The 60,521-nt window shown below is 35.8% G+C and overlaps 2 protein-coding genes across 2 annotated transcripts; both read right to left on the bottom strand.

Annotated features, from left to right (window-relative positions):
* Nucleotides 1-455: 455 nt before the first annotated feature.
* Nucleotides 456-6,654, bottom strand: LOC104099498 (ubiquitin-conjugating enzyme E2 36). The gene is made up of 8 exons (XM_009606510.3): nucleotides 6,471-6,654; nucleotides 6,301-6,328; nucleotides 4,893-4,979; nucleotides 3,129-3,187; nucleotides 1,319-1,360; nucleotides 1,166-1,239; nucleotides 922-1,019; nucleotides 456-826 (listed from the first exon to the last, which is right to left on the bottom strand). Exons 1-8 carry the CDS (start codon nucleotides 6,504-6,506, stop codon nucleotides 789-791), a joined length of 462 nt encoding a protein of 153 aa, XP_009604805.1. The 5' UTR covers nucleotides 6,507-6,654; the 3' UTR covers nucleotides 456-788.
* Nucleotides 6,655-53,392: 46,738 nt separating this feature from the next.
* On the bottom strand, nucleotides 53,393-54,483 carry LOC104099497 (anther-specific protein LAT52). The gene is made up of 2 exons (XM_009606509.4): nucleotides 54,227-54,483; nucleotides 53,393-53,912 (listed from the first exon to the last, which is right to left on the bottom strand). The coding sequence occupies exons 1-2, from the start codon at nucleotides 54,378-54,380 to the stop codon at nucleotides 53,581-53,583; spliced, it is 486 nt and encodes a 161-aa protein (XP_009604804.1). The 5' UTR covers nucleotides 54,381-54,483; the 3' UTR covers nucleotides 53,393-53,580.
* Between the last annotated feature and the right edge of the window lie 6,038 nt (nucleotides 54,484-60,521).

The raw sequence follows: 60,521 nt of genomic DNA, 5'->3' as shown, positions 1-60,521 counted from the left end.
CGACAAAGGCATAAATAGACAAAAAAAAATGTAAGAAAGGGTAAAGTGGAGCAATTTAAGTTAGGACAAGGTTTAATTCGGCCACTTTCAAAGAAAAAGAAAATAGTCTATACGTTTCAATTTACAATTTAGATAGATAGTTTCCTTATTAATCAATTCAAAAAAGAATTACGCATTTTGCATTGAAAGATGATGAACTTTAAATATTTTATTTTAATCATTTTACCCTTATAGTTATAAATATCATGCCCCACAAAACTTACCCACAAAGATTTTACTCAAACTTTTAGGATAACACGTTTCACAAGTCTTTTTTCTTTATTAAACTCTGTGCCGGATCAAAATACCTTATCTAAATTGAAACAAATTGAAACAGAGTGAGTGAATATACGATAAAAGGCTAAACAAACAGTTGAAACACAATCCCAAAATGGAATCATTGCATAAGAAAGGTATAAGGTGGGAATCAGAACATGATTAACCTTCAACCAAGCAAATAAAAATGTTTGTTACAGCACTAATCCTTCGGTTTCCGGATTGGAACAAGGAATTAACTAGTCTTACATATGATAGTTCTTTTACTTCATAGTAAAGACTCTTTCTTCAACTTGAAAAAAAAAAAAGGTGCAAGATTTGATTATACAATTTCAAGGGTAGGAAAAATATTATAGATGTAATTTGGAGCATTCAGCTTTCGGTTCTCCCATTTCCCATTCTGATTAGGCAGTGCATAAAATATATTCCACATCTTTTTTCTTTTTCTTTTCAACATCATTTAACGTGCACTTTCACGCACCGCTCGCATACAGACGTGTCCATTCTTTAGCTGCAGGATTGAAAAATAAAAAGAAACTGAATCAACAGACAATGTACTTCGACTTTTTACTGCTACATAATAGAAAGATCGGGAAGGCAAATTACCCGTTTCAACAGCTTCAGCCTCATTCGACTTCCAGTGCTTCGCAATATTCTCAGAGAGTGGATCATCTGGATTTGGTGCACTCAGAAGAGCTTGAATGCTGAAAAAGGAACCAAATTATTAACAATCTAGCGGCTTAAAGCCAAAATTTGGTGCTCATGTTCAAGAAGTTCATTAGATCCTCAGGAAGAGCGTGTACAACAGTACATGAAAAGATAATATCCAAGAATACTCAGTACTTAATACCTCAAAAGAACGGTACGAATCTGAAGAGCAGGACTCCACTTGTCCTTAAGAATATCAAGGCATATCCTACCAAGCTTCATAACAACGGCCCATGTGAGCGAGGTAGCTTGTGGCTTAAATCTATGTATAACATAATCGAGTAACAGAACAAACCTTATCAATGTTGGGATGATATATTTTGGTGAGAAATCGAACCTGTTCCAGTATGCAAACTTGATCAATGACAGAATTAACAGTGGCAAACAAAATAGCCAAACTTAATTCATGTTTTAATCCATACTGCAAGCATGCACACAAGCATATTATCTCTACAGCCATTATGTCCAACACTACATGTTACATAGAGGTAAAAGCCCATGAATTATCCCGAAAGGGACAAGCCTCATGCAAAGACCATGAAAGGCTAGGTCGAGGAAGCTTCACATTCATAAACTCAACCATGTAAAACACTTCGGAAAGTATGCGGTATTTATGCAGATTTACGGTCTCCATATCGTACCTATATAAAATCCTGTACCCCCTTCATTCCACTTTGTTTGGCATAATTTGACCCAGCAGAAAATAAAAGGAAGGAAGACATTTGAAACTTGGTCTTGATATGCCATAACACATTGGGAGAAGCTTGTGGTATTAAACATGTCATAACATTTGTGTGGCTATAAAAGCTTCTCATTGAAGAAATACAGAAATGTTGCATTCTTTTGGAATGATAATAAGGAAAAAGTGCCAAACAAAGTCAAACAGAGGGAGTATCATTTTTTTGGCGCTGACCCAAGCATTCGAGGGCAAGTGACATAGGACATCTTAGCATCTCAAGGCCTGAGGCATCTTTGTCCTCCATGGTAGAAGCAAGGTTGAATAAAGTTCTTTACCTTGATTTTCCAACTGCTCCAGTTTAAATATAGAATAAGTGCGATTACCAGCCTATAGCTAGGTATCAACAAGCCCCATACCCATCACTTCCCTACATTGATGCATATTATCTAACACCTAAATGACCAACTTACACCCATCTTATCCTCACACTATTCTTAAGTTTCTTCCTCTCAAGTTTCTTCCCACATATCTCAATTTTAATATCTACGCTAGGACATATATCTGATTCCTATTTAGCTTTCACAACTGTACCAAAACTGCATCCTTTTTGCAACTCAGTTCCCAAAAGGAAATTCAAGAGATGCTTATGGCAATATGAGCCAAACCAAATAAAGTATCTGCGAAGTTTATGAAAGACTATCATCTTTAACTTTAAGTACAACCAACAATCACTGACACAATAAAACTTTGCTCCAGGAAGACAGCCTGATTTAACATTTTCATCATGAACAGGATATTAGTCATGAGAAACAGACAAAAGGAAAGTTCCAAGTAAGAGAAACACTACAACTGTCCCAAGCACCATTGTGACCAGTAAAATCTCAGTCAACAGTTACAGAGCAAATGATCTGTACTAGAAGAGCAGCCTTAACTTATAGTACTAAATTAGTGTGACATAGTCCCAACGGATACAATCATGTTAATATATTTATTGTGGTGAGCTATGTAATCCATGCGATACACATTGATATTGAAAGTTTATTAGCAAATAATATGATCGAGTTACAAAATCTAAACCTGCACACATACTTAAATTGAACATTTAGTAGTACACAATGATGAAAATTATTAAGATGGTGAAACTATAAAAGCAGCAAGTTTGAAAGTTCAGATTCAAATGTAGAAAGGCGCATCAGGAGATTTTAAATGTTAACACAGACATTAAGGAGGTTGCAGTTAATGCTTCCTGACCAATCAGTCAAATCAAGTACTTCATGATCTTTCTGAACTTTGTAGCACAATATCCAAGAAAAAACTCCATACAAACGCAAGCAATATAATTACTGAATATGCAATTAGAGAAGCCTATCTCAGACTCCGATAATCCGCTGAAACTTGCCAAACATTCATTAATGTGTTCAAATACCTTCGGAGCAGCCATTGGGTACTCTTCAGGCAAAAAGAGTTCCAGTTTGAAAACACCTCCTACACAAATGCAGCAAGCCGCGAAATCAAGCAAAGAAGATTTCAGCAAAAAAATAAAAATGCACACGGTCAGAAGAAAATATTATTCAAAGTATAACGCAGTGTTGTGAAAAGCGAGCGCTTCCTCGCTTAAAGCGAGAAGCGAAGCGAGGCGAGCCATCGAACGCTTCTGTTAGCTGAAGCGTAGCAGGTTTAAAAAAGCGCTCGCTTCCCATTAAAAAGCAAGAAGCGACGATGCAAAGCGATGCGGAAGAAGCGAGCGCTTCTCTGTATTACAGGGCTGCCAACCTATTTAATTAAAAAAAAAACTGTTCTTTTTTTAAAACATCATCGACCAGCAGCAACAGAAAGAGGCGACGACCTAGGGTTCAAGTTTTTTACACTTTTCAACTTCAAGATCATCAAGTTTGGTCCAGGTATGTGATTTCTTCTTCTTCCTCCTCCTTATTCTTCTTTTTCTTTCACTGTTTCAGCGTCCAAATAGCAGCGAAATGCTGGCAATTTTTTTTTTTTCCCCTTCAGTTCTTCTTTCTCATTCTTCTCCTCTTCTTCTTCATTTTCTTGCACTGTTTTTTTGTTTGAAATGCTGATGAAGAAGAAGTTGAAGAAGATGACGAGCAATATAATAATGATAGTGGAATATAAGAATTTGACAATCTTGTAGAAGAATAGGATGCTCATTTTGTGCTTTAATTGATGCTACTCTTTAGTTTTTATATTGAAGTATTGAACATTTGCTTACAGTTACATATGTGTTGTCTATGCAGTATTTATTTTAATATTTTTTTTAAAATTCCGCTTCACTTCAAAAAAGCGAGCGCTTCGCTTCTCGCTTTAAGAGAAAAGGGGCTTGTCACTTTTCCTCGCTTCACGCTCTTCACAACACTGGTATAACAAGAACATATCACCTATGGTCCAACAATAAGGATAAACCAGTTAAACTAAAATAAAAGAATGTAACATACATGCATATCAAAGCAAATTTAGAAGGCATGGAAGTCTTGCATCTGAATGCCGTTTTACTAGAACCATATTCAAAGAATTGTACAAAGACAGCTAGCTTTCCATTACGCAGTAGTCAGAAATATGTCTAGACATACACAGCTAACATGGGCAGAATGACAGTGGAATAATGGGGGTTGGGACGTCTTTAGCAACTTAAATATATTAAATTGACAAATGCAGCCCCACATCCCACTGTTATTGCAGTCAACTCGTAAATTTAACTTCAACATCTGCAGGATTAATTAGTTAAACACCAGGTGATTTCATGTTTTATGTGAATCATTTCTAATAATAAATCAAAAACATCCACAAAAATAACTGCAATATGTATAATAATTAATCATTTTTATACAATGTGAGGCACAATAGCAACATGGACTTTCATTTCCGGATCCATAATTTTGAGTTTACGGGTTTTAGATTCTAGAAAGGGAAGCTTACCGGAAACAACCTCTCTATCCTCACAAGATAGGGGTAAGGTACACACTACCATCCCCAGACCCCACGGTGTGGGATAATACTGGGTATGTTGTTGGTGTAAAGGGCAGTTTATTGGGTTATGAACAAATTATTTATACATATTAAGTGGATTTCTTCAAATACAAAGTCTTGTCCGCTACTGGGTTCTGTTGAACCCGTGACTAGAACTCTAGCTCCGTTTGTACTTAGCATAATTGTCATAATTGATTGAGTAAATTACCTTCATAAGGAGATTGTGTTGGACCAAGAATCATGACATTGAAGTATCGCATATTTTCTTCCGAAGGAGATGCACTTATTCCCGGCGCTGCAGTTAAATTTAAACCACTACAACTTTTTAAATTTCTTAGCAATACAGGTAATAGGCAAACTTGCAACAAACTTCAAAAGGAAATAACACTTGCTTGTACCAAAATTAATAAACGAAATCACACCAACTATATGCGGAAATTCGAGAAAAGAAAAGCACAAAATTGCATTTTGGACTAAAGAAAGAAGTAAAAAAGGTTCATGTAGTTAAAAAGATAACTTTAATGCTTCAAAGCGTATTCAAAAATTCAGGGCAAAAACTGAAAATTGCATCTCGGATGGAAGCAGAGGAGAGAAAAGGTTTGTGTAGTTAAACTGTTAAAGATATGACTTCAATGCTTCAAATTGATATCTTCATTTTAGTATTTTCTAAGCACAGTTTAATGGGAGACGAAGTCAACAATTGATCGGCAAGAACTATTAAACAACAAGAACAACTATGCCTAAATCCCAAACTTGTTGAGTTCAGCTATTAGAATACTCTATATCCATTTCGCTCTATTTGGGTGGGATTCCAGTACTCAATAAATTATTCTTTTTCAGGAACGAAATACACCCTCCATCTCAATTTACGTGACACTCTTTCCTTATAGTCAGTCCAAAAAATAAAGTCGCCTTTCCTTATTGACAAACAATTTATCTTTAGAATTCCTACTTCACTCTTAATGAATTGATTTCCAGCAACATAAATATGTATAATTTATTTTAGACCACAAGTTTCAAAAGTATTACTCCCTCCGTTTCAATTTAAATGACACATTTTCCTTATTAGTCCGTTCCTAAAAGAATGACACATTTTTATAAGTGAAAATAATTTAACTTAAAACTTTTTATTTTAACCGCTTTATCCTTAATGAGAAGCTTTTAGAGCCATAAAAATATCATGGCCCCACAAAGCTTTGCCCCTTAAGCTTGAACCACATGTTACAAAAGTCTTTTTCTTTTTCTTAAATTTGTGACAAGTCAAACTACATTATCTAAATTGAAACGGAGGGAGTACTTTCTTTAAACTCTGTGCCGAGTCAAATACCGGAGTAAATGCTAATATGTGGCTTCCGCAGAGATAAACTTATATCCCCTTTGTCTCATTTTATGTGACACTCTTTTCTTTATAGTTTGTCTAAAAAAGATGACACATTTACATATTTTAAAAAAAAATTAACTTTAAACTTTTAATTTTACTCAATAATAATTATTAGTCACACGTATATCTATCACTTATTTTATTTAGATCATAAGTTTTAAAAGTTTTTTTCTTTCTTAAACTCTGCATCCAATCAAACAACATCACATAAATTGAAATTTAAGGGGCGAGTTACCGGGCTCGCTGAGAAGACGTTGAGTTTCCTGTAAAATCACATAAAACCAAAATTCAGCAAAATTTAAACTGAATCGAACTCTGAACAGCAAAAAATAGATCAAAAACCCTAACTAAAGGAGTAATCAAACAAAGAACATAAAAGATCAAAAGCTAAAACAGGAAATTAACCTTAATAATTCTTCGAGGAAGATTGCTGTTGGCCATTGAATTGAATCGAAGTTTTTTTTTTTTTGGTCGCAGAAAGTTTACGCTAAGTGGCTCGTTTTTTCTAGAGAGAGAAAGTAGAAATGGTAAGAGAGTTTCACACTCTTTCTCTCACTAAAAACCTGTGCTTAATAGGGTTCCATTGAAATTCTTCTTTTTTTGCCTTTTTATCGCCTTTGTATTATTGTTGCGAAAAAGTAAAGATTCTGTCCCAAAAAAGAGGGTTTTCCCACTGAAATTATTTTATTAAATTAAACAAATTGATAGTTGATCGTAAAAACTAAAAAATAAGTATATTACAGTAAAAAAAAATGTTTACATTAACAAGATTAACTTTGTTGATTTATCTTATAATTTTTAAAATATCAGGTCATTTCTATAAGACCATTAAAAATAAAATGAGAAAATTAAGCTTTAGAATTTTTCAAACATAGAAAGGTGTTACTAACATTTATTGGACAGGACAAAACAAGGAAATAATATTATGTAAAGTGAAAAGGAGGTATATGTTGTGCGTTTTATACTTTTTGCATTAATTAAATTATGTGTTATAAGTCTTCAAATACATTTTGATGACAAATCAATTAGTGGCGAATAATAAATTTAAGATTAAAATAGCACCTAATTTTTCGATTGCCCTATGTTTATCTTATTTTCTTACTCTTTTCTTATAGTCGAAATTTGGTAAATAACTAGAGATTTCGGATTTGAGCATCGGATATGATTCTTGATTGGAAGCGCTTCACTTCTTAATAGCCCTAAATGACGGACTCTCTTGATCAGACTCGTTAGTTTTGGAGTTCAAGAAGAAAGTTCCATAATTCAATTAAAGATAGATAAAAAAGATAATATCGTTTTAGAAAAAGATAAAATAGTTTTAGACCTCCCTAATTGACCTCTAAGTATATTTTGTCAACGTTGCAGGTTCGTTATGTCTATTTAAGTATATTTTGACCACTTTCATTGGTTGACTACAAGCTAATAAGGACAATTTGTTAGTACAAAGTCAGATGTTTCTCCATTTTGTGACATTATGTCGTGTATATATATATACTAGATGAGGTTTTACCCGTGCTTTGTACGGGCCTAACAATTTCAATTTTGATATAATCGGTTTGTGCATTTCCTAATTGCTAAGGGTTCTGATACAAGGGATAAGGATAATAATTTCAGATAGAGTTTGTGATTGTATGAACTCATATTTAGTTATAAGTATTAGCTAATTGTGGGATAAATTTTACACTAAAATAATGAACTTAACTATCACATGTAGAAGGTGGATAGCTAATCCCATGAGATGAGATATACTTATTTATTCCACCATTGTACCAAAGTTATCAACACTTTCAACATGTGATAAACTGGTTGGCAAGGCCCTCTTTGGATGTAGTGTCTTCTCACTTCATCCAGTATTCTGGAGCTATATCTATGAATGAGTATTCTCTCTCCGGGGTCAGGATTAAGTGATTTCATATCAAACTCCTCTACAAGATGGGAAGAATTGTCTCTAAAACTAGAACTTGGTTGAGAAGAATTAAATCTCGTCAAAAATATGTCCATCTCAATTCACATCAACAAAACTTCCTACAAAGCAACAATGCCAAGCAGAATAATATTTTAATAGGGAAATCACACTCATTCTATCACGAACAAAAGCAAATATAATATTTCTAATAAGGGAATCACACCACTATATTTTATTATAAGTCATAACTCATAACTGTATTATTATTATTATTATTATCTTAAAGATATAAGGAACACTTACCAATTTGTGAAAGATATCCTTGAAATTCAAATATAGCTTGGTTTCAAATCATCCACTTCACTGAAATAATATTTCAAATAGCATTAGCAAAATATCTTCAAATACCTATGAAATTAATTTATTAAGATAAAAGAATTAACACATCAACTAAAGATTTAACATCATGTAAATATGCACCAATCACCATGATTGTTGTCTGCTCAAACAATGAATTCAAAAACTAAAAGAACAGTAATGAATTCAAAAACTAAAAGAAGTATCCTTGAAATCCGAATACAAATTTCTTGCAAAACTTGCAAGCATTATCTACTATATTAAAGAACTCCAGAAAATTAAGCAAGAGAAATTTACAGGACTACATGAGCACTTTACTCATCAATTATTTGTTCAACTTAAATGCTTGCTACTATTTGAATTTGCATTCGATGGTGTTAGTGAAAAGGGATATTTTGAATGGGGAAGAAAGTAAATCTGTTCATAATTCATAACTCATAAACAATCTAGGTTAAAATCACAAAAATCAAAAAAATAATATTTGTAAAAAGAAGAAAAACGTACTCAACTAATCAAAGATTTGAAGAAGAGTGGGATTCGAACTTCACAGGGATGCAAAGAAGTGAAGAACTGAAAAGAAGGTTGAAGTTGAAGGGAGGCAGAGAAGTTGAGAAGGTTTGTTTCTTGGAGAAAAAAGAGGGTTTGTTTTCGGATCTTTGAGGGGGTTAAAAAAATATTAAGCTATTTAAGTCTTAAGTTAAAAAGTAAAAATTAAATAATATGGAATGTAGGACCCCAGATTCGAACCTGGGTCCAGAGGTAAAAGAAGGCTGCTGAGCACTTGCACAAACCATCTCTTCTGTCCGGCCTTTGTGACTTAGGGGGCCGCTTTAAATATTTAAAGGGGTCCTCCCTGTATTAACAAATATATATAAAATATATATACAATATTTTTGTCGAGGCCAACGGGTTCCGTTGACCCCCAACTCCCAAGCGTAGGTCCGCCCCTGATTATCAACACTTTCAACATGTGATAAACTGGTTGGCAAGGCCCTCTTTGGATGTAGTGTCTTCTCACTTCATCCCGTATTCTGGAGCTATATCTATGAATGGGTATTATCTCTCCGGGGTCAGGATTAAGTGATTTCATATCAAACTTCTCTACAAGATGGGAAGAATTGTCTCTAAAACTAGAACTTGGTTGAGAAGAATTAAACCTCGTCAAAAATATGTCCATCTCAATTCACATCAACAAAACTTCCTACAAAGCAACAATGCCAAGCAAAACAATATTTTAATAGGGAAATCACACTCATTCTATCACGAACAAAAGCAAATATAATATTTCTAATAAGGGAATCACACTACTATATTTTATTATAAGTCATAACTCATAACTGTATTATTATTATTATTATTATTACTATCTTAAAGATATAAGGAACACTTACCAATTTGTGAAAGGTATCCTTGAAATTCAAATACAGCTTGGTTTCAAATCATCCACTTCACTGAAACAATATTTCAAATAGCATTAGCAAAATATCTTCAAATACCTATGAAATTAATTTATTAAGATAAAAGAATTAACACACCAACTAAAGATTTAACATCATGTAAATGTGCACCAATCACCATGATTGTTGTCTGCTCAAACAATGAATTCAAAAACTAAAAGAACAGTAATGAATTCAAAAACTAAAAGAAGTATCCTTGAAATCCGAATACAAGTTTCTTGCAAAACTTGCAAGCATTATCTACTATATTAAAGAACTCCAAAAAATTAAGCTAATAAAAAGAGAAATTTACAGGATTACATGATCACTTTACTCATCAATTATTTGTTCAACTTAAATGCTTGCTACTATTTGAATTTGTATTTGATGGTGTTAGTGAAAAGGGATATTTTGAATGGGGAAGAAAGTAAATCTATTCATAAGTCATAACTCATAAACAATCTAGGTTAAAATCACAAAAATCAAAAAAATAATATTTGTAAAAAGAAGAAAAACTTACTCAACTAATCAAAAATTTGAAGAAGAGTGGGATTCGAACTTCAAAGGGATGCAAAGAAGTGAAGAACTGAAAAGAAGGTTGAAGTTGAAGGGAGGCAGAGAAGTTGAGAAGGTTTGTTTCTTGGAGAAAAAAGAGGGTTTGTTTTCGGATCTTGGAGGGGGTTAAAAAAATATTAAGCTATTTAAGTCTTAAGTTAAAAAGTAAAAATTAAATAATATGGAATGTAGGACCCCAGATTCGAACCTGGGTCCAGAGGCAAAAGAAGGCTGCCGAGCACTTCCACAAACCATCTCTTCTGTCCGGCCTTTGTGACTTAGGGGGCCGCTTTAAATATTTAAAGGGGTCCTCCCTGTATTAACAAATATATATAAAATATATATACAATATTTTTGTCGAGGCCAACGGGTTCCGTTGATCCCCCACTCCCAAGCGTAGGTCCGCCCCTGATTATCAACACTTTCAACATGTGATAAACTGGTTGGCAAGGCCCTCTTTGGATGTAGTGTCTTCTCACTTCATCCCGTATTCTGGAGCTATATCTATGAATGGGTGTTCTCTCTCCGGGGTCAGGATTAAGTGATTTCATATCAAACTCCTCTACAAGATGGGAAGAATTGTCTCTAAAACTAGAACTTGGTTGAGAAGAATTAAACCTCGTCAAAAATATGCCCATCTCAATTCACATCAACAAAACTTCCTACAAAGCAACAATGCCAAGCAAAACAATATTTTAATAGCGAAATCACACTCATTCTATCACGAACAAAAGCAAATATAATATTTCTAATAAGGGAATCACACCACTATATTTTATTATAAGTCATAACTCATAACTGTATTATTATTATTATTATTATTATCTTAAAGATATAAGGAACACTTACCAATTTGTGAAAGGTATCCTTGAAATTCAAATACAGCTTGGTTTCAAATCATCCACTTCACTGAAACAATATTTCAAATAGCATTAGCAAAATATCTTCAAATACCTATGAAATTAATTTATTAAGATAAAAGAATTAACACACCAACTAAAGATTTAACATCATGTAAATGTGCACCAATCACCATGATTGTTGTCTGCTCAAACAATGAATTCAAAAACTAAAAGAACAGTAATGAATTCAAAAACTAAAAGAAGTATCCTTGAAATCCGAATACAAGTTTCTTGCAAAACTTGCAAGCATTATCTACTATATTAAAGAACTCCAAAAAATTAAGCTAATAAAAAGAGAAATTTACAGGACTACATGAGAACTTTACTCATCAATTATTTGTTCAACTTAAATGCTTGCTACTATTTGAATTTGCATTTGATGGTGTTAGTGAAAAGGGATATTTTGAATGGGGAAGAAAGTAAATCTGTTCATAAGTCATAACTCATAAACAATCTAGGTTAAAATCACAAAAATCAAAAAAATAATATTTGTAAAAAGAAGAAAAACTTACTCAACTAATCAAAAATTTGAAGAAGAGTGGGATTCGAACTTCAAAGGGATGCAAAGAAGTGAAGAACTGAAAAGAAGGTTGAAGTTGAAGGGAGGCAGAGAAGTTGAGAAGGTTTGTTTCTTGGAGAAAAAAGAGGGTTTGTTTTCGGATCTTGGAGGGGGTTAAAAAAATATTAAGCTATTTAAGTCTTAAGTTAAAAAGTAAAAATTAAATAATATGGAATGTAGGACCCCAGATTCGAACCTGGGTCCAGAGGCAAAAGAAGGCTGCCGAGCACTTCCACAAACCATCTCTTCTGTCCGGCCTTTGTGACTTAGGGGGCCGCTTTAAATATTTAAAGGGGTCCTCCCTGTATTAACAAATATATATAAAATATATATACAATATTTTTGTCGAGGCCAACGGGTTCCGTTGATCCCCCACTCCCAAGCGTAGGTCCGCCCCTGATTATCAACACTTTCAACATGTGATAAACTGGTTGGCAAGGCCCTCTTTGGATGTAGTGTCTTCTCACTTCATCCCGTATTCTGGAGCTATATCTATGAATGGGTGTTCTCTCTCCGGGGTCAGGATTAAGTGATTTCATATCAAACTCCTCTACAAGATGGGAAGAATTGTCTCTAAAACTAGAACTTGGTTGAGAAGAATTAAACCTCGTCAAAAATATGCCCATCTCAATTCACATCAACAAAACTTCCTACAAAGCAACAATGCCAAGCAAAACAATATTTTAATAGCGAAATCACACTCATTCTATCACGAACAAAAGCAAATATAATATTTCTAATAAGGGAATCACACCACTATATTTTATTATAAGTCATAACTCATAACTGTATTATTATTATTATTATTATTATCTTAAAGATATAAGGAACACTTACCAATTTGTGAAAGGTATCCTTGAAATTCAAATACAGCTTGGTTTCAAATCATCCACTTCACTGAAACAATATTTCAAATAGCATTAGCAAAATATCTTCAAATACCTATGAAATTAATTTATTAAGATAAAAGAATTAACACACCAACTAAAGATTTAACATCATGTAAATGTGCACCAATCACCATGATTGTTGTCTGCTCAAACAATGAATTCAAAAACTAAAAGAACAGTAATGAATTCAAAAACTAAAAGAAGTATCCTTGAAATCCGAATACAAGTTTCTTGCAAAACTTGCAAGCATTATCTACTATATTAAAGAACTCCAAAAAATTAAGCTAATAAAAAGAGAAATTTACAGGACTACATGAGAACTTTACTCATCAATTATTTGTTCAACTTAAATGCTTGCTACTATTTGAATTTGCATTTGATGGTGTTAGTGAAAAGGGATATTTTGAATGGGGAAGAAAGTAAATCTGTTCATAAGTCATAACTCATAAACAATCTAGGTTAAAATCACAAAAATCAAAAAAATAATATTTGTAAAAAGAAGAAAAACTTACTCAACTAATCAAAAATTTGAAGAAGAGTGGGATTCGAACTTCAAAGGGATGCAAAGAAGTGAAGAACTGAAAAGAAGGTTGAAGTTGAAGGGAGGCAGAGAAGTTGAGAAGGTTTGTTTCTTGGAGAAAAAAGAGGGTTTGTTTTCGGATCTTTGAGGGGGTTAAAAAAATATTAAACTATTTAAGTCTTAAGTTAAAAAGTAAAAATTAAATAATATGGAATGTAGGACCCCATATTCGAACCTGGGTCCAGAGGCAAAAGAAGGCTGCTGAGCACTTCCACAAACCATCTCTTCTGTCCGGCCTTTGTGACTTAGGGGGCCGCTTTAAATATTTAAAGGGGTCCTCCCTGTATTAACAAATATATATAAAATATATATACAATATTTTTGTCGAGGCCAACGGGTTCCGTTGACCCACCACTCCCAAGCGTAGGTCTGCCCCTGATTATCAACACTTTCAACACGTGATAAACTGGTTGGCAAGGCCCTCTTTGGATGTAGTGTCTTCTCACTTCATCCCGTATTCTGGAGCTATATCTATGAATGAGTATTCTCTCTCCGGGGTCAGGATTAAGTGATTTCATATCAAACTCCTCTACAAGATGGGAAGAATTGTCTCTAAAACTAGAACTTGGTTGAGAAGAATTAAACCTCGTCAAAAATATGCCCATCTCAATTCACATCAACAAAACTTCCTACAAAGCAACAATGCCAGGCAAAACAATATTTTAATAGGGAAATCACACTCATTCTATCACGAACAAAAGCAAATATAATATTTCTAATAAGGGAATCACACCACTATATTTTATTATAAGTCATAACTCATAACTGTATTATTATTATTATTATTATTACTATCTTAAAGATATAAGGAACACTTACCAATTTGTGAAAGGTATCCTTGAAATTCAAATACAGCTTGGTTTCAAATCATCCACTTCACTGAAACAATATTTCAAATAGCATTAGCAAAATATCTTCAAATACCTATGAAATTAATTTATTAAGATAAAAGAATTAACACACCAACTAAAGATTTAACATCATGTAAATGTGCACCAATCACCATGATTGTTGTCTGCTCAAACAATGAATTCAAAAACTAAAAGAACAGTAATGAATTCAAAAACTAAAAGAAGTATCCTTGAAATCCGAATACAAGTTTCTTGCAAAACTTGCAAGCATTATCTACTATATTAAAGAACTCAAAAAAATTAAGCTAATAAAAAGAGAAATTTACAGGATTACATGATCACTTTACTCATCAATTATTTGTTCAACTTAAATGCTTGCTACTATTTGAATTTGTATTTGATGGTGTTAGTGAAAAGGGATATTTTGAATGGGGAAGAAAGTAAATCTGTTCATAAGTCATAACTCATAAACAATCTAGGTTAAAATCACAAAAATCAAAAAAATAATATTTGTAAAAAGAAGAAAAACTTACTCAACTAATCAAAGATTTGAAGAAGAGTGGGATTCGAACTTCAAAGGGATGCAAAGAAGTGAAGAACTGAAAAGAAGGTTGAAGTTGAAGGGAGGCAGAGAAGTTGAGAAGGTTTGTTTCTTGGAGAAAAAAGAGGGTTTGTTTTCGGATCTTGGAGGGGGTTAAAAAAATATTAAGCTATTTAAGTCTTAAGTTAAAAAGTAAAAATTAAATAATATGGAATGTAGGACCCCAAATTCGAACCTGGGTCCAGAGGCAAAAGAAGGCTGATGAGCACTTCCACAAACCATCTCTTCTGTCCGGCCTTTGTGACTTATGGGGCCGCTTTAAATATTTAAAGGGGTCCTCCCTATATTAACAAATATATATAAAATATATATACAATATTTTTGTCGAGGCCAACGGGTTCCGTTGATCCCCCACTCCCAAGCGTAGGTCCGCCCCTGATTATCAACACTTTCAACATGTGATAAACTGGTTGGCAAGGCCCTCTTTGGATGTAGTGTCTTCTCACTTCATCCCGTATTCTGGAGCTATATCTATGAATGGGTATTCTCTCTCCGGGGTCAGGATTAAGTGATTTCATATCAAACTCCTCTACAAGATGGGAAGAATTGTCTCTAAAACTAGAACTTGGTTGAGAAGAATTAAACCTCGTCAAAAATATGTCCATCTCAATTCACATCAACAAAACTTCCTACAAAGCAACAATGCCAAGCAAAACAATATTTTAATAGGGAAATCACACTCATTCTATCACGAACAAAAGCAAATATAATATTTCTAATAAGGGAATCACACCACTATATTTTATTATAAGTCATAACTCATAACTGTATTATTATTATTATTATTATTATTATTATTATTATTACTATCTTAAAGATATAAGGAACACTTACCAATTTGTGAAAGGTATCCTTGAAATTCAAATACAGCTTGGTTTCAAATCATCCACTTCACTGAAACAATATTTCAAATAGCATTAGCAAAATATCTTCAAATACCTATGAAATTAATTTATTAAGATAAAAGAATTAACACACCAACTAAAGATTTAACATCATGTAAATGTGCACCAATCACCATGATTGTTGTCTGCTCAAACAATGAATTCAAAAACTAAAAGAACAGTAATGAATTCGAAAACTAAAAGAAGTATCCTTGAAATCCGAATACAAGTTTCTTGCAAAACTTGCAAGCATTATCTACTATATTAAAGAACTCCAAAAAATTAAGCTAATAAAAAGAGAAATTTACAGGACTACATGAGCACTTTACTCATCAATTATTTGTTCAACTTAAATGCTTGCTACTATTTGAATTTGCATTTGATGTTGTTAGTGAAAAGGGATATTTTGAATGGGGAAGAAAGTAAATCTGTTCATAAGTCATAACTCATAAACAATCTAGGTTAAAATCACAAAAATCAAAAAAATAATATTTGTAAAAAGAAGAAAAACTTACTCAACTAATCAAAGATTTGAAGAAGAGTGGGATTCGAACTTCAAAGGGATGCAAAGAAGTGAAGAACTGAAAAGAAGGTTGAAGTTAAAGGGAGGCAGAGAAGTTGAGAACGTTTGTTTCTTGGAGAAAAAAGAGGGTTTGTTTTCGGATCTTTGAGGGGGTTAAAAAAATATTAAGCTATTTAAGTCTTAAGTTAAAAATTAAAAATTAAATAATATGGAATTTAGGACCCCAGATTCGAACCTGGGTCCAGAGGCAAAAGAAGGCTGCTGAGCACTTCCACAAACCATCTCTTCTGTCCGGCCTTTCTGACTTAGGAGGCCGCTTTAAATATTTGAAGGGGTCCTCCCTGTATTAACAAATATATATAAAATATATATACAATATTTTTGTTGAGGCCAACGGGTTCCGTTAACCCCCCACTCCCAAGCGTAGGTCCGCCCCTGATTATCAACAATTTCAACATGTGATAAACTGGTTGGCAAGGCCCTCTTTGGATGTAGTGTCTCCTCACTTCATCCCGTATTCTGGAGCTATATCTATGAATGGGTATTCTCTCTCCGGGGTCAGGATTAAGTGATTTCATATCAAACTCCTCTACAAGATGGGAAGAATTGTCTCTAAAACTAGAACTTGGTTGAGAAGAATTAAACCTCGTCAAAAATATGCCCATCTCAATTCACATCTAACAAAACTTCCTACAAAGCAACAATGACAAGCAAAACAATATTTTAATAGGGAAATCACACTCATTCTATCACGAACAAAAGCAAATATAATATTTCTAATAAGGGAATCACACCACTATATTTTATTATAAGTCATAACTCATAACTGTATTATTATTATTATTATTATTATTATCTTAAAGATATAAGGAACACTTACCAATTTGTGAAAGGTATCCTTGAAATTCAAATACAGCTTGGTTTCAAATCATCCACTTCACTGAAACAATATTTCAAATAGCATTAGCAAAATATCTTCAAATACCTATGAAATTAATTTATTAAGATAAAAGAATTAACACATCAACTAAAGATTTAACATCATGTAAATGTGCACCAATCACCATGATTGTTGTCTGCTCAAACAATGAATTCAAAAACTAAAAGAACAGTAATGAATTCAAAAACTAAAAGAAGTATCCTTGAAATCCGAATACAAGTTTCTTGCAAAATTTGCAAGCATTATCTACTATATTAAAGAACTCCAGAAAATTAAGCTAATAAAAAGAGAAATTTACAGGACTACATGAGCACTTTACACATCAATTATTTGTTCAACTTAAATGCTTGCTACTATTTGAATTTGCATTTGATGGTGTTAGTGAAAAGGGATATTTTGAATGGGGAAGAAAGTAAATCTGTTCATAAGTCATAACTCATAAACAATCTAGGTTAAAATCACAAAAATCAAAAAAATAATATTTGTAAAAAGAAGAAAAACGTACTCAACTAATCAAAGATTTGAAGAAGAGTGGGATTCGAACTTCAAAGGGATGCAAAGAAGTGAAGAACTGAAAAGAAGGTTGAGGTTGAAGGGAGGCAGAGAAGTTGAGAAGGTTTGTTTCTTGGAGAAAAAAGAGGGTTTGTTTTCGGATCTTTGAGGGGGTTAAAAAAATATTAAGCTATTTAAGTCTTAAGTTAAAAATTAAAAATTAAATAATATGGAATTTAGGACCCCAGATTCGAACCTGGGTCCAAGGCAAAAGAAGGCTGCTGAGCACTTCCACAAACCATCTCTTCTGTCCGGCCTTTGTGACTTAGGAGGCCGCTTTAAATATTTGAAGGGGTCCTCCCTGTATTAACAAATATATATAAAATATATATACAATATTTTTGTTGAGGCCAACGGGTTCCGTTAACCCCCCACTCCCAAGCGTAGGTCCGCCCCTGATTATCAACACTTTCAACATGTGATTAACTGGTTGGCAAGACCCTCTTTGGACGTAGTGTCTTCTCACTTCATCCCGTATTCTGGAGCTATATCTATGAATGAGTATTCTCTCTCCGGGGTCAGGATTAAGTGATTTCATATCAAACTCCTCTACAAGATGGGAAGAATTGTCTCTAAAACTAGAACTTGGTTGAGAAGAATTAAACCTCGTCAAAAATATGTCCATCTCAATTCACATCAACAAAACTTCCTACAAAGCAACAATGCCAAGCAAAACAATATTTTAATAGGGAAATCACACTCATTCTATCACGAACAAAAGCAAATATAATATTTCTAATAAGGGAATCACACCACTATATTTTATTAAAAGTCATAAATCATAACTGTATTATTATTATTATTATTATTATCTTAAAGATATAAGGAACACTTATCAATTTGTGAAAGGTGTCCTTGAAATTCAAATACAGCTTGGTTTCAAATCATCCACTTCACTGAAATAATATTTCAAATAGCATTAGCAAAATATCTTCAAATACCTATGAAATTAATTTATTAAGATAAAAGAATTAACACACCAACTAAAGATTTAACATCATGTAAATGTGCACCAATCACCATGATTGTTGTCTGCTCAAACAATGAATTCAAAAACTAAAAGAACAGTAATGAATTCAAAAACTAAAAGAAGTATCCTTGAAATCCGAATACAAGTTTCTTGTAAAACTTGCAAGCATTATCTACTATATTAAAGAACTCCAGAAAATTAAGCTAATAAAAAGAGAAATTTACAGGACTACATGAGCACTTTACACATCAATTATTTGTTCAACTTAAATATTTGCTACTATTTGAATTTGCATTTGATGGTGTTAGTGAAAAGGGATATTTTGAATGGGGAAGAAAGAAAATCTGTTCATAAGTCATAACTCATAAACAATCTAGGTTAAAATCACAAAAATTAAAAAAATAATATTTGTAAAAAGAAGAAAAACGTACTCAACTAATCAAAGATTTGAAGAAGAGTGGGATTCGAACTTCAAAGGGATGTAAAGAAGTGAAGAACTGAAAAGAAGGTTGAAGTTGAAGGGAGGCAGAGAAGTTGAGAAGGTTTGTTTCTTGGAGAAAAAAGAGGGTTTGTTTTCGGATCTTTGAGGGGGTTAAAAAAATATTAAGCTATTTAAGTCTTAAGTTAAAAAGTAAAAATTAAATAATATGGAATGTAGGACCCCAGATTCGAACCTGGGTCCAGAGGCAAAAGAAGGCTGCAGAGCACTTCCACAAACCATCTCTTCTATCCGGCCTTTGTGACTTAGGGGGCCACTTTAAATATTTAAAGGGGTCCTCCCTGTATTAACAAATATATATAAAATATATATACAATATTTTTGTCGAGGCCAACGGGTTCCGTTGACCCCCCACTCCCAAGTGTAGGTCCACCCCTGATTATCAACACTTTCAACATGTGATAAACTGGTTGGCAAGGCCCTCTTTGGATGTAGTGTCTTCTCACTTCATCCCGTATTCTGGAGCTATATCTATGAATGAGTATTCTCTCTCCGGGGTCAGGATTAAGTGATTTCATATCAAACTCCTCTACAAGATGGGAAGAATTGTCTCTAAAACTAGAACTTGGTTGAGAAGAATTAAACCTCGTCAAAAATATGTCCATCTCAATTCACATCAACAAAACTTCCTACAAAGCAACAATGCCAAGCAAAATAATATTTTAATAGGGAAATCACACTCATTCTATCACGAACAAAAGCAAATATAATATTTCTAATAAGGGAATCACACCACTATATTTTATTATAAGTCATAACTCATAACTGTATTATTATTATTATTATTATTATTATTATTATTATTATCTTAAAGATATAAGGAACACTTACCAATTTGTGAAAGGTATCCTTGAAATTCAAATACAGCTTGGTTTCAAATCATCCACTTCACTGAAATAATATTTCAAATAGCATTAGAAAAATATCTTCAAATACCTATGAAATTAATTTATTAAGATAAAAGAATTAACACACCAACTAAAGATTTAACATCATGTAAATGTGCACCAATCACCATGATTGTTGTCTGCTCAAACAATGAATTCAAAAACTAAAAGAACAGTAATGAATTCAAAAACTAAAAGAAGTATCCTTGAAATCCGAATACAAGTTTCTTGCAAAACTTGCAAGCATTATCTACTATATTAAAGAACTCCAGTAAATTAAGCTAATAAAAAGAGAAATTTACAGGACTACTTGAGCACTTTATTCATCAATTATTTGTTCAACTTAAATGCTTGCTACTATTTGAATTTGCATTTGATGGTGTTAGTGAAAAGGGATATTTTGAATGGGGAAGAAAGTAAATCTGTTCATAAGTCGTAACTCATAAACAATCTAGGTTAAAATCACAAAAATCAAAAAAAATAATATTTTTAAAAAGAAGAAAAACTTACTCAACTAATCAAAGATTTGAAGAAGAGTGGGATTCGAACTTCAAAGAGATGCAAAGAAGTGAAGAACTGAAAAGAAGGTTGAAGTTGAAGGGAGGCAGAGAAGTTGAGAAGGTTTGTTTCTTGGAGAAAAAAGAGGGTTTGTTTTCGGATCTTTGAGGGGGTTAAAAAAATATTAAGCTATTTAAGTCTTAAGTTAAAAAGTAAAAATTAAATAATATGGAATGTAGGACCCCAGATTCGAACCTGGGTCCAGAGGCAAAAGAAGGCTGCTGAGCACTTCCACAAACCATCTCTTCTGTCCGGCCTTTGTGACTTAGGGGGCCGCTTTAAATATTTAAAGGGGTCCTCCCTGTATTAACAAATATATATAAAATATATATACAATATTTTTGTCGAGGCCAACGGGTTCCGTTGACCCCCCACTCCCAAGCGTAGGTCCGCCCCTGATTATCAACACTTTCAACATGTGATAAACTGGTTGGCAAGGCCCTCTTTGGATTTAGTGTCTTCTCACTTCATCCCGTATTCTGGAGCTATATCTATGAATGGGTATTCTCTCTCCGGGGTCAGGATTAAGTGATTTCATATCAAACTCCTCTACAAGATGGGAAGAATTGTCTCTAAAACTAGAACTTGGTTGAGAAGAATTAAACCTCGTCAAAAATATGTCCATCTCAATTCACATCAACAAAACTTCCTACAAAGCAACAATGCCAAGCAAAACAATATTTTAATAGGGAAATCACACTCATTCTATCACGAACAAAAGCAAATATAATATTTTTAATAAGGGAATCACACCACTATATTTTATTATAAGTCATAACTCATAACTGTATTATTATTATTATTATTATTATTATTATTATTATCTTAAAGATATAAGGAACACTTACCAATTTGTGAAAGGTATCCTTGAAATTCAAATACAGCTTGGTTTCAAATCATCCACTTCACTGAAACAATATTTCAAATAGCATTAGCAAAATATCTTCAAATACCTATGAAATTAATTTATTAAGATAAAAGAATTAACACACCAACTAAAGATTTAACATCATGTAAATGTGCACCAATCACCATGATTGTTCTCTGCTCAAATAATGAATTCAAAAACTAAAAGACCAGTAATGAATTCAAAAACTAAAAGAAGTATCCTTGAAATCCGAATACAAGTTTCTTGCAACACTTGCAAGCATTATCTACTATATTAAAGAACTCCAGAAAATTAAGCTAATAAAAAGAGAAATTTACAGGACTACATGAGCACTTTACTCATCAATTATTTGTTCAACTTAAATGCTTGCTACTATTTGAATTTGCATTTGATGGTGTTAGTGAAAAGGGATATTTTGAATGGGGAAGAAAGTAAATCTGTTCATAAGTCATAACTCATAAACAATCTAGGTTAAAATCACAAAAATCAAAAAAATAATATTTGTAAAAAGAAGAAAAACGTACTCAACTAATCAAAGATTTGAAGAAGAGTGAGATTCGAACTTCAAAGGGATGCAAAGAAGTGAAGAACTGAAAAGAAGGTTGAAGTTGAAGGGAGGCAGAGAAGTTGAGAAGGTTTGTTTCTTGGAGAAAAAAGAGGGTTTGTTTTCGGATCTTTGAGGGGGTTAAAAAAATATTAAGCTATTTAAGTCTTAAGTTAAAAAGTAAAAATTAAATAATATGGAATGTAGGACCCCAGATTCGAACCTGGGTCCAGAGGCAAAAGAAGGCTGTTGAGCACTTCCACAAACCATCTCTTCTGTCCGGCCTTTGTGACTTAGGGGGCCGCTTTAAATATTTAAAGGGGTCCTCCCTGTATTAGCATATATATATATATATATATATATATAAAATATATATACAATATTTTTGTCGAGACCAACGGGTTCCGTAACCCCCACTCCCAAGCGTAGGTCCGCCCCTGCCAAACAACTCCTAATGATAATACATTTTGCTATTGTCTTTGTCTAGAAGAGTTGATTTATTTCTTCCAATTTCGAGCAAAAGTTTGCGGTTAATGCACTTAGTAGGAACTTAAACTTCAGTAGCTTTGTTCTAGATCAGTAAGAATAATCGTGGCATCCTTTTTCTCCCAGTTGTTCCTCTCTTATTTAATTTAGTTTTTGTTGCTCCTCCTTTTGTTCTTCCAACCTCCTCCTCCTTTTCTACTTTTGTTTTTCTCCTTTCTTTTCAACTTCTCCCTTTTCTTTTCCAAGGACCCTTCCATTTAACAACTTAACATAAACATAAAGGGAAGTATTTTTTTCACTTTACGATTTCATATTCTTTGAAGAATGGAAGCTACGAAATTGCATCTTTGCTTAGTTTAATTGAAACTTTTCTAACTAAATATACATTGTGACAAATTTCAAGACCCAAATAGAGCTTAACGATTATATATTGAACAACCAAATATATGAAGAAAGTTTCTTTTTGTCTTTTATTTAAGTTTTGAAATTTTATTCGAAAATTTCTTCAAATCCAAACTAAAATCTAAATTGATTCAACTATCCTTCCTAGACTAATCAAATCTTGCTTAAACCTTTCTTCGCCAAAAATATTCGACATTTAAGAAACTTCAAAAGTGTAATAAGCTACAATTTGCTTTGGATAAATAAATTAATAAGTAACGAACTCAACTAAATGTAAACATAACCTCGACAATTCAAAAATCAGATTCTAATAACGAAATGCTTGTAAACTTTCTTTCAAAATAAGATCATATAAAAGATATTGAAAAGTTTAACAAACATATTTATTATTAAATATAAGAATAAATTTATGAGTTGATCTTAACGAAAGGAATGATGATTTATATCGTCGACTCCAACTTGTTTGGAACTGAGACATCGTTGTTGTTGATATTGTTGTAAATTATTTTTATTCTTTAAAGTGTATGTTATGAAATGACAATTTTCTCCTTCTTTTACTTTTACTGGAATAGTTTTAATCAAATCTACATTATGGTAAGAAGTTTAAATAAAAATGGATCTTTAGTTATTAGTGATTATTAACCAAGTTTTTTTTGCTAAATTAAGTAAAACATTGCATGATTAGTTATGTTCATTTTTATAATGATACTAACTTTAAGTTAACTCATGAATAAGCATACTAATTAAATAAAATTTTGAAACTCTAATATAATAACAAAGTAACATTTGAATAATAAAATTAGTTTTGTTAACGCATGAAACCATACACCTTCTTATAAACCAACATAGTCTATCAATAACAATTTAAAGTCTATCAACTTGTAAACCAACATAGTCTATCACTAAAAATTCAAAGTCTATCAATGAAACCATACACGTTCCAACTTATAAACCAACATAGTCTATCAATAAAAATTCAAAGTTCTGCGACACTATTACAGAAAATACCAAAAAAGAAAACACTTAAATAGAAATAATTTAAAACATGATATAGCTATGCATATGTGAAAGAAGAATTAACCTAACAGAAGCTACTGTATCAAAGAAGAAGCTTTGATTGAGACTGCTGGTAAGAGGAATCGATCTCAAGTCTCTTATGTAAAAATCACTCACTCAACCAACTCAGTCAACCTTGCGGGCACGTTTACACTTATTATTACAGAAAAATATCGTATGCATAAAGTATTCTACGACGTTCGACAGAAAATCTTGGATATGAACATTCTTAGATCCCAACATTTCTCTGTCCTGCACACCCGGAGAACAAATGCTCCAATTTTTGAATTATTATTTTAACAATGCCAAACTATGGAGATATGTTCATTATATTTTTAGTCGGTGGGCGTTAAGTTATTTATCGTGAGTATGCATATTATTCTCTATTTTTAATCAGAGGTTTCTATTTCAAACTCTAGAAATAAAATTATCTTTAATGAAGAATACCTTAATTTACCCTTGAATAAGATTTCTCGATGCAAAATTAGATTAATCGGTCTCCAAAACAAATGTTATACGTCGAGTGGAAAACCAAAAGAAAAACTTGCATGGATACTCACGATCTTCAACTTGAAGATATAGTTAAACCGATTCAAAGGTGACCATCAACCATGGATTGGGCACCGATCGATGTCGGTAGTGATAAATGTAGACTTTAGAGCAGTGAGTTATGTTTTTTTTATACGTGTATCAACAGAGGCGGATCCAAGATTTAAATCATATGGATTCAGTTTTTAAAGTTTTTAGTATTGAACCCATTATATTTATAAAGTTATGGGTTCATATCTACTATTTTGCAAGTTTAATAAATTTATACATGTAAATTTTTACTCTGTGTCAAAAGTTATAGGTTCAATTGAACTCGTCGATAATACGCTAGGTCCACCCCTGTGTACCAATTTCTTCACACCACATGTTATACGGTTCAAGTTAGAGATAATAAGTGGGCGCTTAGACACAACAACAACAACCCAGTATAATCCCACTAGTGGGGTCTGGGGAGGGTAGTGTGTACGCAGACCTTACCTTTACCTTGGGATAGAGAGGCTGTTTCCAATAGACCCTCAGCATCCTTCCCTCCAAGAACTCCCCATCTCCAGCACCACCACCTCCTCGGGGTGTTCCGGTGTGACCTTATTTCAGTGCTACGCCAGAGAGCTCTTATCGGCCCCCAGCTATTCAGGGTCCTTCCAATAGGTATTCAGGCTCCCAGGGTCAGACTCTTAGTCAGCATCCCATCGCACTGAAGAGTTGTTACGAGTGCGGGGATCCCAGTCATATGCGGAGATTCTGCCCTAGGCTTTGGGGTAGATCAGTGCAGCAGGGTCAACAACCTATGATTACCGCACCAGTTGCTCAACCAGTCGTTCGACCACCAAGATATGGAGGACATGTGGGTAGGGGTCGTCTTAGAGGTGGAGGTCATCCAGGTGGAGGCCAGCCAATTGGCGCTACAGCTCGGTTCTATGCTTTTCTAGCCATACCAGATGCAAAGGCCTCAGATGCCGTGATTACAGGTATTATTTTTGTTTGCGGCAAAGATGCCTCTGTATTATTTGATCCAGGATCTACATATTCATATGTGTCCTCTCTATTTGCTCAATTTCTAGGTGTTTCTCATGAGTCCTTGAGTACTCCTATTTATGTGTTCACTCCTGTGGGTGATTCTGTTGTTGTGAATAAGATCTACTGGTCCTGTATTATTACATTATGTGGTTATGAAACTAGAGCAGACTTTCTATTGCTTGAGATGGCCGATTTTGGAATTATCCTGTGCATGGACTGGTTATCTTCATATCATGTCATCCTAGAATGCCATGCCAAGCCTGTTACCTTGGATATTCTAGAATTACCTAGGTTGGAGTGGAAGGGTTCGTCTGTTAGTGCATCTAATCAAGTTATTTATTTTATGAAGGCTCAACACATGGTTGAGAAGGGTTGTTTAGCTTATCTAACCTATGTTCAGGATACTATTGCAGAGACTCCAACTATTGATTCAGTGCCTGTAGTTCGGGAGTTCTTCGATGTATTTCCTTCAGATCTTCCAGGCATGCCACCTGATCGTGATATTGATTTCTGTATTGATTTGGCTCCAGATACCCGGCCTATATCAATCCCACCGTATCGCATGGCTTCAAAAGAATTGAAGGAGTTGAAAGATCAGCTTGAGGAGTTACTAGCCAAAGGGTTCGTCAGACCGAGTGTATCGCATTGGGGTATACCAATATTATTTGTGAAGAAGAAGGATGGAACGATGCGAATGTGTATTGATTATCGTCAATTGAATAAAGTCACTGTAACGACCCAACCAGTCGTTTTGACTGTTAGAACCCCGTTCCCCTAAATAAGACTCCTCGTATGTGCTTTTATTAATTTATGACTTGCGGGGATGGTTGGTTTGGAATTTGGAACTGACCGGGTTGAAATCGGAATAATTGGTTCCTTAGTTTGGCTTTAAAAGGCCAAGTTTGACTTCAGTCAACATTTTGAGTAAACGACCCCGGAATCGGGATTTGACGGTTCCAATAGGTTCGTATGATAATTTTGGACATGGGCATATATTCGAATCGAGTTTTTGACAACCCGGGAGCATTTTGGTGATTAATAGTAAAAATTAACTATTTGAAGGTTTAATGTTCTTTAAATTTGGTTTGTAGTAGGTTTTGGAGTAATCAAGGTCCGTTTGAAATTTTGAGCCTGGGAATAGCTCCGTATTGTGATTCTGGTCTTAGGAGTACGTTCGGATATTAATTTGGAGGTCCGTAGGTCATTTCAGAGTCATTTGGCGAAAGTTAGAAATTTGAAGGTTTTTAAGGAGTTTGACAGGTAGTGGACTTTTTGATATAGGGTCCGGAATCCGATTCCGGAAGTTGGAGTAGGTCCGTATGGTAATTTAAGACTTACACGCAAAATTTAGTGTTATTCTGAGTAGTATAAGTATATTTCGGCGCGTTCGGAGTAAGTTTGAAGAATTTGAAAATTTTAAGTTGAATTAATTTGGTTTAGGGGTATGATTCTTAGTTTTGATGTTGTTTGACACGTTCCTAGGGTTCGAGCGAGTCCGTTTTATGATTTCACATTTGTTGATATGTTCAGGCAGGGCCCCGGAGGCCTTCGGTGTTAACCAGATGAGGCTCGGACCAAGGTTGGATTTTTGAAGAGCAGCTGTTGCATCAGGCTTCTGCTGCAACCACACCTGCGCATAGGCAGCCGCAGGTGTGAGCTCGCAGAAGCGAGCCCCAAGCCGCAAATCCGAAAGAGAGGGAGGCAGGCATTGGTGCAGAAGCGGACTCCTGGGCACACCTGCGGATGCGCAGAAATGACTCCCTTGTCCGCAGGTGCGGAGCCTGGCCAAAAAGAGAAATCCCGCAGGGTTTTCCGCAGGTGCGGAGCCTCAAGTGCGGCTAGCCCTCCGCAGGTGCGAAAAAGCTGTTCGGGCAGAATGTTAAAAAGGGGCGAGACTGAGCCATTTTTGTCCGTGTTTCCTCCATTTTTGGGCGATTTTGGGGCTTTTCGAGAGGGGATTGCTACTAGCAACTTGAAGGTAGGTTAATTCTACACACCTTGAGTTAAATACATAGATTATGGGTAAATTATAACTGGTAAATCTTAGAAATCAAGGGTTTAGATGAAAAACCTAGATTTTTATAAAAATGAGATTTTAACCACGACATTGGTTATGGAATTGGATAGAAATTATATATTTGAGTTCTTGAATTTATAGGTAACGTTTTCCTCAGAAAATTTCTAGAATCCAGGCCCGTGGGCCCGTGGTGAATTTTAGAAATTTTACCATTTTGGATAGGGTAATTTATTTAATAAATAAATTTTGAATTATTGATCACGTATTAATTATTTTATATAATTTTTGGATAGTTTTAGATTTTTCGGCATCGAATTGAGGTTTTACGCGGCATTTGATAGGAAAAGTGGACTTTGAGACAAGGTAAGTTAAATGCGGGGGCTACGTACGCACGAGGTGACGAGAGTACGTACGTAGCTTCTATTTATGTTAAAGTTCGGGTAGTTTAGAACTCAAATCATGAATTACATGTGTAAATTGCATTCTTTATTTAATTAAGCTATTAGAAATATATTGTGCATTTTTAGGGAAAGATATTAAAATATGAAAATCTCATATACTTAATTTTCTGTTTAAATTAATTAATTATTAAAAGAAATTGTGCATCCTCTCGTATTAATCTATCAATAAATAAACTCTCATTCCGGAGGTACATAAGAAAATGTCATCCTTTCTTGTGGAGCGGGCCGAACGCCTCGGCAGTATAGATGCATCTATGGATCGTGCCGCATGCCCCTCGGTAGTGTACACGATACTCTAGATCGGGCCTTACGACCTAGACAAAAATCGTGCCTAATAATAATAATAATTACTCGATATTTTGCTATTTTAATTGCAGCTTAGGAATTTAATTAATAGATTGGGAATTGTTGCATATGAAGGAATTTAATTATTTTTGTTGGTTAAATAAAATTTATCGTTAACTCAGTGACTCAAGTTGCTTTAAATATATTTATTTTTATGTTATTTAATATTATTGACCCATAATGAGTGTCAAAGTCGACCATCTCATCTCTACCTCTTCGAGATTAGGCTTGATACTTAGTGGGTACATGTTATTTACGTACTCATACTGCACTTGCTGCACATTTTATTGTGCAGGTACATATATGTCTAGCGGCCTTGTTGGCGTAGAGGTGTGGTTAAAAGGTGGGGACTTAGGTGAGTTGCATTCTGTATTACGACGCGTAGCCAACATAGTCTCCTTCAGAGTCATTATATTTTTCTTGTCTAATTTGTATTCCGGATAGATGGTGTATTCTATTTTAACTCCCTAAAAAATGCTCATGCACTTGTGACACCGGGTTTTGGGGGCAATTATGAGTTGTTTAGTAATTTAGTTGTTAAATTATTATTACTTATTCTATGAGTTCTATATTTACTATTTAATTGAGGAAATTTTGATTTCAAAATTACTAGAATGGGTAATTAAGTTAATCAATTATAGTTGGCTTACCTGACAGTGGTGTTGGGCACCATCACGACCTTTAATGGATTTTAGGTCGTGACAACATGGTATCAGAGCACTAAGTTCACTTAGGTCTCACGAGTCATGAGCAAGTCTAGTAGATTCTTGCGGATCGGTACAGAGACGTATGTACTTATCTTCGAGAGGCTACAGGGCTGTTAGGAGCACTTCCCTTCTTGATTCCTCATCGTGCGATTTAATTCCTTTGAGGCTTATGCCTTTGTTTCTTTCCTATTCAATCTTGTACGACGTGGAACGCTTGTTATAGATCGAGAATTGAGGAATTGTAATAATACTACAGATGTGGTGCATGATGTTTCTCCCTGCGTAATTGATTGGGCTATTGTCGTCGCCTTGCAGAACGGTGTTCTGTCATTTCAGCTCAGTAGCTATATCTCGGATGGTTTTGAGGCTATGCACTGGTTGCTACGATGTTCATGAGTTATTATCTCGTGGAATTGAAGTAATGGCGGGGTGCTCGTTTATGTGTTGACGCAGTGAACGACTTGAAAGAAGGTTATTCTCAGTACATGATGTAGAGGTTCAACATTTAATTCCAGCAAAGGAAAGGTAATCGTACTATGAATGCTCAGGTATGGTGTTGATGGAGTAATGAGGCTTGATATTTTCGAGCGTAGTAGAGTTTTCAATTGTGATGTGGTGTCACCTCCTTGTTAAATGCATTAAGGTTTGCCGGTGTTATGCTTTTCTTTAACTCGCCTTCACGGCTGGGTGTTAGGAATTGGTATCGGGGAAGCAGTTGTCAGAAATCGCAGTGTGCAGTGGTTCAAGATTGAATCAGTGTTCCTAGTGTTGATGGCTCGAGAAGGATGATCTTCGGAGAGGTTTAAAGCTGGTAACGACCTATTGTTTCAAGTGCTACAGAGACAGATTTTGAGTTAAGGCAACAATTGGGTAGTAAAGGATAAGGAAGGACATGTGGGAGGTATCTTGTGGTGGTTAAGTTCCTAGAAGGCCAAGTGTTAGATACAGAAGTCGAGTAGTTGCTTAAAGGAGAGGGTTTGACCAAAGTGGGAGAGTGGCAAGGTAGCACATGGGTTACGGGGTAGGATAACTACACGTTTTGAGGAATGTTTGGAGTTATTTGGGATTCATGGTGTACAGTGACTAGGTCTACAGACTTAATTTGGAATGTTGGCTGTTATACTGGGGGAAGATTGGATGCGACAGAAATGAGTTTGCCTGATATGAAGAGGAATACAACATGACTTCGGGTTGGGATGTATCGTTGCATCTTTAGTCGATGTCAACGGGGAGGGAACAAACTTGTACAGCCGGTGAACGAGCACAGGCTCAGGATGGTTTATTGGTTTCATGGAAATAGAATTCGGTGCAGCGTTGTGGGAGGATGTCAGTATGGAATTTCCACAGGTGGGATATCTCCTATGAGAAGGTTAGCGGTTGCGTGGTGTTGATGGAGCTTCTACGAAGAATTTTACTGACTGTCCAGTAAGAGGTCAAGTTTGTGAATGTGGTTAGTGATTCAGAATGTTCATGAAATGTTTAACATAAGGATTCCGAGGAATGTGGTGAGTCGATTATGCGAGATTGTGTCAATGGGGGATAAAGAGTCTTGGTGGGTTCCAGAGTTATGTAGTTGTAGCTTCAAGCTAAGTGGGAGAGCCTAATCGTCTACAATTGGAATGCATGGTTATCTATTTGTGAGGTTTCTGGTTATCGGTGTATTGGTGGGTCCTTTCAGCTAAGGAAAGAAAACATCAGTGGTAATTTGAGCAAAGGATTTGGGGAAAGTGTGCCATATTTGGCCTTATCGATTCATATTCAGGTTTTGGGAAGACTCACAGTCTATGCTCCGTGTTGATGTAATGTACAAGGAAGGTGAGGCAGTCGGGTGCTTCTTTGAGAAAGTGTTCAACTACTAGAAAAGCCTTGGAGTTGATTATATTCGGGACCAGGTCGGAATGGGTGACTCTCAACAATGGTCCTAGTGGATTCAAAACGTTAAAGTGCGGTGCCTAAGGATTTCGAGCATGTAGTATGGTTAAGTATCAAGCTTTTGCAGCAGATTTTGAAAAGGGTTTGGGGTATTCTATATTATCTTCGGTCTGCGGTGTAGCATTGGGGGAATGGGAGAAAATGACTTCGGATTCATAAAGGAAATATCAGAATGGGCGTATCAGTTGAATATGCGAATGCGCGCACAAGGAGGGTATGAGATGGTTTTGTGGGTTTTAAGACAATGTGATCCCGTGAAATGGGGTCACTCAGGACGAGTGCGGATTAGGTTCATTACGTTGGAATGGAGCTATTGTTACTATTTCTAAGGTAAGTAGAGAATAAATTGGAAGAAGCGGGATGAGTTAGCAATGGTTGAATTGGCATGATAGTGACGATGATCAGTTCCTTCAGCGTGTTAAGTTATACAGGTGGTTGTAGCGGTACGTGCGAGGCTTGACGACCGCCGAAATTTGATTTATTTGGAGGTAGTTGATTCTAATGGCTTTGTTGTGTAAATGGAGTCCGGAAGAGTTATGACAATTGAGATCACGGTTTGAGGTTGTGTCTTTTTCTACTATTTGGGGAAATTCAGTTACGTGTTGCATTGGCCCTTATGAAATGATGCTAAGTGGAAGGTTTCTAGCCAGTGAAGTGTTTAATTCTACTAGTAGTTCAAGGGGTATGGTGAATACGTGTATTATCGCGTAGCGTCATGATAGGTGCAGTGAACGACATGAAATTTGAAAGTTGAGGATCAAGGTTGCAGTTCGCTATTGATAGGGATGCCACGAGCTCAGACGAGCAGGGAAGGATTAAGATGTTTAGAGCAAATTGGTATTGTCTTCAACATCACATGATATCAGTGTTATGTGTAAGAGGCTTTGTGTATTGATTTGCGGATCCTTGATTCTTCTTGCAACATTAATATGGCCGGTGGTATGGATGTTTAGATTTGTTATATGTTGTGGAAGGCCGTGAGAGCGTATTCCACGGGAAGATTGTATAAGTGTGACCAGTAGTCACTTGATTGATTAAATATTTAACAACCAAATATAAAGATTTTGGTACTATCGCTAATGTGAGAATTTATGCCTGAAGGGCGCTCTATTCAATTGGTTGAGAATTGTTAAAGTTTGTTTCGAATTCGACGGTTGTTCTTGCGTGTCATGGAAAAAGGGTCGTTGTGGATCCTTGAGAGATCATTTACCCAAGCATGGTATGATCAAAATCGGTTTGAGGTTGGTTGATGGGTCCAAATGTGGATGTGTACTCTACACCAAACTGGGTATGTTCATTCAGCATAGCATTCCTTATGGAAGAATATTCGGGAGTGGGATGTTAATTTTGTCGCCAGCTATTTCATGCGATACTTTATTGTGCCATGTGGACTGTGAGACGACCTGATTATTTGTACAATGGGTTGAGGTCCTGCACAACGGTGGTGTTATGCGAGCAGGATGGCTCTCGAGATACAGATCATATATCGCACCTTAGCTGTGCTTGAGTTTCATGGCGTATGACGCTACCCGTCTCCCCAGGATTTACATTATGCACTTGGCATGATATTCAGGCATTCCCTAGTATAAGAGTTACAGTTCAAGGTATATTTTCCTTAGATTATTGCATGTGGATTAGGTGGCACACCGCCACGGGTAACATGGTTGGATCGGGTGGCACGCTGCCACGGGTATTATATGTGTATTGGGTTGCACGCCGAAATAGCGTGATGTTGGGCACACTTCCCTATATCTATTCTTGTGTGTTTTGTTCGCATTTTTCTGAGAAAGATTCATGACATCTTTTCAGTTATTAAATTAGTTAAGCGGGTTGAGTAGCTCTTTTCAGAGTTCGTTTTCTTTATGTATCACATTCGAGTTTGTAGTTGTTGGGCACTGTCACGACCCAAACCGATGGGCCGCGACGGGCACCCGGTGCCTTACTCAACCGATTACCAATGTAACATATCTTTCTTATTACATCATCATATACACGTGACATACGAGCCTAATAGGCCAACATGATCATTAATAAACTCAAAACATAGGCCGACAAGCCCTGCCATAAAGGTCAATCTTTCATATACATGACATCTATCTACAAGCCTCTAAGAATATATAATTGTCATAAAGGTCGGGATAGAGCCCCGCCATACCAAACAATACACATCTAAATCATACTGACCAAACAAGCAACTCCAGAGCAAATAGAGTGCATCGACATCTTCCGCTGAGCTGATCGCCTACTTGGAGGACTTTCGACCTGTCTATTGAGACCTATGGGCATGAAACGCAACATCCCCAGGAAAAAAGGATGTCTGTACTAATAATGTACCGAGTATGTAAGGAATGAAAACCAGTAAATAATAGGCATGAGAGAAACATGGAGTAAAAGACTCGACATGTATGTTTGCATAGCTCTGTGAGTCATTTCATTTTTTTATAATGTGATGCATATGCTTATAAATGTCATACCATGCATAGGTATATGCGTTCATAACATCATCAAGTCTCTGAGGGCATCCCATCATATCATTTCGGCCACTGTGGGCAAATTATCAACGTATACCAGCTGATCAGGTGGTGGTGCGTATATAATATCGTAACCTTTTCCCATATCCCATATACATATAATATACGTGTATATAATGCCATCTGGTCATGGGTCAATGTATATGTATAAAAGCATGAAATGCATAAGAAATACGTTAATAAGATTTCTCGGAATGTCATAGAAATAATATGCCTGTCAGATAAACTTTATCAAATGCGTATTTTTCTGAGACCCATGAATAGAAGATATAATAATAATTCACACGGGGAATCAAGAATATAGACACCCCTAGTATTCATATGAATAGAGACATTTATGAAAGTTGTGTATTTTGCTCGTTTCATTTGTATAATTTGGACCATGCCAAAAGAAAGAAGGGATAGCCTTAACATACCTGGAGTAGGGAAAAATCTGTATGATATTCTTGGAAAAGGTTGCACCATACTCCTTTAGAATCGCAAAATCTCACGTTGCTACGGTACTAAGAAATCTCGTTGAAATTGTTTTGTTTCGAGAGTAATGTCCGTTGGAGCCAACATAATTATGGTAATTGTTCTTTCTGTATTTGAGATTAACTTGGAATTTTGGAAGAAAGCTATATGTTCCCTTTGATTATCTCAAGTCCAAACTTTAAATATGCTTACGGAAGTGTCATGTGTATGACACTTAAATGTCCACCTTTCATGCCAAGTTATGAGTCACTTAATGTATTTCAAAGGGGCTGCCACGTATTTGCTTTAGTCTTTATCCAAAGACTTCAATTAATCCACCACTAATTATTAATTAACTAGGTAATGTCCTATTACCCAATAATTAACCAATTACCTACAATTAAGAATTATTTCTACTTACTTAAAATACTACTCACTTTTCACATACCTTATACACCTTACTATCATGGTCCTGTGGTACCTTGTATAGCATTAGTCCATAAATACCGAGTATTTTAGCTCGGGCCGAATTTTACTTTAAAATGTCAAACTTGACGAAACTCATTTTCTTCCACTCGATCACCCTCTCACCTTCACGGATTTACTCATCACTTGTTTGAAATAACATAATGCTTATAATCTTAAAATAATCCCATTCCCGAACTTACGTCGATTAACTTACGATAAAACTTTAACGTACAAAAATGCGGGATATAACATCATAGCTTCGAGCTTATATCAATTTACTTATGGCGTACTTCCATGTACGAAAACATGGGGTGTAACATCATTCCCCCCTTTAGAACATTCGTCCTCGAATGTTGACTGATGCACTTATCATTCTCATAACCCATAGATCTTGCGAATACTTTAATACTCATCTTGCCATTTAGGCAACTGTTCTTTGAATAAATCCAAAGGCCAGGGCATTCCCTCCCTTTAGGCCTCTTTCTTGCACCACAGTCTGTGGTCGAAATTTTTCTAATCTCGTAACTCTTGCTATCTTCTGTCATGCAGCATATACGACCTTTTCCTTGTATGTGTGCCTATGTGACTCTTCTCTCCTCTTTCCTCCAGCTTTTAGCCAATCTTTAGGCCTTACTTTGCAAATATATATATAAAGAACTTGATAAAATGTCCCTCTGGGCATCTGTAGGTATACTGAAGTTCTTCGCTCGGTACTTTGTCGAACTTACAAATATTGTTATACCTTATTTCATAGTTCCGCTTATCCATTCGTATGACTTTACTGCATTTAGGTAGGTCTTATTATACCATAACTCTTACTTCGATTTATCGTTTCTGAGGTCTGCTACTGAACTCCAGGTTACTTTCATTACTTATCCTATAAGTATAAATCGCAGTCCTTTAATGCTTCTTCATTACTGTTAATCTTAAGAATGATGGTCTAATCTCACCTTACATGGGTATTTTAATCCTGTATAATTCATGAAATCCTCTTCAAGTCATTACTCAATTGAAGGCCAAACGTCATCCTTTATCTATCACAATCACACCCTCATTCCACTATAGATGCTATTAGTCTTTAGATTCCTTTGAGTTCATTCAAACTATGCTGAACTTTGTATAACTTAGAGAAACCATCAGCTCTCTTGTTTTCACGGGCTTAATCCTGAGGACTTATCCATTCTCATAACCTTCTCACTCGCCCTTTCTTATCCTTACTCTTGTCTTCCTAAAACCTTGTCGCTTTACCATACTTTAGCTTGCGACCTATACATATCTATTTATACTACTCGCAACCTTCCTTCAACTTGCTTGCACCACAGATTTCTTTGTGTTATTTTAGAATATCAAGCAAGACATCACATCATCTCTAACTCTTATTTACTCTCTTAACTAGATCTCTCTCGGTACCTAGAAACCATAGGCTGGAAGACATACCGCTTGCGATGCCGCTATCATTCCTGGATACTGAATCCCAGCGCTTTTAGCCTTCTTTCCAAAGTATGGACTATCCACAACCTCTGCATTTGAGTATCTCGTACGTTGTTTACCTTTACCTTACTTACCTTAAAAATCTCACATCACATTTTCTCTCTCTTTCATGACCTCCCTTTTACATAGGTATAATTCACGTCCGTAACTTGAAACTCTATTATAATACTTGCACCTCTGGTGCATACACAATCCAGTGGGAGCTTCATACTTCTTATGAGGCTGGTACTTCTTCTAACTAGCTTTATCGTAGAGCCAATATAGAATATGGCTACTATACTATCTCTCTTATACCTCTGATATCTAAGAGTAATCCTGCAATGTTCTCAATCACGAGGTATATTATTTTCTGGGTCTAATAATCAGATTCCTGATTTACTTCATTGATGTAACTCTTTAGTTTCCTCCTCCTTCTGATCAGCCTTTATGTAGGCTTTAGCTATCTCTTGATTTTCGGCTCATAGAATTAGTTATTACTTTAGCCTTTCATGGGCGCTATGGAATATTCATGATACAATCTTATGATAATTCAATCCTTTGTCTATGCCCTAGGCTCAATTATTTCTTTTATTTTATACCGGAGTCTTCTACGGCTGTATGATTGTCAACATATATGTTGCATGTATAAAAACTCTGAACTCTTAAGTGCGTTCATAACATAACTAACTCTGAATTATCAATTGAATGATTCTTTCGTTCCTTCTCGACTCTCTTTAAATGTAAGCAATTACTTTTCCTGGTCTTCCTGCCCCTTGTTGCATGCATACTTAGCTTATCTTAGTTCCCACGCATTCCGGGGTTGTTTGTGCAACCATATGGTCTCGAATATTACTTTTGATTTTTTTTCTCGTTTATTAGCCACGGTAGGTGCCACTTTATTTTGGAGTGCACACGATTTTGTAGTGAGGTTGTTTTTACATGACCATTTCTCCTTTAAGTTACTATGTTTAGGTTGAAGTCGTCTCCCTTATTTCCTCAGCTAGTATTTTGTTGTAGTAATTAGGAAGACCCTCTGGCTCTTGTAAAGCTACGAGCTTATTACATCGTATACTCGATGGACCTTTTGATGTCCTTCATTGCCTATAATTATCCGTAGTTATTTACCTCCACGTCCTTATGCTTGTAGGGCTGCTTTTGAACTGAAGTTTTGACTGTCTTCCCAGTGAGACTATCTTTTATTTCCATAACATTCATACGGTACCTTTAACTACCCCGATTCCTATCTGAATATTTCTCAAGTATTACAATGTCATATCTGCGAGACTGAATTCCCCATGTTGGGGTTCACTATGTTTATCTTGCACGATCTGTTGATTTGTCTGTATCCTCTTGTCTAGCCATAACTTGGCTCTTCCTAAATCAACTACTAACTACTCATTGGCTCATTCTCATATCAATACTCTGCGTAATCTTTCGTGGGTCATTTCCTTGATCTTAACTTACGTCCCGCACTGGCTCCTTATTAATCAATAACATCTCGGCCATGAAGCCTTACTTCCTCTCGTTGACGTCGTGTTTGCATAATGCTCTGGTATCGTAGCATATCTGTAGGCTTTGAATAAGTGCAATCTCATCCCTTTTTCATTTTATCGCATTCTTCCTTTACCATTCCATAATTACTAGAACTACTTAATTCCGACTTAATGCCACATCACTCCATATTCCCACTCTTTAGGGAAGTACTAATATTTAGCGCTATGACGATTTACCTATAGATGCTTTACCTCTTCATCATTGGCGTCTTCTCATACTATCGATGACCCTTACTCGCCTTGCGGTAATCCTTCTGTACCAAGGATAAGGAAATTCCTTACTCGCGCGGGTGGCACTTAGTGTAACTGGCACACATAGTCCCTTAAGCTTAACTTTGTTTACATTGCTTGCTTTAGGGAAGCGTCTTCCTGAATAACCATTCTCTGAATTTCTCATGAATCTTCTTCTGTTGTCCATTCTATTATCGCCGGATCAAAATCTAAAACTCTCATGATGCCGACTATTATCCAATCACTCAGTCCCTAATTCACGTTTAGTTTGTCTTGTTTACCAGCCCGTACTGACTTCTATTATTCTGGGGTCTAACTTTTCCTTCCGGTAGTTGCGTTGGATTCACGAACTTATTTCTTGAAGTGAGGATATGACTTTATGGCCTATACACTTTTGTTGTTTCAAGGCCTGTCACTTCTCGTCTTTTCCTTCTTTTGACCTACCGTTTTCATCCATGTATCACATCTTACTCTTAATGCTTCATTAGCTCTCTTCTTATTTCCTGCTAATATTTTTGTCTATCACTTTATCTGAAAACTTCAACAAGATATTCTTTTGCTCCATCCACTGGCTCTTTGGGTTGTCTAGTATTATCTCTCTACTAAGGACGGGAGCCATACTAAGATAATATTTATCCCTTCCAGGCTTCCAGCACCCATCTTTGTGGTACTCATATCAAGCTGTACTATTTTAGAGTGCACCATCTGGGTGTCTCACAAGGAGATCTATTAGCACATTTGTAATATCCTACAGAAAGGTAAACTAATGAAAATAATTCATCCCCCCTTTTGGGTCACTCTAACCCCAGCCGATCCTGATATCCTGTCCTTCTCTTGAACCGTATATGTTATATCCCATAGGGAATAACTAAGATCGACGTAGCCAATTGTACATACCTCTGTTACTGTTGAATGTAACTCAAAAATCTTATATTCCTCTTCTTGAGTTGTAAGTACTGTTAACCTTCATTAACTGGGCGCCTCGTACGCTTCTTCATCTTGCTTCTTTTCCTTGTTGAAACTTGTATTTATCTTCTGAATCTCCCATTGTCTTTCACCATAAAGGTGGATAGGTATTCTTGCCTCAAGGCTCCTTATCAATATGCTTACACATCTTAGTACACACATGATCTACTGAAGACCTTATATTTACTTATCATAAGCATCATGAAAAATCGAGTACCTCTAACTCAACTCTTCCATAGTCACATTCAATCTCTTACCAACTGTCTTTCTGGATGTAGGTATCATCTTATTATGAATAAAATAGAAGTTAGGAATTTGAATTCTTACAACTGAGCTCTACCACACGATCTAGAGTAAGAAGAAAGAGTGACAGTCCTAAATGCCCCGTAGCCTCCTGCTTATAGGTGTGGCGCACGACACACCCATAAACAAGACTCTACTAGACACAACTTGTAGACTCCCTAGGACAGAACTGCTCTGATACCACTTTTGTCACAACCCAAACTGATGGGCCGCGACGGGCACCCGGTGCCTTACACAACCGAGTACCAACATAACGTATCTTTCTTATTACATCATCATATACACGTGATATACGGGCCTAATAGGCCAACATGATCATTAATAAACTCAAAACATAGGCCGACAAGGCCGTACAATATTTCATATACATGACATATGTCTACAAGCCTCTAAGAATATATAATTGTCATAAAGGTCGGGACAGAGCCCCGCCATACCAAACAATACACATCTAAATCATACTGACCAAACAAGCAACTCTGGAGCAAATGGAGTGCACCGACATCTTTCGCTGAGCTGATCGCCTACTTGGAGGACTCTCGACCTATCTATCGAGAACTGCGGGCATGAAACGCAGTGTCCCCAGGCAAAAGGGACGTCAGTACAAATAATGTACCGAGTATGTAAGGAATGAAAACCAGTAAATAATAGGCATGAGAGAAACATGGAGTAAAAGACTCGACATGTACTTCTGCATAGCTCTGTGAATCATTTCATTTTTTTATAATATGATGCATATAAGCATGTCATACCATGCATAGGTATATGCGTTCATAACATCATCAAGTCTCTGAGGGCATCCCATCATATCATTTCGGCCACTGTGGGCAAATTATCAACGTATACCAGCTGATCAGGTGGTGGTGCGTATATAACGTCGTAACCTTTTCCCATATCCCATATACATATAATATACGTGTATATAATGCCATCTGGTCATGGGTCAATGTATATGTATAAAAGCATGAAATGCATAAGAAATACATTAATAAGATTTCTCGGAATGTCATAGAAATAATATGCCTGTCAGATAAACTTTATCAAATGCGTATTTTTCTGAGACCCATGAATAGAAGATATAATAATAATTCACATGGGGAATCAAGAATATAGACACCCCTAGTATTCATATGAATAGAGTCATTTATGAAAGTTGTGTATTTTGCTCGTTTCATTTGTATCATTTGGACCATGCCAAAAGAAAGAAGGGATAGCCTTAACATACCCGGAGTAGGAAAAAATTCATATGATATTCTTGGAAAAAGTTGCACCGTACTCCTTTAGAATCGAAAAATCTCACATTTCTACGGTGCTAAGAAATCTCGTTGAAATTGTTTTGTTTCGAGAGTAATGTCCGTTGAAGCCAACATAATTATGGGAATTGTTCTTGCTGGATTTGAGATTAACTTGGAGTTTTGGAAGAAAGCTATATGATCCCTTTGGTTATCTCAAGGCCAAACTTTAAATATGCTTACGGAAGTGTCATATGTATGACACTTAAATGGCCACCTTTCATGCCAAGTTATGAGTCACTTAATGTATTTCAAAGGGGCTTCCACGTTTTTGCTTTAGTCTTTATCCAGAGACTTCAATTAATTCACCACTAATTATTAATTAACTAGGTAATATCCCATTACCCAATAATTAATCAATTACCCACAATTAAAAATTATTTTCACTTACTTAAAATACTACTCACTTTTCACATACCTTATACACTTTACTATCATGGTCATGTGGTACCTTGTATGGCATTATTCTATAAATATCGAGTATTTTAGCTCGGGCCAAATTTTACTTTAAAATGTCAAACTTGACAAAACTCATTTTCTTCCACTCGATCACCCTCTCACCTTCACGGATTTACTCATCACTTATTTGAAATATCATAATGCTTATAATCTCAAAATAATCCAATTCCCGAACTTACGACGATTAACTTACGATGAAATTTTAACGTACAAAAATGCGGGATATAATATCTCATTTTCGAGCTTATATCAATTTACTTATGGCGTACTTCCATGTACAATAACATGGGGTGTAACAGGCACATTGTGGCATCATAGGAGGTTTTTGGCAGTATCTGAGGTGGCTTATTGCCTGAGTAGCTTATGCTGAGGGAGATGCGATTATTGGAAATGGAATCAGTGCGAGCAGATTTATGTGAAACATATTAAAGAGCAAAAATTGTTATTTGGTTCATAATGAGGCAATGGTTCTTGTCAGAAGGAGAAACTCAATAATATGTTGACTCGGCAGTTGGTTATGAATTTCTACACATTTCTTCCATCGTGGAAGCATTTCAAGAGTTGGAACATGACTTATATGTATCATGAGGTGTGTTGTGAACATCAGATTCGTAGAGTTTTGACTATTGTTATCGGAGGATGTCATTATGGTCATGTGAATGGTGCGGTGCATGGTCTAAATTCAACAAAGGTATGCAATCCAGTATTGGGGCATCGTGTAGTGATTGATACGGTGTTCGTAGGTTGGAAACAAACATAGTGGAGAATTCTGGATGTTATAATTGGGATCTAAGGCTTAATTACCTAAATAAAGGGGAGAATCTTCAGATTTGCTCGAGCTAATGTGCTCAATTGGGTGTGGTAGCACGGGTAGGTGATCGAAGTGTTAAACCGTGATTTTGGACAACTCCGGAACAACCCTTAGCACATTCTAGGAACGTATATTTAAGTGGGAGAGAATGTAACGACCCAACCGGTTGTTTTGACTGTTAGAACCTCGTTCCCCTAAATAAGACTCCCCTTATGTGCTTTTATTAATTTATGACTTTCGGGGATGGTTAGTTTAGAATTTGAAACTGATCGGGTTGAAATCAGAACAATTGGTTCCTTAGTTTGGCTTTAAAAGGCCAAGTTTGACTTCGGTCAACATTTTGAGTAAACTACATCGAAATAGGGATTTGACGATTCCAATAGGTTCGTATGATGATTTTGGACTTGAGCGTATGTTCGAATCGAGTTTTTGACAACCCAGGAGCGTTTTGGCGATTAATAGTAAAAATCAACTATTTGAAGGTTTAATGTTCTTTAAATTTGGTTTGGAGTAGGTTTTGGAGTAATCGAGGTCCATTTGAAATTTTGAGCCTGGAAATAGCTCCGTATTGTGATTCTGGTCTTAGGAGCACGTCCGGATGTTAATTTGGAGGTCCGTCGGTCATTTCGGAGTCATTTGGCGAAAGTTAGAAATTTAAAGGTTTTAAGAAGTTTGACCGATAGTGGACTTTTTTATATTGGGTTCGGAATCGGATTTCGGAAGTTGGAGTAGGTCCGTATGGTCATTTAAGACATGCACGCAAAATTTGGTGTCATTCTGAGTAGTATAAATATATTTCAGCATGTTCGGAGTAAGTTTAAAGAATTTAAAATTTCTAAGTTGAATCAATTTGGTTTGGGGTATGATTCTTAGTTTTGGTGTTGTTTTACATGTTCTGAGGGTTCGAGCGAGTCCGTTTTATGATTTTACACTTGTTGATATGTTCAAGCTGGGCCCTTGGGGCCTCGAGTGTTAACCGGATAAGGCTCAGATCAAGGTTGAATTTTTGAAGAGTAGTTGTTGCATCAGGCTTCTGCTGCAACCTCACCTGCGCATAGGCAGCCACAGGTGAGAGCTCGCAGAAGCGAGCCCCAAGTCGTAGATGCGAAAGAGAGGGAGGCAGGCATTGGCACATAAGCAGACTCCTGAGCGCAGAAGCGACCCCCTTGTCCGCAGGTGCGGAGCCGCAAGTGTGGCTAGCCCTCCGCAGGTGCGAAAAAGCTATTCGGGCATAATGTTAAAAAGGGGCGAGGCTGAGCTATTTTTGTTCGTGTTTCCTCCATTTTTGGGAATGTTTGGAGCTTTTAGAGAGGGGATTTCTACTAGCAAATTGAAGGTAGATTAATTCTACACACTTTGAGTTAAATACATAGGTTATGGGTAAATTATAACCGGTAAATCTTAGAAATCAAGAGTTTAGATGAAAAACATATATTTTTATAAAAATGGGATTTTAACCACGACATTGGTTATGGAATTGGATAGAAATTATATATTTGAGTTCTTGAGATTATAGGTAACGTTTTTCTCCGAATATTTCCGTAATCCGGGCACGTGGGGTCGAGATGAATTTTAGGAATTTTACCATTTTGGATAGGGTAATTTATTTAATAGATAAATTTCGAATTATTAATCACGTATTAATTATTTTATATAACTTTTGGATAGTTTGAGATTTTTCGGCATCGAATTGAGGTTTTACGCGACATTTGATCTGAAGAGTGGACTTTGAGACAAGGTAAGTCTCTTGTCTAATCTTGTGAGGAAGAATATACCCCATAGGAGATTTAACTTAATAATTGTTGCTAAATATGGGGGCTACGTACGCACGAGGTGACGAGAGTCCGTACGTAGCTACTATTTATGTTAAAGTCCGGGTAGTTTAGGACTCAAAACATGAATTACGTATGTAAATTGTATTCTTTATTTAATTAAGCTATTAGAAATATATTGTGCATTTTTAGGAAAATATATTAAAAGATGGAAATCTCATATACTTAATTTTCTGTTTAAATTAATTAATTATAAAAAGAAATTGTGCATCCTCTCGTATTAATCTATCAATAAATAAACTCTCATTCCGGAGGTACATAAGAAAATGTGCTCCTTTCTTATGGAGCGGGCCGAATACCTCGGCAGTATAGATGTATCTATGGATCGCGCCGCATGCCCCTCGGCAGTGTACACGACACTCTGGATCGGGCCGTACGACCTCGACAGAAATAGTGCCCAGTAATAATAATAATTACTCGATATTTTTCTATTTTAATTACAGCTTGTGAATTTAATTAATAGATTGGGAATTGTTGCATATGAAGGAATTTAATTATTTATGTTGGTTAAATAAAATTATTGTTAACACTGTGAATCATGTTGATTTAAATATTTCTATTTTTATGTTATTTAATATTATTGACCCATAATGAGTGTCAAAGTCGACCATCTCGTCTCTACCTCTTCGAGATTAGGATTGATACTTACTGGATACACGTTGTTTATGTACTCATGCTGCACTTGCTGCACATTTTATTGTGCAGGTACATATATGTCTAGCAGCTTTGTGGGCGCAGAGGTGTGGTTAAAATGTGGGGACTTAGGTGAGCTGCATTCTGTATTACGATCCACAGCCAACAGAGTCTCCTTCAGAGTCATTATATTTTTCCTATCTAGTTTGTATTCTGGACATATGCTGTATTTTATTTTAACTCCCTAGAAAATGCTCATGCACTTGTGACACCGGATTTTGGGTGCAATTATGAGTTGTTTAGTAATTTAGTTGTTACATTATTATCACTTACTCTATAAGTTCTATCTTTACTATTTAATTGAGGAAATTTTGATTTCAAAAATACTAAAATGGGTAATTAAGTTAATCAATTATAGTTGGTTTACCTGACAGTGGTGTTGGGCGCCATCGCGACTTTTAATAGATTTTGGGTCGTGACAGTCACTATTAAGAACAAGTATCCATTGCCACATATTGATGATATATGTGACCAGTTGCAGGGTGCTAGGGTGTTTTCTAAGATCGACTTGAGTTTGGGGTACCATCAGTTGAAGATTCGGGATTCGGATATTCCGAAGAGTGCTTTTCGGAATAGATATTGTCATTATGAGTTTCTGGTGATGTCCTTCGGTTTAACTAACGCCCTGACAACGTTTATGGATTTGATGAACATGGTATTCATACCATATATTGATTCGTTTGTCATTGTCTTCATTGATGATATTTTGATTTACTCGCGCAACAAGGAAGAGCACGAGCAACATATGAGAGTGGTGCTTCAGACGTTGCGGGAACAAATGCTATATGCTAATTTCTCCAAATATGAGTTCTGACTAGAGTCTGTAGCATTTTTGGGGCATATTGTATCGGGGGAGGGCACTAAGGTTGATCCCAAAAAGATGAGGCAGTTCAAAATTGGCATCGTCCCACTTCAGGGACTGAGATCAGGAGTTTCCTAGGTTTAGCAGGTTATTATCGTCGGTTCGTGGAGGGTTTTTCATCTATTGCAACACCTTTGACCAAATTAACCCAGAAGGGTACTCCGTTCCGATGGTCCCATGATTGTGAGGTGAGCTTTCAGAAGCTCAAGACAGCATTGACTACAGCACCAGTGTTAGTGTTGCCTTTCGGTTCGGGGATGTATACAGTGTATTGTGACGCTTCACGCGCTGGCTTGGGTTGTGTATTGATGCAGGAAGGGCAAGTTATTGCATACGCTTCACGTCAGCTGAAGCCTCACGAGAAGAATTATCCAGTGCATGATTTGGAGTTAGCTGTGATTGTTCACGCTCTTAAGATTTGGAGGCATTATCTTTATGGGGTGTCTTGTGAAGTTTACACTGATCATCGCAGTTTGCAGCATTTGTTCAAGCAGATGGACCTAAATTTGAGACAGCGCAGGTGACTTGAGTTACTAAAATATTATTATATTACTATCCTGTATCATCCGAGCAAATCAAATATGGTTACAGCCGCCTTGATAGAAAGGCGGAGAGTATGGGTAGTTTGGCTTTCATTTCAGCAGAGGAGAGGCCATTAACTTTGGATATTTAGTCCTTGGCTAACAAACCTGTGAGGCTAGATATTTCAGAGTCCAGCCGAGTTCTTGCATTTATTGTGGCCCAGTCTTCACTATTTGAGAAGATCAAGTCTTGCCAATATGATGATCCACACTTAATGGTTTTTTGAGAAACGGTACTACGGGGTTGTTCCAAGGAAGTTACTATTGGCGCGGATGGTGTTCTGCGACTCCAGGATCATCTATGTGTTCCTAATGTGGATGGACTGAGGAAAAAGATCCTAGATGATGCACACAGTTCTTGGTATTTTATTCATCCAGGCGCTACAAAGATGTATCGTGACCTGAGGCAGCATTATTAGTGGCGACGAATGAAAAATGACATAGTTGAGTATGTAGCTAGGTGTCTAAATTGCCTGCAAGTTAAATATGAGCACCAGAGGCCAGGTGGCCTACTTCAGCAGATGACTATACCATAGTGGAAATGGGAATGCATCACTATGGACTTTGTAGTTGGGTTGCCGCGGACCTTGCGGAAGTTTCATGCAGTTTGGGTCATTGTCGACAGGTTGACCAAGTTGGCACACTTTATTCCTGTTGTGAAACGTATACTTTCGAGAGGTTGGCCCAGATATATATTTAGGAGATAGTTCGGTTGCACAGTGTGCCAATTTCTATCATATCAGATAGAGGCCCTCAGTTTACTTCATATTTATGGAGAGTAGTACAGAGTGAATTGGGGACCCATGTGGAGCTCAACACAACCTTTCATCTGCAGACCGATGGGCAGTCATAGTGGACAATTCAGATTTTGGAGGATATGCTCAGGGCATGTTTGATTGATTTTGGAGGCCAGTGGGATCGTTTCTTGCCTTTGGCCGAGTTTGCTTATAATAACAGTTACGAGCATCGAGATGGCTCCATTTGAGGCTTTATATGGTCGGCGATGTCGTTCGACCATCGGATGGTTTGAGCCCGGTGAGTCTAAGTAATATGGTACCGATTTGGTGAAAGATGCCTTGGTAAAGGTTAAAGTTGATTCAGGAGTGACTTCGTACAACACAGTCTAGACATAAGAGTTACACGGATCAGATAGCACGTGATTTATCATTTATGGTGGGTAAAAAAGTTCTCTTGAAAGTTTCGCCAATGAAGGGAATAATGAGATTTGGGAAAAAGGGCAAGTTGAGCCCAAGGTTTATAGGCCCATTTGAGGTGTTGAGACGAGTTGGGGAGGTTGCTTACGAGCTTGCTTTGCCTCCCAGTATATCAGGAGTTCATCCGGTTTTCCATGTATCTATGCTCCGGAAGTATCATGCCGACCTATCACATGTGTTAGACGTCAACACAGTTCAGCTAGATAATAGCTTGGGTTATGAAGAAGAGCCAGTTGCCATTGCTGATAAACATGTTTGCCAGTTGAGGTCCAAGAGGATTTCTGTAGTAAAAGTCCAGTGGAGGGGCCAACCAGTCGAGGAAGCGACTTGGGAGTCCGAGGAAAACATGCGGAGCAGATATCCACACTTATTCAGCACTCCACGTACAATTCTAAACCCGTTCGAGGACGAACGTTTGTTTAAGAGGTGGAGAATGTAATGACCCAACCAGTTATTTTGACTTTTAGAACCCCGTTCTCATAAATAAAACTCCCTGTATGTACTTTTATTAATTTATGACTTGCGGAGATGGTTGGTTCATAATTTGGAAGTGATCGGGTTGAAATTGGAACAATTGGTTCCTTAGTTTGGCTTTAAAAGGCCAAGTTTGACTTCGGTCAACATTTTGAGAAAACGACCCCGGAATCGGAATTTGATGGTTCCAATAGGTTTGTATAATAATTTCGGATTTGGGCGTATGTTCGAATCGGGATTTGGATAACCTGGGAGCATTTTAGCGCTTAATAGTGAAAATCAACTATTTGAAGGATTAAAATTCTTTAAATTTGGTTTGGTGTAGGCTTTGGAGTAATCGAGGTTCGTTTGAAATTCTGAGTTTGGTAATAGTTCCGTATGGTGATTTAAGACTTGCACGCAAAATTTGGTGTCATTCCAAGTAATATAAGTATGTTTCGGAGCTTTCAGAGTAAGTTTGAAGAATTTGAAATTTCTAAGTTGAATCAATTTGGTTTGAGGTATGATTCTTAGTTTTGATGTTGTTTTACACGTTTCGAGTGTTCGAGCAAGTCCATTTTATGATTTCAAACTTGTTGGTAAGTTCGGGCGGGGGCCCCGGCCCCCCAAGTGTTAATTGGACGAGGCTCAGACCTATTTTGGAATTTTGGAGGAAGAACTAAGCTTTCTGTTTCTGGTACGATCACACCTGCGTTTGGACAATCGCAGGTGCGACCCTCGCAGATGCGAGTTTTGTTCGTAAAAGCAGAAAATGGAAGGGGAGGCCATCGCCGCAGATGCGGAATTTTGGCGCACCTGCAAACGCGCAGGTGCGAAGCAGTGTGCGCAGATGCAACCTTGGTCCAGGCGAGTGAAACTCGCACCTGCGAGGAATTTCCGCTGGTGTGAAGCCGTAGGTGCGGTCAATCCCTTCGCAGGTGCGAAAAACCTGCTTTGACAGAACCTTAAAAACTGACGAGGCTCAGTTTATTTTTAGTCCATTTTTCTTCCATGTTTGGGCAATTTCAGAGCTTTTTGAGAGGGGATTTCAACTAGCATCTTGAAGGTAAGTTAATTATACACACTTTGAGTTAAATACATAGATTATGGGTAGATTAAAACCTATAAATCTTGGAAATCAAGGGTTTAGATGAAAAACCTAGATTTTTATAAAAATGAGATTTTAACCACGAAAATGGTTATGGAATTGGATAGAAATTATATATTTGAATTCTTGAGATTATGTGTAACGTTTTCCTCTGAAAATTTTCGGAATTCGGACACGTGGGCCCGAGGTAAATTTTAGGAATTTTACCATTTTGGATAGGGTAATTTATTTAATAGATGAATTTCGAATTATTGAATATGTATTAATTATTTTATATAACTTTTGGATAGTTTCGGATTTTTCGGCATTGAATTGAGGTTTTACACGACATTTTGATCGAAAAGTGGAACTTTGAGATAAGGTAAGTCTCTTGTCTAATCTTGTGAGAGGGAATTTACCCCATAGGTGATTAAATTAATATTTTTTGCTAATTATGGGGGGCTACGTACTCACGAGGTGACGAGAGTCCGTGGGTAGCTACTATTTATGCTAAAGTTCGGGTAGTTTAGGACTCAAATCACGAATTACTTGTGTAAATTGTATTCTTTATTTAATTAAATTATTTGAAATATATTGTGAATTGTTAGAGAAAGATAGTAAAAGATGGAAATCTAATATACGTAATTTTGCTGTATAAATTATTTAATTGTTAATAGAAATTATGCATCCTCTCGTATTAATCTATCAATAAATAAACTCTCATTCCGGAGGTACATAAGAAAATGTCCTCCTTTATTGTGGAGTGGTACGAACGCCTCGGCAATATAGATGCATATATGGATCGCGCCGCACTTCCCTCGGCAGTGTACACGACACTCTGGATCAGGCCGTACGGCCTCGGCATAAATCGTTCCTAATAATAATGATAATTACACAATACCATGATATTTTAATTGCAGCTTGTGAATTTAATTAATAGATTGAGAATTTTTGCATTTGAAGGAATTTAATTATTTATGTTGGTTAAATAAAATTATTGTTAACACTGTGAATCATGTTGATTTAAATATTTTTATTTTTATTTTATTTATTATTATTGACCCTTAGTGAGTGTCAAAGTCGACCATCTCGTCTCTACCTCTTCGAGATTAGGCTTGATACTTACTGGGTACACGTTGTTTATGTACTCATGCTACACTCGCTGCACTTTTGTGCATGATCTGAGTCAGGTGCTGTAGTTGGACCTATCGGCGTGCACCCACGATATTCAGATGTTTAGTGGTGAGCTGCCCTTCTGAGCCATTCTGCAGCAACCAGTGCTTCTTCCTGAAATTTTTATTCTGTCTATTTTATTCCAGACAGTATTTGGAATTTTTGTATAATCTACTAGATGCTCATACACTTGTGACACCGGGTCTTGGCACACACACCAGTAGAATGTTTGAATTTAATTCTATTTTTGATTATTTTAATTTACTAAATTTTTTCATATTGTCTAAATTCCTGCAAGTAAGGAGAGTTTAATTACTCGGTTAATTTTAAAAGGATTGAATATGAGTTTAAATTACTGGTTGGCTTGCCTAGCTGTAGTGTTGGGCGCCATCACGACCTATAGGTGAAATTGGGTCGTGACAAAATGTATAAGAGAAAGAACAGAAAATTATTTTCATCTTGCAAAAGTAAAATTTTACAACAATACTGGAGGAGATACGATGTCATAAATAATATGTAATTATGGCCAATATTTTGGCTAATGAAGTCCATCTCATATAAGCATAAGCATCTTTGCAAAGTGTAAACTTTGTTGGCAATATTATTTGAGACCCAAAAATATTGCATTATGTGGTGGACATCATTTGCACAAGTTGTATCTCTTCTTTTACACCTAAGAGGCCAAGACTTTTTTGCCTATAAAAGGGAAGGTAATTAGTTCATTTTAGATACATCAATAAGACTTGTCTTCAATTCTTGTTTCTTCCTTTCTTCGTTTATTAAGAGTATTTTGTATGAGAGTTAGTGTTGGGAAGCACTTGTGTGAACCCTTTCTTTGGAGTGATCTTGTGAGGTTATTCTCTTAGGGTATTTGGGATTAATTAGAATATTTACTCTAATTTTGTACTCTCTTTTGTACTCTTATTGTTATAGTAAATTGCTCCTCTCCGCTTGTGGACGTAGGTCACTTTGACCGAATCACATTAAATTTGTGTCTTCTTTATCTACTTTAATTGTCGTTGTTATCAACTTTCATTGTCTTTTGTTATTTCTATTATACCGTTGTTTGGTTATATTCCGCACTACCCGGGTTCTCGATCCTAACAAATTGGTATCAGAGCCGGATCTAATCGGATTTGTTTCAGTAGCCAATATGACTCTAACAAAGTCTTATGTTGAGAAATTTGATCGAAGTGCAAACTTTGAAATGTGGCAATTAAAGATGGAAGCTATCCTAATTCAAGATGGCTTAGACTTGGCGTTGCAAGAAAAAGAGAAGAAGCCGGATAAAATGACGGATGAGGAGTTTGCCGTCATAGACAAAAGGGCAAAAATATGTATCATTTTAAATCTCTCAAATGAGGTTTTACGTGAAGTTTCTGTAGAAACCACAGCCAAAGGCATGTGAGAAAAATTGAAAACCTTATATATGAAGAGGACGGTGGAAAATAGACTTTACCTGAAGTAGAAGCTTTATACAATTCGTATGGGTGAAGGTACATCTATTCTCTCTCATCTTGACACCTTTGATTCCATTCTTATGGATTTGAGTAATATAGATGCTGAAATTAAAGATGAGGATCAAGCCGTGTTACTGCTTTGTTCTCTGCCCCCATCTTTTAAGCATATAAGAGATACTATACTTTATGCAAAGGATAATATCTCTTATAAGGATATTAAATCTATCTTAAAATTAATAGAACAGTTAGATAGTGGTATTACTGGGGAAGCTAGTGGAACTCAAGCGAAAGTTGGCTTGTTTGTTAGGGGCAAATCCGACTTCATATCCAGATACAATAATTTACAGTGTCGCTATTATCATAAGAAAGGTCACATTATCTCCAAATGCTATAAGCTGAAAATAAAGAAAAGCATAAAGAAAGAAAAAATGAGCACAAAAATACTGACACTGCCGAAGCTAGTATAGCAACTGATGAGATTGAGGAAATTATATTTTTAGCAACTGAAACTAGTTTCAGATTAGACAATGAGTGAATTTTAGATTCCAGTTGTTCATATCATATGTGTCCTAGCAGGGACTTATTTTCTACATATGATTCAGTTGCAGGTGGAGTTATCCAATTGGCTAACAATGTTACTTGTAACGTTATTGATAAAGGTACAATTTGGGTCAGAATGCACGATGATGTGGTGAGAACTCTCACCGATGTTAGATATGTTCTTGAGTTGAAGAAAATCTCATATTTTTGGGCACTTTAGAATCCCTTGGGTGCAAATTCACTAGTGAAGGTGGAGTTCTGAAATTTTTTCAAGGTGCTCGTGTGATCATGAAAGCACACAGATCTGGTTCGTTGTATACTTTATTGGGCTCCACTGTTATAGGCCCTACTACTGTTTCGGTACCAGACAACTTGTCTGATTTTGATGGCATTAAATTTTGACATATGCCCATTGGGGCTTTTACGGAGAAAGTGGAGCAAATTTACTATATCAGCCAAAATTAGGCCAAGGTGGAGATTTATAATTATGGCCAATATTTTGGCTAATGGAGTCCATCTCATATAAGCATAAGCATCTTTACAAAGTGTAAATTTTGTTGGCAATATTCTTTGGGACCCAAAAATATTGCATTATGTGATGGACATCATTTGCACAAGTTGTATCTCTTCTTTTACACCTAAGAAGCCAAGACTTTTTTGCCTATAAAAGGGAAGACAATTAGTTCATTTTAGATACACCAACAAGACTTGTCTTCAATTCTTGTTTCTTCCTTTCTTCCTTTATTAAGAGTGCTTTATATGAGAGTTAGTGTTGGGAAGCACTTGTGTGAACCCTTTCTTTGGAGTGATCTTGTGAGGTTATTCTCTTAGGGTATTTGGGATTAATTAGAGTGTTTACTCTAGATTTGTACTCTCTTTTGTACTCTTATTGTTATAGTAAATTGCTCCTCTCCGCTTGTGGACGTAGGTCACTTTAACCGAACCACATTAAATTTGTGTCTTCTTTATCTACTTTAATTGTCGTTGTTATCAACTTCCATTGTCTTTGTTATTACCATTATACCGTTGTTTGGCTATATTCCACACTACCCGGATTCCCGATCCTAACACAATAATTAGGGAATATGAGAATGTGGTGGTGGAGCACAAAAGTTTCAAACAATATTCTTTTACAAATATTAAAGTAATGAAATATAATTAAAAGGATTTCATCCCAAAATAGCCGATGAAATATTATCTTGTCTTGTAGCTAAAAGTAAAAATGAATACACATTTTATTAAGCCGACAATCGTCGATTTGCAAGCGAAATATTAAGTAAGCGTTTGGACAAAAGAATTGTAAAATTTTGAAAAAAGTGATTTTTAAAAAAAAATATTATTTGAAAAGTAGAGTTGTGTTTGGACATGAATATAATTTTGGATTGTTTTTGAATTGTTGTGAGGGATCTGAGTGAAGATTTTAAAAAATAGTTTTTTAGAGTTTTTTAAATTTTCGAAAAATTCCAAAATTTATTTTCAAATCAAAATTGAAAATTTTATGGCCAAACAATGATTTCGAAAAAAGTGAAATATTTTCGAAAAAAAGTGAAAAGCTTTTCATGGCCGTTGGGCTCAATTTGCCTTTCATTAGCAGTAGTCTACGTCATTTTTTGTTCCTATTTTGATCGAAAACAATCATAATTAGAAATCACGAGAGAGAAAAATTTATCAATATTTTCATTAAATAAAACAATAGCTCATTTAGCGTTAAGAAAAAATAAATCTTAATTCCAAATTCTACAATGAAAAAAGAATATAATAAAACAAGAATTTCCAACTGATATTGCTTTATTATATCATATATTTTTCTTTTATTTCGTAAATTGGGTCGGGGCAAAATATTAATTCATGAAGCTTAATATTGTGGAAAAAAAATATTAAATTATCGTAATCTCAAAAATGGGGTATAAGGAAAGTAATGAGTATGCAGTATTACCCTTACTTTATACCGGTAGATATACTGTTTTCGGTGGACATCAACTCCAAAAAAGCATGCAAAAATCACAACAATTCAGAGAAGAAACCGATCGGAAACCCATGTTTCTTAAAATATAATCAAGATCTTCTCATTCAAACTATACACATGGAACTTTTCATTCCATATGAGAGTACATATACATGAGAAAATCCATCTTTCCTCATTCTTTATTTATTACATTAACCATCAAACAAAATGGGCAAAAGCTATTATTATTTTCACTTTTTTTAAAACTTAAATTTTAACAATTTTAGAATTCAAGTGGGAATAAACCCAACTCATCAAGAACTTCCTTGCAACCAGAAACAGCCTCAGTTTTCATGAAGAAAAGTGGATTGGCATATCTAACAGCATTGTGAATTCCAACATTGTCACTGCACTCAATTCTGGCCTTTTCATAACCAGTGACAGATTCTTTGCAATCTTCCCTTGGGCTTTTTACGACCGTCACCTCGCATATATCGTCCTGGTGGTCACCTTCCACTGTCAATTTGTACTTGCCATCTTTGTCTGTCACGCCTTCGACTGAGAATGTCTCGGTTTCTGTGCTGATATTTCTGCATTGCAAGCGCACGGTGGCACCTGTCGCAATAACATAAGGTCAGTATCTTTACAGTCGTATCTATTGCGATAAAAAAAAAGTTCTTCATTATGTTCAATATCCTACCGTAATTATTTTTCTTTTATGTAATAAATAATTTAATTTAAATATATAAATATTTAATTATATATAGTTTAAGCTGAAAGCAACAACTAAATTGCGTCTGCACCCTAGCTAGTGCTATATTGCTCGAATTTTCAAAAACTAAAATATCGTTGCACCCATATTGGATCCTCCTAGAATATATTACTTTTGAAGAATAACAATTTTGGAAAACCTGAGCAATATTTCATACCTTCAACGTTCTCGCTGAGTTTTGTCTCGAATTGGACACGGCAAGTGTCACAGTAGACCTTGCCTTCAACATCAAAGACTTGAGGGCGGCAATGGGCGAAGTTGGCAAGGGCTACAATGCAGAGAGCAGAGAGGAGCACAATAGCCTTTGCCATTTTAATTATCTTTTTTGTGTGTTTTATTTATTGTCTCTCTTTTTCTTCTTCTTTTATTTATTGCTCCTTCTCTTTTTTGTGTGTCCTGTTTGAGTAGAATGAAATGCCCTTTTTATAGTGGGAAAACGTTAAGAAAAATATGGTGGAGCGATTATTTCTCATAATATTGGTCTAATAATGAAGTGAAGGTAGCAATTGACTCGTTCTTCCTTTTACTTTTTGTGGTTGCAAAAATAGTACTAAAAATTTTTAGCCACAAACTCGGAATGGTTTAGAATTTGCATTATTATTTGAAGGGTCACGAAATATTACAAGACTACAATATGATTAGGCATTTAACTCCGGTGGTATTTCATGCTGTGCTAAGAGATATATGTTTTATATATATATATATATATATATATATATATATATATATATATATATATATATTAGTGGTGTCCAAGTTAAGTTGCACGCACCTGAACTAAAATTTTTTAATATAACTATGATTTTTTTTAACCAAAGTCATATAATTATATTTTCTAACAGAAATATCACAAAATTTTCACCACCTAACATAAAAAGTCACAACTGTCGACAAATTTAACTTTCCGATGCAATAATTTCTTACTCCATCCTTTTTTTTTTTTTTTTTTTTTTTACTAATAAATATTGACCCGACGTAAAACCCATATACTTATGCAACTGGAAAGAATTTATCACAAGATCTTTCGATGCACTGATAACTAGTATTTTCTTTGTCCAAATTTATGTGGCGATGTTTGAATTTCGAGAGCCAAATATATTTTTCTTTGATTATAATTTATATATATTTTTTAAATATTTATAATTATCAATTATTGTACTTGTAGAAGGTGGAATTACAAATCTCCATGGTACTTTTACATGTGCTAGTTTTTTTATATGGTATTGTACATATTTTAAACAATGTTATTGAACAAGATATTATCAGAAGATCTATACATGATTTTGAAATTGTGCAAGGTGCTACTGAAATATTAAAAAGGGGCTAACATATTTACGAAGCATGTGATGGTTAGAAAAACTCGATTGGGACAAAGAGATTACTAATTATCACTGAATCAGAAGTAATATCTTGTGATAAATTCTTCCCAATTCATTGACCTTTTTAGTTGTTTGATTGATTGATATATGCATATGGATTTTTTATGGGATCAGTTCGGTCCTCTTTTGATTGGGTCAATATTTATTAGACTAACATAAAAAAATAAAAATGAATTTCGATTGACCTGAAATTTTACAGGTCCATGTGAAACGACCTAGTCACAAATACTGATTATTTCGTCATGACTTTCGTGAAGATGGCATGGACATTAGCACACGAAAAATCGATATCACGCTTAATTTCGGTTTTATAGACCTAAAACGCCAAAAACGAAGAACGGTCATGGATAATAATAGGCTATTGTTCATTAGGTCATTTCTGATGAGCCCACAAAATTTTAGACGATTCGAAGCTGGTCGCCCGAATTCTTAAAGATGGCGTAGACATTAGCATACAAAAAATCGAAAATCGTGCTGAATTCCTGTTTTATGGCCCTAAAACAGCAAAAAAGGAACGATCATGGAGAATCAATGACTATTGTTCATTAGGTCATTTCTGACGGGCCTACAAAATTTTAGGCGATCCGGGACGGTCGTCCGAATTCATGAAGATGACATAAATATTAGCACACGAAAAATCGAAAATCGTGGTGAATTCTTGTTTTATGGCCATAAAACGCCATAAATCGAGGAACAGTCATAGAGAAGCAGTTATTATCGTTTATTAGGTTGTTTCTGATGTGTCCATAAAATATTTGGTGATTCGGGGCCGGTCGCCTGAATTCATGAAGATGTTGCGGATATTAACACAGGAAAACTCAAAAATCGTGTTGAATTCCTATTTTATGGCCCTAAAATGCCAAAAAACGAGGAACATACATGAGGAAGCAATTTTTATTGTTGAGTATGTCATTTCTGATGGGAACACAAAATCTAGATGATTTTGGGTCGGTCGCCTGTATTTATGAAGATGGTGTGAACATTAAAATACGAAAAATTAAAAAATCGTGCTCAAATCCTATTTTATTGCCCTAAAACGGCAAAAAACGAGGAACGATCATGGAGAAATAATGACTATTATTCATTAGGTCGTTTCTGACGGGCAACAAAATTTTAGGCGATTTGGGGCCGGTTGCCCTAATTCATGAATATGGCGTGAAACATTAGCACACGTAAAATTAAAAATTGTGTTGAATTCCTGTTTTATGGCCCTTAACCCCCAAAAACGAGGAATGATCGAGGAGAAGCAGCAAGTATTGTTCATTAGATAGTTTCGGATTGGCCCATAAAATTTTAGGCGATTCAGGGCCAATCACCTATATTCATGAAGATGGCGTGTGCTTACGAAAAATCGAAAATCGTGCTAAATTCTTCTTTTATGGCCCTAAAACGTCAAAAAAGAGGAACGGCCATGTAGAAGCAATGATTATTTTTTATTAGATCATTTTTGACGGGCCTACAAAGTTTTAGGCGATATGGGCCGGTTGCCCGAACTCCTGAAGATGTCATGGACATTAGCACACGAATAATCGAAAATCGTGCTAAATTTCAATTTTATTGTCCTAAAATACGGAAAACAAATAATTAATGGTCACGGAGAAGAAATGACTATTGTTCATTAGGTGGTTTATGATGGGCACACTAAATTTTAGGCGATTATGGGTTGGTCGCCCAAATTCATAAAATAGACTTGAACATTAGCACACGAAAAATCAAAAATTGTGCTGAATTCCTGTTTTATGGTCCTAAAACACAAAAAAGAGGAACGGTCATGGAAATGCAATGGCTATTTTTTATTGTTTATGATGGACCCACAAAATTTAGGAGATTTGGAGCCGGCCTCCCGAATTCACGAAGATGGTGTAGACATTAGCACACAAAAAATCAAAAATTGTGTTGAATTCAATCTTTTATGTCTCTAAAATGCCAAAAAGGGAATGGTCATGGAGAAGTAATGGTTATTGTTCATTAGGTCGTTTCATTAGGTCGTTTCTGATGGGTCAACAAAATTTTAAGTAATTTAGTGATGGTCGCCCGAATTTATGAAGATGGTGTGGATATTAGCACACGAAAAATCAGAAATCATAATGAATTCTTGTTTTATGGTCCTAAAACGCAAAACAATAAGCAAATGCCGTGGAGAAGCAAAGACTATATTCATTAGGTCATTTTTATGGGCTCACAAAATTTTGGGCAATTCGATGCTGGCCACCTGAATTCATGAAGATGGCGTGGACATTAGCACACAAAAAATCAAAAACCATGTTAAATTCCCGTTTTATGGTCCTAAAACGCCAAAAATAAGGAATTGGCATGGAGAAGCAATGGCTATTTCATTAGGTCATTTCTGATGGGCCCACAAAGTTTTTGGCGATTCGAGGCCGGTCGCCCGAATTCATATGATAGCGTGAACATTAGAACACAAAAAATCAGAAATAGTGCTAAATTCTAGTATTATTTCTCTAAAACATAAAAAAAACGGGGAACGACCATGGAGAAGCAAAGACCTTGTCCTTTAGGTCATTTCTGATGGGCCTACAAAATTTTAGGTAATTTGGGGCTGATCACCCAAAATTTTGAAGATGACATGGACATTAGCACACAAAACGCAAAAGAATAAGGAAATGCCGTGGAGAAGCAAAGACTATATTCATTAGTTCATTTTTATGGGCTCACAAAATTTTAGGCAATTTGATGTTGGCCACCCGAATTCATGAAGATGGCGTGGACATTAGCACACGAAAAATCAAAAATCGTACTGAATTTCTGTTTTATTGTCCTTAAACGCAAAAACAAAACGAGAAACGATCATGGAGAAGTAATGACTATTATTCATTAGGTCATTTCTGATGGGCCCATAATTTAAGATGATCTAACGCGTGTCACGATCCAATTTCACCTATTGGTCGTGATGGCGCCCAAAACTACAGTTAGGCAAGCCAACTATTGACTTAAACACATATTCAACTCTTTAAAAATTAATCGAGTAATTAAACTCTTCTTACTTGCCAGGATTAAGACAATATGAAAATATTTAGTAAATTAAAATCCAGGAATAGGATTAAATCCAAAACTAAATTCTACTAGTGTGTGTGCCAAAATCCGGTGTCACAAGTGTATGAGCATCTAGTAGATTATACAAAAATTCTAAATACTGTCTGAAATAAAATAGACAAAATAAAATTTCAAGAAGAGGGACTAGTTGCTGCAGAACGACTCAGAAAGGCAGCTCACCACTAAGCCTCTGGATAACATAGACGTGCTCCGGTAGGTCCTACTATAGCACCTGCCTCAGGTCCTGCACAAAAAGTACAACAAGTGTAGCATGAGTACATAAACAACGTGTACCCAGTAAGTATCAAGCCTAATCTCGAAGAGGTAGTGACGAGAGTTCGACTTTGATACTCACTAAGGGTCCATAACAATAAATAAACTAAAAATAAAATTATTTAAATCAACATAATGTATAGGATTAACACTAATTCTCTCTAACCAGCAGAAATAATTTAATTCCCTCAAACGCAATAATTTCCAATTTATTAATTAACTTCATAAGCTGAAATAATTAGCAAAGTATCTTGTAATTATTATTATTAGGCACGATGTCTGCCGAGGTCGTACGACCCGATCCAGAGTGTCGTGTACACTGCCGAGGGACATGCGGCACGATCCATAAATGCACCTATACTGGGCGTTCGGCCCGTTCCACAAGAAAAGAGGATATTTTCTTATGTACCTCCTGAATGAGAGTATATTTATTTAAAGATTAATATGAGAGGATGCACAATTTCTTTTAACAATTAATTAATTTATACAGAAATTCAAGTATATGAGATTTCAATCTTTTACTATTTTCTCTAACAAATTCACAATATAGTTCCATTACTTAATTAAATAAAAGATACTATTATCACACGTAATTCATGATTTGAGTCCTCAACTACTCGGACTTTAGCCTAAATAGTAGCTACGCATGGACTCTCATCACCTCGTGCGTACGTAGCACCCACAATTAGTAACAATTATTCATTTAAATCACGTATGTGGTAAATTCCTCCTTACAATGTTAGACAAGAGACTTACCTCAACTTGCTCCAATTTAATCCACTAGTAGACCTTTTCTTCGATTATCCAACTCTGAATGGCTCGAATCTAGCCAAAATAATTCGATACAATCATCAAAGAAATTTATAGGAATCAATTTCATAAGAAAATACTACATTTATTTAGATAAAAATTCGAAATAAACTCAAAAATCATCCATGGGGCCCACGTCTCAAAATCCGGCGAAAGTTACGAAATATGAACGCCCATTCAACCACGAGTCTACCCATACCAAAATTACTACATTCCGATAACAATTCGGCCTTCAAATCCTCAAATTTATCCAAGAGGTTTTCAAACTTTTCCAACTTAATTCACCAATTAACTGATAAAAACATTGATGGATTCAGTTAATTTAACTAATATTGAGTTAAGAACACTTACCCCATTATTTTTTCTGAAAATCTCCCAAATTCCGCCTCAATCCGAGCTCCAAATCGGTAAAAATGGAATATGGGACGAAGTCCCATTTTTAGAACTTAAACTCTCTGCCCAGTCATTTGCTCTACGCGATTGCGAACATTCTCACGCGATCGCGAAGCACAATTTTTCCACTGCCCAAATTAACTCTACGCGATCGCAAAGCACATAGTCCCCAGCTCTACGTGATCGCAACCCTCTTCACGCGATCTCATAGAGCAAACGCGTGACATCCACTTCTGCTCCGCTTATTCTACGCGAACGCGACCTCCTTCACGCGTTCGCGAATAACAAACTCCCACAGCTACGCGATCGCGTCCCTCTTCACGCGATCGCGAAGAACAAAAATCATCACTGCCTCAAACAAGCCTACGTGATCGCAAACCATCTCACGCGATCGCGTAGAACAAAGGTACCTCTGCCCCAATTAGCTTACGCGATCGCGAATGAACTTATACGATCGCGTATAAGGAAACCAGAAGAAAAATACCAGCAACTATCAGCTATCTCCCAAAGACCAAAAATGATCCGTTAGCCGTCCGAAACTTA

This window comes from Nicotiana tomentosiformis, chromosome 8 (assembly GCF_000390325.3).
Source record: "Nicotiana tomentosiformis chromosome 8, ASM39032v3, whole genome shotgun sequence".
Taxonomy (NCBI): Eukaryota; Viridiplantae; Streptophyta; class Magnoliopsida; order Solanales; family Solanaceae; genus Nicotiana; species Nicotiana tomentosiformis.
This window is presented reverse-complemented; position numbering and strand designations above follow the sequence as displayed.

What these genes read in the sequence shown, in the direction of transcription:
- LOC104099498 (XM_009606510.3), bottom strand. Translation starts at nt 6,506, where the DNA reads ATGGCCAACAGCAATCTTCCTCGAAGAATTATTAAG. An exon ending in AACACAATCTCCTTATGAAG is followed by an intron (nt 3,188 to 4,892) that starts GTAATTTACTCA and finishes GCATTTGTGTAG; the next exon opens with GAGGTGTTTTCAAACTGGAA. An exon ending in ACCCAATGGCTGCTCCGAAG is followed by an intron (nt 1,361 to 3,128) that starts GTATTTGAACAC and finishes ATACTGGAACAG; the next exon opens with GTTCGATTTCTCACCAAAAT.
- LOC104099497 (XM_009606509.4), bottom strand. Translation starts at nt 54,380, where the DNA reads ATGGCAAAGGCTATTGTGCTCCTCTCTGCTCTCTGCATTGTAGCCCTT. An exon ending in ACTCAGCGAGAACGTTGAAG is followed by an intron (nt 53,913 to 54,226) that starts GTATGAAATATT and finishes TTATTGCGACAG; the next exon opens with GTGCCACCGTGCGCTTGCAA.